Raw genomic sequence first — 68,474 nt, forward strand, 5'->3', positions numbered from 1 at the left:
AGCATTTGCAAACATTCATTTAAGAACAGCTGGTTTTGTCAACTGCATTCTCATTTTTCCTATCCTCTGCTCCTGAGTGTTCCCACAGAAGAAGATATTTGTTGAAGCAGATGTTTAAGGAAGGCTGTTCCTTCTGAGGGTTCTCCTCTCGAGGGCTGTAGGTGTGTGTAAGCCCATTCATTTTTCCTCAACTCACGGTTCTGTTCAGCTCTTGTCAGACAAGCCGGACACCGGTACAATGCCTAGAGCCCTCTGCACAAGCATATACATTCTGCCTCGTTCTCCCCCTCACTCGCCCGCCCGCCATGTGATTTGAAGCAGTCATCTACCATGAATAATGTCCAGGGGCCAGGTCACAAGCTTCCCATCGCACGGAATCCATTTGCATACAATCCCAGCAATTACGAGTAATGAAGAGATTAGCAAACCCAAACAAAACCAGAAACTGTTCGTTCTGTGGGCAATTCTCGAGCAGAAAGGGGGGGGGGGGGGGTGGGTGGGGGTGGGGAGCAGGGCTTTTTGAAGCCGCCAGTTATTCGCGTGGAATGACTCGTCCCCGCGGAGCGATGACCCACGAGGCCGATGGCAGCGGGACCCGCCGCGGGCGCGCTGAGAGGGCTGCGGGGGCGGGCGGCGGCTCCGCCGGGGCTCGGCATCGCGGGAGAGGGGCTGCTCCCCCCGGCGGGGGGGGGCGGCCCGGGGCGGCGGACCCCCCCCCCCCTCCGCCTCCCCCGGCGGCCCCGCTCCGCCCGCGGCAGCGCATGCTCCCTGCCGGGGCCCAACCTGCCCATTTAAACGGCGGCGGAGGCGCGGGCGCCGCACCGGGGCCGGGCGCCGGGCTGAGCCCCGGCTGCCGCCGAGGTAGGGCTGGGGCTGGCGGCGGGAGGACGACGAGGGGGGCAGTTCCGCACCCCGCCGAGGGGCGCGCCGCGCCAAAGCGGGGAGCCGGAGCCGGAGCCGCAGCGGGCGGGGATGCGGGCGGCGAAGTTTAGCGGAGCGGGTCCCGCTTCGACGGCCCGCGGGGAGCGAGGGGGAGCGGGGACCTGCCGGGTGGGGGGGGGGGGGCGGCTCGGAGGGGTCAGAGCAGCCCTTGTACTCGCAGCCGGGAAGAGAGCGCTGCTCCGCCGGGTCCCGGCCGGGGACGACTGCTCTGCTCGGACGAGGAGGTCGCAGACTCGACTCTGGTCCTGCTGATGCTGCGTGCGATCCGGCGCTTCGCTGGGCGAACACAAACCCCCCCTCGGGCATCAGGAGGCAGAGCAGGAGCGGCTGCAGGTAGGGCTGCTGAGCGGTGAGCGCTGCGCCTTCTCAGGCCTCCCCGAGCCGTGTTCATGCATGGATGTGGCATGAGGTTTTTTTCTACGCTCTTCGTTGTTACAGAGACATCTGCTGTGACCAAGTTCGTTTTAAAGATATTTGAACGGGGAAAAGAGTTTGGGACGCATGATGTGACCCTGGACTTCTAGAAATCCTGAAGACTTGGGGGGACAGGTCAGTGAACCCTTAGAACCAAAGGAAGCCAGCACTTGACAGAGAGAAGTTTTCATTCTGCCTAATTGTAGGCTCTGCTGAGATTTGCTGCCAGGTTAACCTGTCTCTCCTCTTCAGCTGTAGCGGGAGCTTTAGGAGGCTGTCTTCTTAAAAGTGGTACCTAAATGTCATAATGTGGATTTTCCATCGGTTACTGACTTTGGCATGACTAGAGACTTTGGTGGTAAAATGCCTTAGTTGTTTATGCTAAACATAAACTAAAAGACTGATTTGTCATCCCAGGGATGAGAGCTTTAGGAGGAAGAGAAAAGCACTAGAATAAGCTAATATTTTTACACTGGTGATGGCCAGACTTGGCAAGATGCCTGAATTTATACTTATGTTTTTTAAAAAAAAAAATTTGGAAGGGAAACGTATAAGGAACAGCTTTCCTGGCCCTCATCTAGATCTGTCAGGCTCACAAGCAGTAGAGAAAGTGGCCAGGCTCAAACCATATCCCGTTCTGGCACTGGTCTCGTTCTAGATATGGGCTTAAGGGAGCAGCATTTGTACGTATAACGTGAGAATAATTAGAAATTTATAGAAGTGGAACATGAGTAAGAACTTCAAAAGTACCCAAATGATCTGGGCATTGAAGTCATGCAGGCACTCCTGAAAAACATGTACCAGCCTTTAAACATTTTCTATTATTCACCCTACCTGCAATTTTCTTTTTTTGTGTGTGTGTGATGCTACCTGGACTTTCTTGCATCATCCGTAGCTACTACCCTTCCGCTTGGTGGGGAGTGGCTGTGGTGGCAGAGCCAGGAATGCCAGATTCCCAGCCCTGTGCTTAGATTTCAGACAGTGCCTTAAACTCTGCAACTTATTACCACAAAACATCATGGAAGCCAAGAGTGCTTGGCTTATAGGATTTGAAAAAAGGATTAGAAATTTGATATGGATAACAAGAATCTCCAGAATTAATAGCAAATTAAATGAGAGCTTTGCAAGGGATATAAATCCCTGTATTTCAGGGCATAAACCAATCCTAGGATTTAGTAGGAAACTTCTCCTTGTAGGGAGATATTTCTTGCACTGTCTGCTGGCGGGTGTATTCCCCTACAGCTTGTTATGTACTTAGTCTGTCGTCCGTGAGGGCGTCCTGTCTTCTTGAAGAGGTTCCAGTTAAAGTACCTGAACCTCAAGGTGTTTCCCAACATGGAGCAGTTGCTGGAAGGCCCAAGCCCCATGGCTTTGTGTAGAAGCTGCCTAGAGGTAATGGTAACATCATCTCTGAACACAGCAGTAGTGTCACAGACACTGAGGTTATGATCGCTGTGATCTAACAGAGTAATAGTAGATTCTGCCGTGTGCTCTAGACAGTCTAAACTCCACCAGCAGCATCTTTTTGAAGGTGCACAAGCCATTTTTGGCAGCAGTGAGAAATGTTATAACCATAGTGTGAGAAGCTGAAGTCACGGGACTGATCGCTGAGTTGGCAAACATAGCCTTTGGTCTGCTTTATCTTTGCCCGAGTCTCTAGGAAGTATGGATGTCCAGCGTAAACTCTTGCTAACCTTTTTGCCAAACTGTTTATTTCTCTGGAGCTCGCCAGTGGCAGTGCTGGGGGGGCGTGGTGTTGTTTGTGGTTTTTCCCCCGAGTTACTCATCTCTGCTCTTTGACTAAAGTCTCCGTATGGAGTTTAGGGTGATGGCTGGACTCCTGTAGCTGATGACATTGTGAATGCACACTCTTAAAAAATAATTAAAAAAAAAAAAAAAAACCACCTTAGCTGCACGGTTTTGTAACAAAGCTGCCAGCAGAAGCTTTGTTCAGAGTATGGACCAAAAAAGCTGGTCCTAAAAGCATCAAATCCACTGTGTGATGAAGTGACGGGGCAAAACCTGCTCTTCAAACATAACTGCCTGGGGTTTCTCACGTTTCTTTTTGCAAAGCCTCTTTGGAAATATTAGCCTGTCTGCAGAGTGCCTGCATCACTGAAAATCTGAACCCAGAGCCTTTTGTGTGGGACTGAGGGTTTGCAAATTACTTCTGAGGAATGTACGAAAGCAAAGGAGGACAGGCATCGATGGTCTGTAAAAGTAGTCTTCATACGTGATATTTCTAATCAACTGGATTATCTTAGTCTCAATCTCTGGCTTCCACAGTTTTACACTGACAAAAAAACAGCGTGAAAAGTTGTGCTGTGGCAGTCTCCTGACTGGAAAAGAGCTGCAGGTGGTGATGGGGCAGAGAATTTCAGAATCCTGCTGGGTTTGTGTGTTCTTCCCTGGACGTGACTAGTGGCTGGTTTGATTCAAGCTGCCTGTTAGTCGGTCGGGTCTGGTACCAGGCTAGACCAGTGCTAGGGGCTTGCTGAAATGACAAGAAAATACACATAGCAGGCATTGCACAGTGATTTGGTGATGGTCTCTCTTTTTTTCGATGGCTGTATGTTCTCGGGCATTTTAAGCACATCTCATAATCAGCAGTGGGTACAGGACTAATGCACTCCTCTGACTTCAGTCTCTTCAGGGGTTTATACCACTGTTGGCACAGTGGGACTGTAGAGCTTTTGAGACGAGCTGTAAGTGGTGTGAGTAGCATCTGTTTGTGTTTATCCTTCACGTTTCTCTATGCTGGAGCAGTTCATCCAAGGAGTGTCTTGTTTTGGTGGTTGACTGTTTTGGGGTTTCTTTAATGTGTGTGTTGCTATCTCCTTATCTCGGCTAAGGCAACATCAAAGCAAAACACTTGACCCGTTGAGTGAAAGTTGTGGAGGTTTGTGAATGGATTGAGGTCTATGAGGGAGCAGAAGCAAAAGGACCAGAGGGATGGGAGGAGAGGAGCTGCAGGTGGTGGTAGGGGCGGCCAGGCAATAGTAGTTGTGAAGCCTCGTACCTCGAGAGAAGTAGGTAGGGATGGAGAGGGCTATGCAGACACCAAAGCAAGTTATGTCGGGTGAATCTCCTCCTTTCGCTTCTGCTGTTGCAAACAGTTCCATCTTATGATTGTTCCCAGTGGCTTCTGCAGGAGGTGGGGGGCAGTCAGCGTAAGACAGCTACTTCTAACTAAAACTAACCCTAGAGAGCCAACCTGTGGAGTCTTGTGATCCCTCAGCCATGCAGTTAAACTCATGATTGAGGTTGTGCTATGAGTGGCGCAAGGGAGTCATGAGAAGCTTGTGAGCAGCTGTCAACTATTTTCAATGTTGACTTGATTTCTGAATGCTTAATATCAGACATCAAAGCGATGCACGTGGAAAGAGGAACTCAAGGGCTCAGCTGAGAAAGGGGCCAGACACCCTCACGGAGGAATCCTTGCTTTTAAAAACCAGGGAAGCTTTAGAGCAGTCTCTGCAAGGTAGTCAAGCAATATATGTGCTCATAGAAGACTGCCTGTAAGCATGGATCTGCATAATGTAAGGAGATCTTGCACTCGCCACAAACGAAAGAATAGGAAGATAGTAAACCAAGGGATTGTTTTTTGCAGCTCTGTCCTGATGCTTGTATTGTTCAGTTGTCTAAGACTGACTGTGTGTTGAATCCATTTATCCCTTGAAACCTGTTGTATTTCTTGTGCCGCTGTTGCTCCTCACCGCCGTAAGAATCAGAGTCTGATCTTGTATTACAGAGCTGTAGAAGTTGCTGATGTGTCCAGCAACGAAGCTGTTGAGTTGCTTGTTCAAAAAACATAACTAAGTGGAAGTATAAAGTCACCATTTTATTATTGTTATTATTTGTATGCATGCTGTTCCTTGGAGGTCCTCAAATTTGTGCCCTTCCTCCTTGTTTTCATATCCTAAAATGTCAGTTGCTCTTGCAGTTCAAAAATATTTGTTTAACATTTTGCCAGCCTGCATAAGAGGAGAAACAGACCCCCGTGAATATTGTCTGGCAAAATAAGAAATGTAATATAGGAATGTGGTCCGAATGGCTTCTTTGTCTCAGTGCTGGAGGGTGGCTGGAACACCCGCAGCAATAAGCAGGTGCTTGATTTGCAGTTCTGAACCGTTTTTCTTTCTCCATGTTACTGTTACATGTACTGAAAGAAACTGCTGCTAGTCCAGATCTCAAGGCCCTGGCCCTGTCTTGCATCCAGGGAAACCTTGTTCGAGTGACACACAGAATCAGCTCTGTCGACTTTCAGAAAGAACCAGCTTCTGGTGACTTGCAGATGAATTCTTGTAATTGCCAGGTTTTGAATACTCAGAAGGTGTAGGATGGCCTCTGGCAAAATAATGAGGTTTATTTGAAAAAAGAAACTTAAAACAACGATGGGCACTGGGTTTGGTTTGTGAGGTCTAAGGTTTTTCTCTTCAATCAAGGGAGCAGATTTTTTTTTCCACCTTCATTTTGTTGGAAGCTGAAGTTCTCTGTGGTGGTTTGTCTCCAGGAGGACTTCAAGAAAACACAAGTATAATGAGTGCAGTGACTCAAATCCGTGCGAGTTGTCAGCACTCAAAAGGCATTGATGTTCTTGCAGAGCAGGCTAGAGCCAACTTCAGGAATGATGTGGATAACATCTAAATCTTGCTTTAGATTTATGGGTTAAGACTTCCGCTGAAGTGGTGCACGCAATAAAATCTGTGGATCACACTTTCTTTACCAGACATTAGGAGTGACTCCTGCTGGGATCTGACCAGCTACATCAAAGAAACCGAGGTGGTGATCAAACCTCAAATTTAACGCTCTTCTGCCTTCTCCTCCCAATTGCCCGCTTCTAGTTTAGGAGCGATGGGCAGAACTGGCTCTTCAGTTAGATTCAAAGCGGATGTAAGTGTGCTCACTCCATTCTCTGGCCTCTCTGCACAGAGACCAAGAGCCTCTACATTACTCTGGAACCCGTGCAGGAGTTCCCTGCTGGTGATTTTATGCTTTTTCCGTCAGCAATGCTCTGTCTGGAAATGCTGGGCTGTACTCTGTCTCTAGAGACGCATCTGCCACTGGTCCAGGAGGTTATGCTGCTCTCCTTCCCCTCTGCCCAGGACTGTAGTGCCACCTCTGTTGTGAGAGGGTACCCAAAGCACTTTGGTGATCTACGAGACCTGAGCTGATGCTGGTGTCGCTGAGTGTCCTCTGTTAGTGCTCTCCCTGCCCGTGGGGCGTACTGGTTATCCCCGTGCTACCTTGGTCTGGATTCTGGAAAACATCCTCCCTTTGCTTAGAGCTGTGCAAGCAGAATACAGGATTGTTCTGGTCGCAGAGAGAGCTTCCTTGTAGCGAAAGGCAGTTCGTAAGTACAAAGAGATGGAGCACAAAGGAACAATGAGATGACAGTGGCTTTCCAAGGCAGCGGTCTCTGCGTACCAGGTACTGGCTCTTGGCGTGACAGGGGAGGGCTTTGTGCGGGCACTGTTGCTGTTGGACTCCAGAGGTGCGTTTGGGAATGTTTATGACAAACGACTCCTGTGTGCGAGGGGCGGTGGGAGCAGCTGGAGCAATGCTAGAACAAAAGGCTGCTGTGCTACAGCCAAGGCCGACTGAGCAATTAATGGGCCTGGAAGGGTGGCTTTTCATGAGAATCGACTAAAGCTAGGTTTAGGAGAGTGGCTAAATGTAGTCTGGAGAGGGGTCTGACCATGCATATAAAAAGGAGAGCACAGGAATTACACAGGGGACAACTGGAGGGAGGGAGGGAAGGAAGAAGGAAGGACGCTTCCCAGCTATCAAATCTCTTAGCCCATGGATATTGTTTCAGGGGAAATTCTTTCAACCTCAGTGCTGGAGCTCCATCCAGACTGGACAAATCACTGGAGAATGTGCTGTTGGGAGCAGTCCTGCAGCAGCCCCAGGGAAGATGATTCAACAGGGCCTCTTTCATCTTTGATTTCTGTGAACACAGTCTACGTTTGTGCTGCCCCCAGATACTCCCATTCATCACTGTCTGTGGCCAATGTTGATAGCAGCATGTAAGCCTTTTGGGCAAGAGCAGGGAATGCTAGCTATCCCCTCTGCTAACAGCAAACTGTAGCTGAGGCTAGTTAGCACATGCTGATGCACAGCCAGAATGGCCCGGGACCGTGCTGGTGATAAGCCCTTTCCCAGCTCTCACTGGGCAAAGCCAGCACTGTGCCTGCCTGAGGTGCCCTGGCTGTTTGCCCAAGGCAGCCCAGAGCACGTTGCAGGAATATCAGAGGTCTTTCTGCTTCATTTGTAGCTCACTGAACTTTACTCCAGTAAATATGGGCAAGAGAGAGCCCAGCGTGGAGAGAAAGTCCTGCCTCTACTCGAGCCTGAAATGCATCAGCTTTCATTTTTCCTCTGCCATTACAACAGACTCTTTCAGCAAGCGCTAAGTAACTCCGGTGCTCAGACCACTCTCCTGCCTGTCCTCCTTGATAGATGCAGTCTGTGCTCTGTATCAGAGCAAAAATTAACCACGTGCAACAAAAAGCCTGAGCGCCCCTGCTCAGAGGGCTCTGCAAAATCCAGGGAGCTTTGAACTTGAACTCCATGCTTAATTACTAAAAAGCTAATAATTTAGGACTGATATTCTTTCCAGGGCTCAAAAGAGAAGTTAGGTTCCTGTTCGTAAGGAGAAACGGGATGGGGAGTGAGTGGGTGGTGAAAATGCCTCACTCCATCCACCTCCAATAGAAATGGCAGCTTTGAGCCTTGTCTTTTGAAAACTGGAAAAATCCCCTTCCAGGTACTCGGTGCTGCTGTGTGTTCTGTGTGAACAGCTACAGCTTAATGTTAAATCCCTGAATGTTCGGAGTCCATAGCACATTAAACTGGTGGTGAGAATGGGGAAAGGAAAAGCTTGCTTAAGTTTCCCGTAAAGGTCTTCCAGTGAAACTTAATCTGTCTTAAAAAAATAAAATCTGATTGCTTCTTATCTTTGCCATTACCCAGACAATTTCAGGCAGAAGTAAAACCGTAGAATCTCATGTTTGCAGACCCAGGCCTCATGACTGGTCTGTCATGATAAGGAAAAGACTCTCTCCTCTCCAGCAGCGATCTGATGGCCCTCATTAACCCAGAGAAGTCAGTGTGCTGCAGGCAGAAGTCGGAACTTGTGCAGTTTTTGCTACCACAGGCGTGTAAAACTGCTGTTCTAGTAAGAAAGATCTCGGGACTCTGATACGTGGTCTTTGACCTTAAAGCACCTCAGAGAAACCCTGTTATTCCTCGCTTTTCACCTGTCCCTTTGGCAGAGGGTGCACAGCCCGTGGCTGGTGTGACAGAAGGTGCCTTGCTGACAGTCTGGCATATTGGCGTCAACCCACCTCCACTGGCTGCTGAAGCCCAGAGGGTAGACTGGGAACGCAGGTGGCTGGAGAGCCAGCAAGCAGGGTGGAAATGGTCCCTCTGCCAGAGGGGCAGGCAGTGGGGACAGCAATATTTTACAGTAACTCCCAGTCCAAAGTGTTTAGAGACTTTTGCTTTATTCCCTCCCCCTTTGAACACTTCCACCATGGGTGGCTGCCTGTTCCACATCCGTTCTTGCACTGGCTCTGATACGAGCAGTTGCATGATCTCTTCTCTGAGCAGGGGGGTGAAACCCAGCCGTTCCCAGGAGAGCTGTGGGCTGCAGCCCAGCTCGCTTGCCTCTCATGCACTGAGGGTCTGATGTGACTGATGGGGGTTCTGTACTCACAGCTGTCTTGGGGCTATTCCTCACGCTGCAAAGGCTCTTTGTCTCATTCAAAGCCATGACCTCATTTTAGAGACAGAAAACAGAGAGGGAGAAACCCACCAACCTGCCAGCAGAGGTCAAAGGGCTTGCTGAGAGATATGTTAGCATCAAACTTCTCCGGCAGGGACACAAATAACTGGACTTGCAGACCAGAAAATTACCATGAAAAAATGGAGTAACTACCATGTGATTACAAAAGAGCCCATTAGTTCTGTGTGTGTCTAGGATTCAAAGTGTATCCTTTGAGGAAGAGCACGAGGTCGTGCTCCCAAAACTTTTAAGCAAAAGGGACTGTGTAAGTCTGTGCCTGTTGCGTGATGCTCCCCAAGGACTGCCATGCATGGAGTTTTAGCTGGTTGCTCTCCTCCCTCTTTGCTAGGCACAGACCTTGGCAGACGTTACTTCTGGCAAAATGAGGGAGGGTTAGATTGCACTGTTAGGTGGCAGCAGCTCCCGCTGTGGTTAAATTTGTCAGACCCCTCACTGCTACTTTATAATCAGCCCGTTGGTGTACTCTTTGGGCTAACAAACACTCCTTGAGCCCTCCTGCTGGGCCTCGGCAGTTTGTTTCTGCAGAGCTCCTGGCCACTGCTGGCCCGGGATCCGTAGCTGATGGTCTGGATTTGCAGTCTCACGTGTCACTGCCAGCTGCGGCCTTTGCTCTGGCCCCTGGTTTTTTGCTAGTACATCAGAACTGTCCTCTCCACGCCAAGGCTGGTCCTGAGATGCAGCTGGCTCCTTGACTGTCACAGCTTTCCAAATAAAGCCAGAAATGATGAAGCTCGATCATGGGGTAGAAGTCCTATTGCTGCCTCGGAGCTGGAGCATGCCGGATGCAGGAGGAGCCAGAGTACGGCATTGGCTTGCTGAGGAGTCAGAGGTCCCGTTACACACCAGTTGTGCTTTGGTTGGAAACAGGACATTCCAATTTCACTTCCCATTTTCCCAGCCCTGTGAACAGGCGTTGCAAAGTGGATACAATAAGGCAGCTAGGGTTTCTGCCTTCCCATCTCTTCTCTGTAGCAGATGAGGAAATTATTCTCCTTCTACTCGGCACTAGTGATTAAAACTCAGAAGTTGCGTGTCATGCTAAGGTGACCCATGTAGCATGCAGTGGGACAGCCATATGTTCTCTGTATGCGATAACCTTCCACCAGAGCTGGTTTGCTCTTCTCCTTGCTAGTTGCAGTTTGTTGGGATGAGTGCTTTACTATCCGCCTTCCCTGTTTCACTCCTAGTGATCCATTTCTCCCTAAGGATTACAGGAATGCACACCTACGAAATCCCACGTGCTTGCTTAGGCAGGGCGGGTGGACAGAGGACATCATGACTCAGAATAGGGCAGTGATAACCAGCACAAAAGTTCATGTGCAATTTATATTGCTGCCGTGAAAGAAAGTACAGGTTCAACGTCCAAGTAGACGTTCGCAGGGTTTTGGTGAGTGTGGTCTTTCTTTGGCTTTGCTTTGCCTGTGGGCACACCGGTGAAGATGCCGTGAGCCTTATCCAAGCCTGTTGTCTGCGTGGGGTGTTCGGGGAGGGCTGGCCGGCTGCAGGGCTCTGGGGACCGTGTAGGTAGTGTGGGCTGACGGTGCTACAGCCTGTGGTCAGGGGCGCTCCTCCAGGGCTGGGTGCAGACTCTGCCTTTGGAAGCCTCGCCTTTGGTGAGGACGTGTCCTTCGGTCCATCGGGGCGCAGCAAACCCATCCCAGAGCCCCAGAGTTTCCCTCTGCAGGGGAGCGCGGGTGGGCGGGAGGTGCAGCCCGGCGTTATCGGGGTCCTGGGAGAGGGGGTGTCCGAGCCACTTGTTGGAGTTTGAGACATGGGGCGGCTGCTGCCCTTTTTAACGGTGTCCGTCCCTTTTTCCTCGCTTCCTGGTATTCCCTTTACAGCCGGCCCATTGTGCTGTAGGCTACGGCAGCTGGGTGGAGTGTTTCAGGCTCAAGTGTAATTTCAGTGCCTTTAAAAGCCTTTGGAAGGTGCTGCTTTTTTTTTTTTTTTTTTTTTTCCTCCCTGAAGAGGACAGCAACGCCAACAAGGGATAATTTGATGGATTACTCTGCAGGGCTGAGGGGCTCTCCTTAATCCCCTTTGTGGGCCTGTTTGACTAGACGCGTAGCAGAAGCCCCCAGCCTCAGGCAGAGAAAAGGCGGCTCAGCAGGGTAGGTTTTACACACTGACATATAAATACGGGCCCTGGTCATGTGGTGCCGGATATAATCTGTGCCCGTTACCGCGCTGCGGACAAGGGGGGCACCTGGAGGGGGCTTATTTTTTCCCTTTCCAGTTCGATTTACATTTTTATTCTTCTGCTAAAAATAATAAAAAAAGAAGAGGGGGTGGGGGAGAAGCTGACTCGGACCAAATGCCAGGGTGTTGGGCACAGTATTTAAACACCAAAGATGAGCTCAAGTGAAAAGCAGAACCATATCGTCTCTCATTTCCCCTCCCGCTCCAAAACAGGGGCTCCTCTCATGAATAAAAGCAAGAGCTTGGGTCATGCGGTAGCAAAACAAAGCTGTAGCTCTGATGTAGAGCCAGCCAACCTCGTCTGGAGGTCTTGAGCTGTTTATAGCAGACCTGACGCCGACTCAGGAAAGGGTGGCTAGAAGGAGTGAGGCTCTTGAGAGAAGAGGATGAAAATGCTGCTGGCTGCAGCAATTTCAGCAAACCAAATCTTTGATTGCACTGTGTGTGTTAAGGGGCGTGTGAGGCTTCTGCGTGCATCGTGAAGTTTGATGATTAGGTGCAGGTCCCGAGCAGGTAAAACACTGTGAGACCAGCCTACCATGTGGCAGGCACAAGCAGTCCCATTGCGATTCCTTCAGTATGGTCTGAAGATCTCTCTGCAGCTGAGCTCAGCTATGGGATATTCATTGGGGCACTCAGTCCTTCACCGTGTCACAGCTGAACTTGGCCCTCCAGTGCCGTCACCTTTTGCAGTGTCTCTGATGGAAACCTCTGATGCAAGGCAAGGTTTCAGCCCTTCGGCCTCAGCCCCTGCTTGTCTGCAGAACCCACGGTGCCCACCTCCCCTTTGCACCCTGTCATCTTGGCCGTGCTCCTCCTCGCGGGGCCCGCAGCAGGATCTCCCAGGCAGCCTGAAGCCCACTGCTGCCGCTTGGCTGCGGAGGGAGGTTAACGTGGCAGTGACGCCTGCCAGCTGCAGGAGGGCTGGTGACACCCGCTGGCATCACCGTGTGGTGGATGGGCTGATGTCGGCCCCTCTGAGAAGCACGGCAAGCTCCGAAAGGGTCAGTGTGGCCTCCGCTGAGTCAGTGACCTCGTTAGTCAGACAGGCGGTTCCTGTTTGTAACGGCGAGGGGAGGAGGAGGAGGAGGACGAGGACGGGCCGGAGCTGGCCACTCTGTGCTGCTGTATCTCTTCCACTGGTCGAGCGCGTGGGCACGGGAGCTAAGGCAGCCAAAGCTTGGGAGAAAGCCTTCTGCCAGGAGCAAGTCCTTTGTCTGCCAGAGGAAGAAGCAGGTTGTGGGACCGGAGGTCAGTGGGGCCTGGGGGCTGCCCTGCTGTCTGTTTGATGTTCGTGTAGCGGGGTGAGGATAAAGCGTCCATAGAGCTGTTGGCACAGCTCCTGAAAAGGAGTGTGAGAGATCAGAGACGTGCAGGGTGAAGGGCAAGTGGGACAGATCTTTCTCCACTCTGCAAAGCATCTTCTCTGTATAATAGGCAGAGCGAGGACAGTGCTGTTAGCCTGGCAGGCTGGGAAAGCATCCTCTCCTAATTCCCATTCTTAACAAATATTTTGACCTTCTCATCTATCTCATGGGGACCTTCGTTTGTCTTTCCGTGGTGCCTTTGCTTTATCCACTTGATGAACGTGGGACAAACAGTGACCTGTTTCACATGCCCTTGCTGCTTACTGTGGAACTCGGAGGACACTCAACAGTCACTTGCCCTCACAGATGCACCTTTACCTAAAGGAACCACTGGTATCAGAAAAAAATGCCTCCCAAAGCTTCTTCAGACATGAACCAGTCCCTTGGGCTGTCTCTGGAACAGCCCAACCCTGCTAACCATCAGGACTAACCGGCCTCCCAGGTTAGAAGGGCCAAAGGTAGAGGGAAGGTCACTGGGTGGCTTGTGCCCTAGCTCTGCCCCCTGGCAGCCGCAGATGTACCCTGGTAGCTCTGAAATGACTTGCACTCTGTGGTTGAGGCAGCAGGAACGTGACAGAGCCTGAGATTGCATCTCAAACTCCGTCTCGGTGAGCCCCAGCCGTCTGCAGGGAAGGTGAGTGGCTCAGTGCTTGTGGGACACAAGAGCTTTGCTCAGCATCTGAGCGGGTGCAGTCTGGTTTAGTGGCCCACAGAAAGTGGGAGATGCAGCGCCCTGAAAATCAGCTGCTGGTTGCAGGTGCTTAAAACTTGGCTGCTGCTTCTCTCTTTGGCTTCTCAGTTTGATTGCACAAAATGGAGATGGTAGTGCACTGCCTTTGGTCTTGGCACATGTGTCTGTTGGGCCAGGGATCAGCCTGTGCATCAGGAGAGCAGTGAGCACAAAAGGGCCTGAGCTAAACTCTGGCTTTTACGTCGCCCTGAAAGCAGGATGATCACATTGTCGGTGCTGCAGCGAAGCAATCGCAGCGTGGCAGCAAAGAACCAACCCCTAGTCATGACAAATTCAAATGTCTCCCTTTGAACCAAACTGCGTGGAAAGTCTAAGCTGTTGGGGGGACCTGCCCCTTCCCATAACACTGGATGCATCTGTAGCATCTAGTATTTGTCCTGAATTAATATATCCCGGTGTCTGGGCTGCTGGACGCTGCACTGTGGGGTGAGGGAGGGAATTTCGAATGGGCTGGGGCACCCAGGTCTTCCTTGTTCTCGTCTGAAGGGATTTCCACCCGCTGCTGCTCTTTCCCTAAGCCGAGCTGCCGAGCCCAATATAATGGAGCCCCTGAGCTCAAAGGAAACGCAGAGTTAATTCAGAGAGACTAAATAAATCGCAGTTCACCCATCCCTGCTTAATGACCACTCCCCTCTCCCCACACTGTGAATGGGGTCAAGGAGATTTGGGAGGGGAGGGGGAAGGGGAGAGGGTCAGGAGAGGTCAGGTGAGTTTTCCATTTCATCCCGCGCAAGCCTGCCAGAGCTATTCTCCATGGTGTATTTCACATTCAGCTGCAGTGAATGGACACTGATAGCTGTGAAAGGATCTGGCACTGGATGAACAGCCCTTCCCCAAGCACTCGCTCTTGTGCTCTCTCCCACCCTTTCTTCCAAGGGGCTTCCAGGGAGCGGGGAATTAATAACGTTCATAAAGAGCCCCTTGGAAGGTTGGAAATGTAAGGTTGTGGTTATGAATGGAAACCCAACGGCTAGCGATACCCTTCGCCCTCCCCTCTCTCCTCTGCCCGTTGGGAAGAGGTTTCTGTCTCAAACCTGCCGTGCCGCAGGGAGGGAAGGTGCGGGTCCGTGTCACCTGGGAACTGCTGGACTGGAGCAGCCCCCGCCTCAGCTCCCCGCATGGCACCATCTCCTGCCTCCAGCACTGGCCACTACCAGCCGCCTCGGATGCTTCTCCAAAAACCTAAGGCTTGTCCTTTGCTAACGCAAAGGCTTTTGTGGGGTAATTTTTTCCCATGTAAGACAGGGCTCAGGTTATTACAGAGCCCTGACAGGTCACAAATGGTTGATGAATCTAATTCTGTGCTGTCTGATCCTTACTGTGGCTGTTTGTTGAACTGCGGGGTAGGTGCATGACCGTCATAAATCAGAGAGGCTGCTACCACGTTTAATAACAACATCTCTTGTCCCTTCTGCACCCATGTGAGAGACTGGAAGGATTATGGAGTGGCCAGATACGGATTCTTCTGAGGAATAAATGTGTTTTTCTCTGCCACACCCAAATTTTATTTTTAAAATGTCCGTCCCTCAATCTTCATTCTGTCTAAGCCCTGTTTAGATGCGAGTATGTGTAAGATCCTATGTTGGAAAGATTTGAGGAGATTGGGAGGAGGAGAGATTTCTTCCCGTCTTTGCTCGTGCGTGTTCATCAGCGCCCTGCACGTAGTCCCCTTTCTTCAGGTGTCTCAAGGTTTGTTTCTTCTAAAAGTGAAAGTTGTGGTTCAAAGGCCGTTGCGAAGGCACCCGGAGCAACGTCTGCGCCCGCTGAGAGAAAGGAAGTGGGAAGTGAACTTCTACCGGTGATGGCGTTGCTTCGTGTAGACGAGTCCGTACATCTGACATCACCAGTGAATTCAGTCCCGTTTCCGCGTGCGTGTCTGTGCTGTCGCTGATGCTTTCCTTAAATTCAGATTGTGGCTCTCCTCAAGCAGGGCCTTGCTGCGTCTCTGTACCACATTGAGCCCAGGAAAACATTTGTCAAAACTTTTTCTGTACCACATGAACAGAGGACAAACTCTGTGTAGGGGAAATGTGTGGAGCCAATCTGCCAGCCCGCTGTCTTTAGCGAAATGGACCCTCGGAAGCTCTTTTCCCTGGCTTCATCCCTGCTCTTTCTCCTTGCTCCCTGTTAGCGCTGCGAGGTGAGTTGCGCTCTGCAGAGGCAGGCTGCCTGGCCCTTCCTCCCTGTCCTTCTGGGTGCCTAAGCAGGAGAGGAGAGAGAGGGAGGGCAGGAGACCCCAGGTCTGCAGGAGGTGCAGTCCTTTCTGCTTTGGTTGCCATTGCTGAAAAGGCTTCTCTGTCCTGGTGGGCAGCAGAGAGCCCTCTGCTTTCAGGGCTGCCTTCGTCCAGCAGCTGCTTTGCTCCTGCCCCCAGGACCCGCCCTCCTACCTGGCTGCCAGGTGAACCAGCCTCTCGGAGTTGATCTGTTGTTTCTCTGCTGAGAAAGGAAAGGGAAAGTTTTGTTTGTGAGCTTAAAAGTAAAACAGAAGCCCTGGGTTTAAAGATGTTTTACTTCTCCTTGGGGAGGGAAAGAGTCCTAACGCTCAGCAGTAGATGATGTCCCCATGGCACAACAGCTCAGTGAGCAGCTGTGACAAAGCCCCGCATGTGGCTCCCTTCTGCTTCTGTGTGCAGGAAGCCTGACACAGAAGGGCTGGTATGCCCCTTTTTGGGGGAGCTGGCAGTTATCCTGGTCAAGGTGCTTGGCACTGTGCTCTGTAGGGAAGGACAAATACTGTCCCTGTTGTAGAAGTTTGGGGAAACTGAGGCCAGTGGACAAGAAGTGCCTGCTGTCATACAGCTTTTTGGACCACCCCCCGCATCTGAAAGGTCTCCCCATCACAAGATGCCAAATCCCAGTGTGCTGGACAGGCTGTTGCCAGCTCACTTGGGTGTGATGTGTAAATGCTGCTGTTAGACCAGGATCTCCCAGTTAGGAGACGGTTTGCCTAACTGACTCCTCCCACATCGGAACAAAGTTACAGAGCTCCAGACCCAAACCAGTCCTTTTGCGTAGTCTGCCAGACAAATTGTCCTGGAAGAGATTAGCGGTTTAAATGAACTGTTTGGTCTTGCTGCTGGCCCTGTTACTTAGAGCCAGACTGTTAACTGCAAAACTGCAGGGAACATCTCACTGTCTTTAAAAAGAAAATAACAATCCCGTGTACTAAATCTCTCCCTGCGGCTGTTCGTGACGTGCCAGCAGGTCAGCCGGGGAAGGTGACGAATGTTAACACCAGGGCAGGGCTTCGGGCAAAGTTCACCTCTGAGCCCAGACCCGGAGTTTCCTTCTGAGCCAGTTTGGGGCTGCGGCGGCGAAGCAGCGGGTTCGCCGGGCTGGTGCCTGCAGCCTGTGTTTGCTCAGCACCTTGCGCGAGGGGCCCAGGCGCAGGTGTGGTTGTGGTTGTGGTGCTAATAACACACCGGCGTGCCGCGTTGTTGGGAGGCAGGGAGGGCCCTGAAACCAAACCTGAGTGCGTACCTGCAGCTCGGTTCCACCTCTGCTTGCCTGCAGACTACTTAAGTACCTGTTCCTGGGTGCTGTGTACCCGGGCTGGGCTGGCCGTGGGGATCGCCTGTCACTGCTCTGCGTGGAGGAGGTGAGTCCTAGCTTCTGGCTTCCTTTCAGCCTGGCTCCTGCGAGCCTCCCAAATCTTCCTTCTCCATCCCTCTGCCCCTGTCCTTACAGATCAACAGTTCAGATGATTTTCCTAGTCCGCGCTGGCATTTCTTTCCAGCTAAGCCAATCCGTCTCTCTGTGTTCTGTGAACAAAATAAAAGAAGTAATTGATGGGTATTGGGGCAAATGCAATTTAAACAGAAAAGAGTTCGTAATCTGTTGCGACCGCGTCTGTGACTTGATTGCCGTTGACAGCTTCTCATCTCTGGCGGTACATGGATATTGCCTCTGGGTACACTGGGATCTATTTTTTTTGTTAAAGCCCTCTGAGAGTGTGGAAGGGGGAAGAGATACATTTTCTCTTACCTACTGATGAGAAATTCAGCCTCTCTGCCTCAACCTGAAATTCTCAGGCAGTCAGGGAGATGAACAGGTTCCTGCTTCCTCCCCAGTGCTAGAGCTGTCACTGCGATAAAAGGGAAAAAAGGGAAGAAAACCTTTTTTTTTTTTTTTTTTTCTTTTTTTTCCTGTGTGTGTGTGTGAGACATCTTTTACTTAATATTTGGGATTTACCTTGGGGTAAGTCCCCCTCTGTAAGCCCTCCAGACCCTGGACTACAGCAGACAGTAGTCATTACATCTCCCTTCCAGGTCTAGCTCAGAGCCATGGTGGCTCAGCTAATTTTGGCTTGTGAGTCTGCTTCCTCTAGCTGACAGCACCGAGGCTTGTGCTGCTGGAGGTGGAGGGCTGCAGCTTAAATTCCTGTCCCAAGGCTGTCAGCCAGCTGAGCACCCATCAGAAACGAACACGACTGAGACATCCTGTGTCTAGCCCACATCTGAGCAAGGTGGTTGCTGCCCCCAATTGCTTCCTTGCAGATAGAGCGCATCTGAAGTAACGCTGGGCTCTCTGGGGCCTCTGAGTATTCCTTTGAAGCCATGTCTAGTGATTAAAGGAGAACTGTTGCTGTTCCCCCTCTGCCGTTAGCTTGCCATTTGACCTTGGGCAAGTCATTTAAATGTTCACAGTTGTTAAAAGGAGATATCTTTTGTGACAGTTGAGGTCTCAGTGAGTGTGGAGGGGGAAGGTGAAGGATCCTGGAAGGAAAATAGTCAGTACTTATTGTGTGTAATTAATTGGCAGCCTGTCAACTCCTCAGCTCAGGAGTGGTGCTTCTCCTCTGCAGCAGCAAGAGGTGGAGAGTGATGCTTACATCTTTGTAAAAACCTCATTGCCACGCTGTGTGGGTTATTTGGCTGATGGTGAGAGGAGGAGAAGGAGAAAAGTGAGAACGCAGAAACTGTTCCAACTGTACCTGTCTGCTGACAGGTGCTGTGCAGTGATGGAGGTCAAATGGGAAGTCTGGGAACGCTAATTTGCACCATGTTTGGTGATAACGTGCAGTTTTATCTCTGCCCAGTGTAGCTGTGGCAAGGCTGTGGTCCAGTTCAGCAGCTCCTCTGCGGACACGCTTTGCATCCCGCTCGGCCCTCTGACAAGCAGCCGTTCCAGCTCTGCGAGGTCTGACCTGCTCTGCTCCGCCAGGCATGGCCTCCAGCACTGGTTGCCTCAGCTGCTGAGGAGGAAGGCGAGTGTTGGCCTGGAGATGTTCCCTGTAGGAGTCTTTTCCTCTCCCCTGTAGTCGAGGCAAAGAATTTAGAGGGGGACCGGGCTGCAAAACTGGATTTTCACCTCATTTCTTCTCATAGGTTCGCTCTCTGCAGCTGAGTAAGGGAAGCACTGTACCAGCTGGCTGCTCTGGCATGGAGGGGGCGTACAGGCAGGCAGGTACGCAGTTACAGCTTCCCCACAGCCAGGGAGGGAGCGAGCAGAGATAAACTCCTCCGTCTGCGTGTCTCACATTCTTTTCAGCCTCCTTCATCCAAAGGACCCAAAGCATTTGGGGGCTGCGCTGTGGTGGGGCGGAAGGCAGAAGCATCTGTGCAAACTGGGAGCACACTGCACAGTCCAGAAATGGTTCATAAGCTGAAGCACACTCAGGCCAGTGGGACCTGTTATGCCTTGTCCCCACAGAGAAACTCGGTGGTGGCTCATTTAGGTGAGAGGTTAGACCATATGAGTCCTGAGAATTAGACTGCGGTTTATTTTACCCCTAAATCGATGTCGGTGCAGGAGCTTAATGTCACCCTTCTTGCTAACCCCTTCTACCTTTCCCAGCATAACTACAGACCATCTTCCTGAGACGCTTTTAGGAAAACAGCAGTTGGGTGGACTAGCCTGGACGCTGGTAACCTTGCAGGATCTCTTACGTTTGTAGCCTGACATAGTGGCAGGCTCATAACAGGTTACTGAGAGGCATCTGCTTACTCTTGCCTTAGCTGCTTAGCCCCTGTCCTGATCTGGTGGCCTCTCCCCTCTGAAGAAGGTTGGAAAGAGGGAGCATGTTACAGGGCAAATAAATGACTCAGACTAATGAGTAAGGTAATTGCCGTTCACTGTTAGATGAGGCTAAAGTGGGTCAGGTTTGTTTGTGAAACTCCATGGAGGCACCATCTGTTCTCTGTGCTCCGTCTCAGGGGCTGAAGACAGGATTTGGGTGAAACTGCTGCCCTGGGAGCCTGTGGAGCAGCACGGAGGATGCCCCGGTCATTAGGCAGTGGTGTGGGTCTCTAGAGATGAGCCTGTGTGACTGCAGGCGAGTGCCTACAGCCCTGATCCTTGAAGGCGGCTCTTAATTGATTTCACTGGGAGAGGGGACCCTAAATCCTTTTGTCTCGCTGCTACAACTGCCCATCTATAAGACGAGGCTGGAGAGGACACCGAGAGGTCTTTAGACCTTCCTTAGCCCAAAGGCAGGATTGGATTTTCCCAAACCATATCTGACAGATGCTTGTCTCACCTGTCACAAGCCCTTGGAGAGAAACCTGGCACCAAAGTAGTTTGTGTCTTTTAACCCCGACGCTCTCCCAGCTGTCCTCTCTTCATCCTTCTGTGCCTGCAAGCCTGTTGGGATGGGGACTGTCTCCTTCAGAGGTGACATGCCTGTGTGGTACCTGGTTTTAACCCTTTTCCCTGCTCTGAACCCCGCTGTGCCTAACAAGCTCTCTCTTCCCTCAGACCACAGCATGTGAGCGGAAGGGGAAGCCTGGAGTGGGATCCCTGCCTGCCCACGCCTGGACTTGACATTGCTGGAGCCACATCTTGCAATAAGAGGAAGAGGAAAAGACGGTTCATTCACTGTTGCTAAAAATGGGAGGTAGCATCTGTCCAGCAGACCAGGAAGGGAAGCTCCAGACCTCGCCTGTGGGGCATCCCTGGGAGTGCTGCAGCCGGAGCGACACAGCCCTCTGTCAGTAAGGGGTGTCGGGGCAGCATGGCTCAGAGAGCCTGCGTCAGCATGTTCTTCCACAACCGCAAGACCCAGCTCCTGCTGGTCAACTCCCTGACATTCGGCCTGGAGGTCTGCCTGGCTGCAGGGATAACCTACGTCCCTCCGCTGCTGCTGGAAGTGGGCGTGGAGGAGAAGTTCATGACCATGGTTTTGGGTAGGCAGTTTTTCTCTCATCTTTGAGGTGCTTGTTTCCGCTTTGAGTCTGGAGGCCAGGGGCAAATAAGGGCATGGAGGCTTGTCTCTGCGGGGTGGTTGCAGGGCTACTGTTCTATCAAGGGCAGCCTTGTGTTTGGAGGAGGGGGTGGTGACCCAGTGAAGCTTACTGAGTTCCTGAAATGTCCCAGGCTTTTTTTTTTACAGTGCATACAGACCAGTGTCCTCCAGATCTGTCCGCCTAAACGCTACCTCTTTCTCTTTTCCAGGGATAGGACCTGTCCTTGGCTTGGTTTTTGTCCCGCTGATCGGATCCGCCAGCGACCACTGGCACAGCAGCTATGGCCGAAGGCGACCTTTCATCTGGATGCTTTGCCTGGGCGTCCTGCTGAGCCTCTTCGTTATCCCACATGCCAGCAGCCTGGCCAGCCTGTTTGCCCTCAACACTCGCCCACTGGAGATCGCCTTCCTTATCCTGGGCATCGGGTTACTGGATTTCTGTGGCCAGGTCTGCTTCACGCCGCTGGAGGCCCTGCTCTCAGATCTCTTCCAGGAGCCAGACAACTGCCGCCAGGCCTTCTCCATGTATGCCTTCATGATCAGCTTGGGGGGCTGCATCGGCTACCTGCTTCCAGCCATTGACTGGGGCGGCAGCTTTCTGGCCCCCTATTTGGGAGGGCAGGAGACCTGCCTCTTCAGCCTCCTTGCTGTCATTTTCTTCGGCTGTGTGCTGGCCACGCTCTTTGTGACAGAGGAGGCAGCCACCCAGGCAGATGTTCTGGATGGCCCAGCACTGAAGGACGCTCCCCCTAAGCCCTCACCTCCTGCCTGCTGCTCTTGCCAGCTCTCCAGGAGCTCATGTCTCCTGCAGGCCAGGCACATGATGCAGGCCCTGAGAAACCTCTGCACGCTGGTGCCACGGCTTCACAGCCTCTACTGCCGCATCCCCAAGGTCATCCGGCGCCTCTTCGTGGCGGAGCTCTGCAGCTGGATGGCACTCATGACTTTCATGCTGTTCTACACAGACTTTGTTGGCGAAGGGCTATACCACGGCGTCCCCAGAGCCAAGCCAGGCACGGATGCCAGGCGCCACTACGATGAAGGTGAGATGTGAACCAGCTGCTCCGAGGCTGCAGCCCCTGTTCCCTAGGGCAGGAGCATTTAGTGGGAGCTAGGAATGGGCTCAGCTCTGCTAGTAATGCCAAAAAATATTACAGGAGACTAGACTTTCTGCAGATGGGTCAGGAAAAAACATTCCCCCATAGCGTTGCCCAGTGGACCAAATAGGGTTACGCCTCTTTGTCCTCCGAGCTACCCAGCGCAGAACTGGATCTGGCAGTGCAGCCCTGGCCTGGGGCTGAATTGTTAAGTGGCAGAACGGTCTGGCAGGTTGCATGCTGAACAGGACGTATCTGGCTCTGTCTGCAAGCTGTGGTTGCTGCTGCCAGGTCCTTTCACTGCTCCTCCCTCCTTTTAAATGAGGGGTGATGGTGCTACCCATCTCTTCGAGAGCAGGGGTCGGAAAGCCGGGACATGCTCAGTAGCAGTGAGGTGGGCTTTGCTGCGTCTTCCTTTCGTGCTGCTGTGAGATTCCCATCTCACATCTGCATCTGGGGAGCCCGCGAGCAGCTTCCCCAGTTCTCGCCCCTCTCTTCAGTGCGCTCTGATAGTGCTCACCACTGGAGCCTGTAGCTGCCACGTCCACATCCCGGGATCCTGCTCCCTGCGGCACGTTACCTGCTCACTGTTGTTGTCTATGGTCCTGTTTTGGCTGCTGTGTTGTGCCAGTCTTGACTCACTGCCTAGCCCTTCTTTTCTTCTCCCTGATCTAAGTCTTTTATTCTTGGAGGCACCTTCCTGGCCCTCCTCCTCCAGCTGTATATCTTGCCCTCTGAGTTTTCCACTCACTGCCTCTGTGAGCTCTGCAGTACACTGCCTCTTTGTGCTGAGTGTCTGTTTAACTTACAGGGAGCTTAATTATTATTTAACGCTTGCACTGTATAGCTTCCAGCAGGTCAGGACTCCATTGTGCTAGCTGTCATAGAAACACGTGTTGAGTAATGATCCTTGCTCCAAAGAGTTAATGGTTTTAATTCCCTGAAATCTGATAGATCTTTGCAAAGGGTAAGGTCCGGATTGCTACCGGACACTGCAGTTGTTGAGTAGATGTTATTTACTTTTCCTTGGCTTTAAGCACAATTCCTTGTTCCTTTTGTTCTCTTGCTGGTTTTGGCTTCAGATAACGACAGATCCTGGTTCATGAGCCGGTGACAGATCCTGGGTCAAGAGTAGGAAGGGTGCGAACAACCACTTCCAAAGACAAGAAGGGCATTTGGATTCCTATCCCCCATTGCCCCTCTGGTTAGACTGGGGTGCCCAGGGGCAGGTGTAGGAAACACTCGCTGCTGGTGGAGCATGGGGGCTGCAGTCTGGCTGATGCAACCCTGGGATGTGTTAGGTGATGCTGCTCTGCTTCCTGACCCAGCCAGGTGGTTGTCAGGGCTCTTTGCGGCTGTGCCACCCTCTGCGTGGGCTGTACCGAGTTGGGCACCAAAGGAGAGGGAAGGAGGCCCAAAGGAGTTGGGCTGTGTGAAGCATGGGTGCAGTCAGGGCCGTGTTTGTCACCACCTCTGCTTACCTGCAGGTGTCCGGATGGGTAGTTTGGGCCTCTTCCTGCAGTGCATCACATCCATCTTCTTTTCGACAATCATGGACCGGATGGTGAAGCAGTTTGGGACACGGGCGGTCTACCTGGCCAGTGTGGTGTTCTTCCCCGTGGCTGCCTTCGTCATGTGCCTTTCCCAGAGCGTCATCGTTGTTACCATCTCGGCTGCTCTGACGGGCTTCACCTTCTCTGCACTCCAGATCCTGCCATACACACTGGCATCACTGTATCATCATGAAAAACAGGTAGGGATCTGCTCCCGAGGGCAGTGTGCCCGGTAGCTGTGAGGCCAGCTTGGCCAGCCTCTTTTGCCACTTGCAAGTGGTACAGTCAGTTCAGCCCGTGGAGGAGAAGCACGTGCCTGTGTGCAAAGGGTTTCCCCAGGTGCCTTTTGCCTCCAGGCTGGGTCTTCTCCAAAGATTCATCGGAAATGGAGGAGATAAGGGAGTTTAGTGTCTCCTTCCTTAGGCATCCCCTGCTCTCAGCAAGCATTATGCAGTTTTAAATGTGGGGAGTGGGTAAGATGGGAGAAATCAGCTAGGACTGGTGTGTCGAGGGGGATGTCCCATGTTCCTTTGTGTTCTGCGTGTTTTTAGGGAAACTGGTGCAGTTATACCTGTGTGCATTCTGCAACCAAGTCACATCTGCAGCACTGCCAACCTGAGGGGCTAAAAAACTCAAGAATTTTCAGCCTGCTTTCCAATTTTTGTCCATAGCATGAAGATCGGTAAAATGAAAATTGAGGTTCTTCCTATTCCCCGAGCTCCAAGGAAAATAGATGTTGTGAAACTTTTGACACCAACACAAAAGCTGGTCATCCTGTCCCACAGATGTTGTCCTTGTGGAGAAGTCTTAGGATGTTCCTGAGTTGCACACTGGATTAATAGGAGTTTCTCTTGTGCTGCAAATGCAAAATTAATTTGTGGTTTGAGAGCAGCTCTTTCATCCCAATGGCAGGCGGTTCGCTGTGCAGTGAAATAAGTAGGAGTTTCTACCACAGGCATCCAGATGTTTGCATTGAACAAATACTTCTGACCAACCCATCCCAATTTGCAGCAGGCACTCTGTCAAAATAGGGGTACAAGGGAGTGTTCCGCTTCACAAAAACTTCAGCTTGGCTGGGATCTCCCACGGACGTAATACCAACAGAATGAAAACCAAACTCCACAGGCTGGGAATGTGAAGGCCACATGCCCGGCTGTTTGCCAAAGGCTTGACGGGAAAACACTCTTCGTACAATGAGGTGTGGGCTATAGCTGGGTTTGGTCTCGCTGTTGCCCTAACTTGAAAGTTCCTCCTTCCTTTACCAACTACTTTGCAGCAGGCTGCAGGGAGACCCCCCAAGTAGTAGTCCCTAAAATGCCTTTTGCAGAAAATTCTCCATCTTCCCCATTTCTGTTCTCTTCTTTTTTTTCTTACTGTTGAAATCTGTCATCATTTTTGTTTGCCTTCTTTGTTCCCGCTTCTTCTCTTGCCTCTCTTCTTTTTTTATTTTTTTATTTTTTTACTTTTTCTTTCACTTTAAACACTCCTCCTGAAGCAAATCAGCAGAAGGGGCATCCAAAGTGGCTGTTGCTTCCACCCTGTGCGGGATCGTTGGCGAAAGCCTGCAAGGCCACCTCCGCTGGAGCTCCTTGCTTTGCACAGGCTGTGTAAGTCGCTCTGTTCTCCTGCATGCCCTCTCCTCTTCGCATGGCCACTAAACCTTGTCTAGAACAGGAGGAAAAGATCTGCATGTTCTAACAGCGCCTCCCAGCTTGGTAGGGGTGAGATGCAGGGTGGGCATTCACACCTTCTGCAGATTAGGGGGAGCTGGGTTCCTCGGTCCCACTGCTCCTTATCAACTAGAGGGAGATGAAGCTGTTGATTGAGGCACCAGTGACTCCTGTGGTCATGTCCTCTACAAGGGATGATTTTAAAGCATAAGTTCCCACTAAGCTCATTGCTGTGAGTATGTGTTTAAGTAATTTTCTCTAGATTTAAATTAATTCTCCACACTAGGTATTCAGACACCCCTGCCAGAACCTCCATCCCTGAACTCCTATCCTGGATCAGTGTAGAAACCAAGAAAATGTGGCATGGGCCTTCAGGGCAGCTGAGCAACTTCTGGGAACGTCAGTGTCAAACATGAAGGGCTGGAACTGGGGGGGACATCCTAGTTTGGCTCACACAGTGCCCTTTCTGTGCTGGGTTTTGAGTTGCTTTGAAGTCTGATGGCAGTAGGAGGCCTGTGGGAGGATTTTTAAGCTCCAAGATAAGTGACGGTCCTGGATTGATGCATTCGAGGTTGAATTCAGGAGCCTAGGCAGAATTGCGGCGTTGAAGGGTGGAGTGAGCAGCTGAGCAGAGCCCAGGTAAAGCTTTTGGAAGACGGTTGCTATTTAGTGAAGTTGTTCTCATCTGGTTTCTCTTCTGCAGTTGAGTCTGGAACTGTGCTACAAATCTGCAGCCGTGGCCTGGGGCAGCATGAACAGAGACTGGCTGGTGCTGACACACACTAGGGCAGGGCTGGGCGTAGCTGGGTGGGTGCCAAGAGTGCTGAAAGCTTTGGGATGTCCTGCAGCGGAGCTGGAGCGCCCACACTCCTGCACCAGGGGTTCCCTCCTGTTGATCTGTGCCCGGGTCCCTCGCACGAAAGGAAGGATAGTTCAGGCAAGCCCCTCTGAGCCCTGCAGCTGGGCAGGGTGCTGTCTGCTCTCAAACAGGGGCTATTTTTTCTTTTTTATTTCCTTTGTTCGGTCTCACCGTGTGGATAATGGATTAACGCGTCCTTCGTTATCTGCTCTACCCAGTGCAGACCAGTGGTTGTGCATAATTGCAAATGCCCCGGAGTTTTAAAGCTGGAGCTCCCCAGCGTTTTCACTCTCTGCACATGACTGCCCATTATTTGTTGGCGTTAACGTGGAGACCTTTTTTGATCCAACTACTTTGTATGAATACTGCTCGAGTGAGCTATGCCCCAGAGATCTCGCAGCTTAAGCAGAGCGAGGGAAAAAAGGGTGAGAAGAAAAAGATTTTTCTTCCCCCCCCCCGGCTCCCCTTTTCTAGCCTGAGCGAGGGGGCTCAGGTCAGACAGATGAAGCAACTCAGCTGAGGCCATGCGTGCGCGGTCTGTTGCGGAGCTGAAAAAAGAGCTCTTTCCTGAGTTCCCAGCACTGTGCCATCTCAGCTGGTGTCGCTTTGAAGCACGCCAGATGATTAAGAAGTGGCCGGGCACGCGGGGCTCTCAACTGTTTGTCTGCCCTTTGGGCTCTTCTGCGGGAAGGTTTTGGGTTCCCGGTCAGCCCAACTTCTGTTTGCACTGGGATGGACTATCTTGCTTTGTGATATGTCCAAAGTGGTCTCCGGCCCTTCACTCCTGTCCTGCAAGGGTGCATCGGCTGATTTCGGGATGGGGTGAGCTGTAGTTGGTGCCCAGATTCCCTTGCCACCCAGCGAGGAGGTGACAACCGAGGGCACAGTGCAAAATGTCCCCAGGCAGAGCCTGGGCTGGCTTTGGGCAGCAGCAGTCTGCTGAGCCCCAGAGCTTCTACACAACAAAGGCACCACTTGGCCAGGTTCCCCCCCCGCCGTGAGTCAGGGTTCCTTTGAATCCCGTGCCAGTCAGGAAAAGCCAGGCTAGCTCCTGGAGGCCATCTCACGTGGGCCAGGCTCCCTCCCCACCTCTAACAGCCTGACCCAACGCACACAAAGCACGGAGTGGTTTTGCTCTCTTGCACAAAAATCAGGGCCCCCTCTGCCCCCCACCTTGCTTTCTGGGCTCCACCCCACCGACTCATTCCTCACGTGTCCTCCTTCTTTTCCCCCAGGTATTTTTGCATAAATATAAGAGCAAAGAGGAGGAAGATACGGCTCGATTGGACAAGAAATCAGCCTTCTCTAAAGGCCTCGTTTCCAGCCAGAAGCTGCCTTACCAGAATGGACATGCTGGGAGCCTCTTCTCTTCTTCCTCTTCCTCCTCCTCTCCCCCAGCTGCCAGCTCTGCTCTGTGCGTCAGCTCCTCCTGCGACGTCTCGCTCATGATGATGGTGGGAGAACCGGACTCGGTGGCTGCTGGCCGAGGGATCTGCCTGGACCTGGCTATTTTGGACAGTGCTTTCCTGCTCTCTCAGGTTGTCCCCTCCCTCTTCATGGGGTCCATCGTCCAGTTTACGCAGTCGGTGACTGCCTACATGGTGTCAGCTGCCGGCTTTGGCCTGGTAGCCATTTACTTTGCAACCAAAGTTGTCTTTGATAAGAGTGACATGGCGAAGTATTCGGTGTGACGTGGAAGGCACGAGGGCAGCACGCAGGCGCCTGCACGTGGCAAAATGCGACGTGTGTGTGTTCACGTGGCCGCTTGTGGGAAGCCTCGTGGGGCACCTGCTCTCCCCATGCTGTTGCTGTAGCCCTGGGGGGTAGTTCTGGGGCTGGGGGCAGGAGAGACGCAGCAGGGCTAATCTCAGGTGTAAATAGGAGGCGTTGGGGCATTGTGCTTCGGGCCATCAGTGCTTTCCAAAGGTGCCTTTTTCAAAAGAAAGCGCTGCACAGCCAGCACCAAAGGGGGTTCTACAGGGGAGAGAAAGGAAATGGACTTTTCCTTTGATAACGGGTCATGTTTCTGAGCAGGAGAGGCAGTGGTACAGGGAGGGGAGGGAAGAAATCATTGGCTCTCCTGTTTTCCAGTTATAGCTGTATCCTCCTCCCCTGCTTGTTGTAGTTTTACTCAGCTTCTTGAGCAATACTTCTGCAAATAGGACAGTGAGAGGAGATTTCCTTGGGGAAAAAAAAAAGATGGGTGGCTAAGGTTTGGTCATGGAGCAGAGGGGGCGCATACGTGTGCACGCACGCTTCTGTCCTTCCCCTCCTCTGTTCTGACTGGGAGAAGGCGTGGGGGAGAAAAGTACTGTGTCTTGTTTTGGAAGAGGAAGTAAGGCTTCATTAGGACCAGTTTCAAAAGGTGACTGGTCTTTTGCCTGTGTCCAAGTTGCATCAGATGGAAAGGACTTCTTATCTTTTTCTTTTTTTTTTTTTAATGGTTGTTTTTAGCTTTCCTCACACAGTAACTCTGACTTCTCGGTGCTCAGAACTGCCGCCTGCTCCCCCCCCCCCAACAGATCTGTTGTGCCTCTTCCACACCTGGCCCCTGAAAGGTGCTGCCATATCACAAGGAAAATCTATTCTGGGAGGGTTGTCAGTCCTGTGACAGTGAAGTAGAGCAGGAAGAGCTGTCCTGCAAAGCTGCCTGGGAGCAAGGGTACCAGGCCTGAGGAAGCTGGAGGAATTGCTTGTCTGCTGACAGCTAGTTGAACTCAGCAGCAGTCCCTGCTGTGCTAGGTAGCTGGCGCTGGTCGCTGCCTGTGTCTGTTTTCCCTCAAAGATGTGTCCCCAAAGCAATCTTCTAGACCAGACTCTTCTTTCCAGACAGAAAGGCTTTTGGCTGCGCTTGCAGGCTGGCAGGAGCGCACCTTGCAGAGCATACTGCATCCCCGAGAGGCTGCTGGAAACAGCATCGTGAACAGGAGGTGGGTAGGGTGAAATGTGCCTGCAGCCACTCTGGCAGCTGCTGATGGAGCAGGGTAAGCCTGGTTCTTGGTGTGCTGGACAAAAGGAGGAGCAGGACAGAAACTCTTGATGCTGTTTGTGCCTGTGGTTTGCTGATCCAGATTACGTATTTACTATGTTGTGCTTGCTTGGGCTTTTTAAAATTGATTTCATTTTATTTCCAGACGAGAGTCAAGGTTCTTACTAAGGCACAACATAAACAGTTACCTGTTAGAGTAGGGCAAAGTGCTTCTTGTTGCCGTAGCACTGGGACCGAACGATCCTGGATTGCTCAGCTTGTGTAACTCCCTGGCGTGAGTCATCTTCCACTGGCAGAAGAGAGGCTGCAGCTTTGTGTCCTTCTGGCCCGTCCCATTCCTAATTCGAGTGGACCATCTGGAATAATTCTGCTGGTGGTGGATTTCTACCGCTCAAAGGCTACCTGTACACCAAGTAGGAGTCAAGGTCCTGGCCCACATTCGGCACTTAGACCTTGAAATGAGCCGAACTCTGCCTACAACGCGTAGAGGAAAGCATGAACTGGTCCTTCGGAGGCCAGGCCCTGAGTATGCAGAAGTTGTTCAACAGTCCTTAACTCTGGCTGGTCTACACGGAGTGTTGGTGACTCATTTTCTGCGGAGGTGTGTGGGCAGTGAGATGCGCTCGTGAGGTTCGGCTGAAGGGCAAAATGTTGCTATTTTTGCAAGGTCTTGTCAGACCATTCCTTGGCGCGGACGCAAGGTTACTCCCCTGCTGTCTGCAGACGGGTCCTGAGAGGGCTTCTCCTAAGTTTTTTTAAACATCTCTTTCCCGTAAAGGGTCACTGTTTTTATTTTATTTCTTCTCAAATTATATGCCTACCAGCCTCCCTTTCCCACAACAAGGTCTGTGTGCTGAAATGCAGCTGTTTTGGGGATGGATTTGGCAGCCGCTTAACCACCTACGGAAACAGTTTTTCATCTGTACTTCCTACCCTGGTCTCTGTCCACTTCAGGCTTCAGGAGGAAATCTTTGAGGCAAAACGTTGTTGCCAAAGGTGGGGTGTTTCTTGGATGAATGCTCCTAGTGATCAGTAACCTCTCACCCAAGATTTTTCAAACGGGTCCCTACCTGAGTGCTGAAGAACCCTTTATTTTTGGTTTTTTTTTTTTCTCATGTAAAATGTGGGGAACCTTCACACATGGAGGCTGCTGCGATGCTAAGTGCTTTTGACAACCGAGCCATTTGTTTGAGTGCCTAAAGGTTACTTCCAGAGCAAACTTCAGGTGTACAGGTTGGATGATAAAGGCCTTGAATGCTTCATTACAGCCATCCAAGTGATAAAGCAGCAGGCTGGAGGGGAAGACAGCCTTGTTTTATAGTGTCCTTGGTTTGGAACATGAAAGAGCAAGATGCTGCCGTTCTTGTTCCATAACTTGCATCTGTCCCTCAAGAGGAGAAGACTTAAACCGGCCAGATACCCCGACTGACCTGCCCTCCATCCGCTGGGGTGGCCTGGGGGCAGCTATAGCCTGGCAGTAGCTGGTGGACATGCGCAGGTTTGGGCTCACGGCACACGCAGCAGGCTCTGCGTCGCGGTTGAGCTGGGGGGCTTGGGTTTAGTCAGGGCAGGTCGGGTCTCAGACCTGATCACACATGCCTTCGGCCTCCCTGTTCTGCCATCCTCTTCATCGCGCTGGGTCACAGACTCGGCGCCCAGATCTGCTCGGCAAAGCTGGTGTGTGCATCCAGAGTGTTGGCTCTGATCTCACTGGTCCCAGGAGAGGGCAGGCTGGGTTTGCCCAGTTTTCTCATAATTCAGAAATGCTTCTGGGGAGGTGCCTGCATTTACTTCATTTATGTTCCGAAAAGACCGCCGAGCGACGGAACCTGTGGCTCTGCAGCCAACTGCTCTCGCTTTGCTCCATCCCAGGTGGGCGCCCATCATCTTACCTTGGCCTGACCTGTGTCCGGGCTGATAACAGCGCTCCAGAGCTCCCCACTCCAGCTGGAGAGACACGATCCCGTCTGAACCAGGGGCTCCTTATCCACTTGTCCTCTGCCTGCGCTGCTCTTGCTTTAGCCAGTTCAGCAAGTATGAGATCATCTACTTGATCACCAATACGCTCTTTGGTTTCTCCCCTCCCCCTGGCACCTTCTTCCCATTTCTCCATCTGGAGTGAAACCCAGCAAATTCAGTAATTGCTCCTTTCCTTCTTACCCTCCTGTTAAACCAGGAGAAGATTTGGGGCTGTTTGCAGAAGGAGAGGAGAGGCGTAGGAAACTGCCACGTGCAGTCCAGGTCCTGTGGGCACTTGGGGGACAAAGGGAGCAGCTTCTGTGAAAGAGTTCAGCAGGGAGGGAAGACAAGGAGCTTGTCTCAGAGGAGAATGGGCGAGGGAGCAGGAGGGAAGAGCGGGTTCAGGGGCAATCTGAGGTTTGTAGCCATGTGAGGGACTGGTGTGGGACATTGGCTGGAACTGGGCTGGCTCTGGCCTGGACATGGGCCTTTAGCACTCCGCTGCCCGGGCGGTGGGTGGGAGCGTGCCCCTCGCTGCAGCCTTGCCGTGTCCATAACGCACTTCACAACCCTTCGTCCTCTCAACCCGGTGCCAGCGTGATCCCAACGACATCGCCAGAGCCGGCTGCGTCATCTGAGCTCCGGTCCTGGGCCGGGCTGTCGCAGCTCCCTTCCCCGCAGCCGTGAGGGACATTGCATTTGCTGTCCCTGCGCTGGCCCTGTCCCTGCGCTCTGTTAGGACCAAAACCCTTTCCTCCTAGTCCGGGCTGGCGCTGGGGCTGACAGGAGAGATGTTTTCCAGAGCATCTGTTGAGAAACTCGTCTCTTTGTAAGACTGCCCTTCCTGGCTGCCGCAGCGTGCTGCTGCTGGGAGCAGCGTCTCTGGGTCGGGATCACACAGACCGGCAAGGGACACGGGTGTGTCCCAGCACAGGTAAGCATGTCCCGTGCGTGCTGTTACTGAGAGAACCGGTGTGAACACAGAGATCTCTGTAGGACTCGATCACGCTGCCCAGCGTGCGGGTGTCGGTGCAGGCCCTCCAGGGGCGGTTCCCCAAGCTGTTCTGTTTTGGTGCCCTCCTGCTGTCTTCTCACGGGTGGATCGTGCTGTGCCTCTCCTTTCCTGTGGTGAGGTGGGGGTTTTGAGAGTTGAAGTGGAGAGCAGAGGGCAGAAGGGAGAGAGTCCTTCTCAGGGGAGGCTGGTGTGAATCGCTAGGTTAGGGAAGGATGTCTGGACGCTGATTTTTCTTTGGAGATCACCTACTGTCTGCGAGATGTTCGCGTTTTATTTATTCAGTAGAGTAACTATTTTGTATACGATGTAAGAGGAAGGCTATTACAAATTTTTATGAAAAGGAGGCAATAAAAGGTGTTTAAATGGGACGACTGTGTGTGTCGCTGTGCGGACGGCATCGCGGAGCGCCCTGCGGCCGCGGGGGGGGGCGTGGCGGGGGCGTGGCCGGAGGGGCGTGGCCACCCCCCGCGGTAACGCCCCTCCCGCCGCGCCCTGCCCCGGGCGGAGCCGCCTGCCGTTACCTGGGACTTTAACGTGGGTCTCTGGCGTGAACATCCCGCTTACTCCGCTAGGTGCTGTGCAAACCTCGAGGAAGGAGGTGGTTATCCCCAGTAATTTGGTGCAAATCAGAGCCGTTTGTGTTTGAGCCCTGCAGCACCGCAGCAGGGAGCACCTGAGGATTTGAAGAGCCGAGGCTTTCCCAGTCCCCACAAGGAATTTAAGTATTATCAGCACTTACGTTAAAGGCTGGGAAGCTGAGACACACGGGGTAAGTGACACCCACAGGCGCAGCAGAGAGTCACGGGAATAGCTGTGGGCCACCCTTTCCAAATGACCCCGCACCTCCCTTGTTGGGTTTTTTTGTTTTGTCTGTCAGATGTGAAGTCTGACTCTGATCCAGGAGTTTTTGTTCAGGCTCAAAACCTCACGCTTCTTACAGAGCAGAGAAACTCTGCGTTCCCTTCCTTGGGTTCATGGGGCTCGCTGTGGTACATAAGAGAAACCCCCTTTTCCTACAGGGGCACTGCCTGCCTCAAAATTGTCTTTCTGCTTGGAAATGTTTCACTCAAAGCACTGTCACCACCAGACCCTACGGGTGATTTGAGAGAGCAGAGGTAAACGCGATTCCTCCCTCTGATCGGTGTGCTCGCCCCGCGCGTGGGGCAGCACGCTGTCATTTTGGTTACCCTCCTCCTTTTTTCCGTCACAGGGTGTGTGGCCCCTGGGGTGCCGTGAGGAACACCGGGCAGTTCAGAGGGACCCCACGAGCCTGGAAAGCCGCTGCTGCTGGCAGCGGATGGCTCCCAGGCGGCCTGCAAGTCTGCTCCTCTGCGGGGTTCGGTGGCAGCCCCAAGGCCGTCCTCAGGCTCAGCCTTGCAAGGACTCGCTCAGCACCAAACCCACGGTGAGGACAGACGACCTCATGCACCTCCTTATCGCAGCGGCGGCGGCTGAACGCTGCGGCCCTGCCAGAAACTGTTCCTCCTGAAATAAAAAACAGTTTCCAAACGGATGCCAGCAGCAACCGCCCCTGCTGCTACCTGCTAGGACCCGACTTTTTTTTTTTTTTTTTTCCTGAAATGCTGGGGAAATCTGGGCTGTTTCCAGCGTAAATCCACTGCGGAGAGGAAACAACGGCAAACCGCGGCCGGGCCAAGGCATCTCCTGCGGGAGCAGCTCCGGCAGCCGGACAAGGCAGCGGACCCGCCACAACCCGCATCCAGGCGGCCCCTGGGCCCTTCCCGGGCCGGGGCGGGGGCGGACACGGACACTTTCGGGACCGGGCAGCCGGTCCAGCCCGGTGCGGGGCCGGACACTGGTCGCCAATGGGGCCGGCGGCCGGAGGCGAGCCCTCGGCGGGGCGGGGCGGGCCGGGAGCCGCCCCCGGGGAGCGCTGCGGGAGCCGCCGTGCCGGCATGGACCGGAGCCGGGTAAGGGGGCGCGGGGGGCGCGGGGAGGGGGGGGGACCCGCTCCGCAGCGCTCCCCGGGGGGGGCTGCCCGCGGCCGCGGAGGGGCGGCTCGGCGGGGGCAGGGCCGGCCTGGGCCGGGAGGGGGTGGGTGTATTTTTCTTCCCTGCGTGGGCTGAAGTGAGCCGCCGGGCCAGGGTCTCCTCGGCCCTGGGGGCTTCCAGGCTCTGCTCCTGGCTCTGCTCCCCGCCGTGGGGTCTGGGGACAGCGGTCGTGCCAGGCTTTGCCCAACGCTTGCTTGTCCTCGGCCGGGTCGAAGCGTGGGGCATCCCGTTGTCGCCGCGGGATCTGCTACACGTGGCCCTGGCTGGAAGTGACTTACTGAGCACGTTGTAGTTGTCCCGAAAGGCTTCACGAGGCCAGGTTTTCCACAGACACTGTAATTCACGGCTCTGAAGAGGTTACAGGTGTGGGTTTGTGGCGGTTAGTCATGAGAGGAGAGTCGTAACCCTGGGCTGAGTTCCCAGCTCCTGCTTGTTGGCTGACCTTGGGCAAATTACTTTTTCTCTGTGTGCTCAAAGTGCACATCTGCTGATTTCGTACAGTAATCGAGTGCTCTTGGGGGTCTGAAAAGCTATAGAAGTAGAAATGCAAAGTGAAGCTAGAAAACGACGTTGACCTTGTCTTGCGGTGTGCTTCACTGAAGGCCAAAGTCAGGTCTCCGTTTTCTTGCAGTACCTTATCTGGGACGGCAGCGCTGTTGACGAGCGTTTTGCAGAAAGGCCTTGGACTGACAAGGCTGTAACAAATATCTACAAAGCCTGTTGGTAATGGAGCAGGCCACCAGGGTTACACGTTTCCCCGTAGCACCGCTCTGCAAGGTAGGACGATACTATTGCCCCAACTTGGGTGGGAAACTGAGGACCAGAGCACTCCAGCAGCTACCCTCAGGTTGCACAAGAAGCTTGCAGCAGAGCAGGAGATGCTGCTCAGAGCTCCTTAGTCCCAAGCCGGCAGCTTAACCACCGGGCCTTCCTGCCCTCTGGGTGTGCTTTTCTTCGTGTTGTTAGTTCGACAGAACTGCTCACTCTGAATTTGTACTAATTGAGGCTCCTGAGCTAAGGAGTTTATAGTTTAATTCAGTTGTCCTGGGGGCATACTGAAGGGATGGAGACTTCCTGAGCTGCTCTGCAAGGAGACCTTGTTGTAAAACCAGGTTTTAAGACTTTCTAGAAAAGGTAAACAGAAGTGTCTGGTAGCCAGAGGGGGAAGGCTTTTCTAGCCTCTGAAGCTTGTAGAAAGTGGAGATGAGAGTCAAAGAAGCAGAGATCAGAAAGAGATCATACAATCGGTGTGGAGGAAGGAGTGGAATTGGGTGCTGCCTTGAAAGTGATGGTTCAGAGCATGAATTTGTGTTGTGATGAAAACGTGAAGCCTGAAGGGTGAGATTGGCCCAAACACCCTTTTTACCTCACATGCGAGCAGCAATGGTCTCTGCTCATCATGACTTGTCGATGCAGAGTTGTGATGGAGACAGACTGGGGGCAGCAAACGGCCCCGAGCAATGTGGCAACTTGCTCTTAGAAGATTTTGAATGATGTGGGGATTATTTCTTCTTCAGTGGAAGAGCCTTTCTATCACATCCAGACTGCTGCTCAAAAATTCCCCTTCCCAGCTCTCAGGACCCTGAGGAAGCACTGATAACAAGGACTGGCTTGACTGGTTTGCAGCTCTGCAGAAATCTCATGGACTTACTCACTCACTCTGGAAAAGGTTCATAAGAGACTTTTCCACAACGTTTTCTTTCTCTTGGAAACTCACTTTCTGCACTAACCGTAAGAAATAAAAAGCTGCTGCCTTCTTGGGTGGTTTAGGTGTTGCAGGAGCAGGATGCAGCCTCCAGGCTGCCCTTTTGCAGGGGCAGGGACCGTGTGTGGCTGCTCAGGCACTGCTCTCGCAGCCCTGCGAGCCGCAGCAGGGCCTGTGGGGTTTGATGTGTTGAATCGTGGGAGACCAGTCACCTTCTGGAGACCGCCCAGCTCTAACCCGGAGATACTGTGATCTTTCTCACCTGTTTTGAAAGGTGGTGTTTGTGTCCTCAAGGGCCCTGTGAGCTGACCCCAGACAGTTCATCTGCGATGCTTTCTGGAGGTGTGACTGCGCTTGGGCAGACCTGCCTCAACTGGCTTTAAACTCGCTTGTTCAGGCACCGATAGCCAGCGTAACCACAGCGGCGTGGTTGCTGGTGAAGGCTCACCAAAGCCCCCAGAAGTCTGGCAGCAGGCACTCCCGTAGCTGTCTTGTTATCTGTTCCCAAACTAGTCAGCTTTAATCCAGCCGGGATAGATCTGCGCCAGGTTGTGGTTGTACCAACACTTGCAGTGTGGAGGAACCAGCACCTTCTCTTGGATCTCAATTCACTCCTTGTTGTAAGCCACAAGTCATCCCCTCTGCCATCGAGCAGCACATACCTGCCCTCTGGCACAGGTGGAAGAGGGATGAAGTGTTTCATTGTGTATTTTTACCTTAATAAACTCCCCAGAGATGTTTGCTTCTGGGGAGAATCTGTCTCTTTGCAGTCTGTTGGCATCCTGCATAGGAAAATGGTTAGCGTGTGTTTTTCGAGCAACAGACTCTCTAAAAACAAAGGCCACTGACTAGTTTTGATGTTTTCTTTCTAACGCACAGTCCATTTTATTCAAAGGTTGAGGTTTTCTCGTTTGGTTTTTTTGTTTGTTTGTTTGAAAATAACCTCGGTGGTGTTCCCTTGCAGATGAGCGAAGACTTCCCCAGCCTCAGGAGCCCCAGCTGAGCTCTTACAGAGCCTTCTGATCCAGCCGAGCCAAGAACTTTGTGCGGGTAGAGGACGTGAGTCAACAAATGGTCTCTGTGAGTTGCCAGGAGCTGCACCCCTCCTTGACCAGCTCTTCCCTGCTAGAGAGCTTTGCCAGCGCTCTGCAGCGCAGCATGCCGCCCTCCCTTCTGCCGGGCCACGGCAGCGAGAAGGCGTCCGGCCACCCGGCAGGCTCTGGCCATCTCCTTGCGGGCAGCACCAGCCACTCTGAAGGCACCCCGCTCCCCCTGCCTGCTGCAAAGGGGGAAGACACGAAACAACCCCAAGTCACCGTCTGCGAGGCTCACTTCAGGCTGCCCGATTTCTGCAGCAGCCTCTCCCAGGACTTCATTCCCACCTTGGAGGAGATTGAGGAGTTCCTAAGGGAGAAGGCCGAGTTCCTCAAAGACGAAGCAAGCGAGCTTCACCCAGCTGGAGGGAAGGTGGAGATCAAATCTGAGATCAGCTTAGGCAGCTCTGGGGGACAGCCTGTCTCCGGTGTGGTTCAAGAAGACAATGTCTCAAATGCTGCTCAGCCTGGAGGGACAGCTGATGGCAGTGACCAGGCGGTAGCTGCTGGGAGCATTCCTGTTGTCCTCCAGATCCAGCCCCTCCAGATGGACAGTGGCAGCCCGCTAGCACAGAGTGCCACCGGTGGGGTCAGGGTGGCCCAGCTGGTTATCAGCTTGCAGGGCCAAAACCTGTCGCTCCTCCCTCAGGTCCAGCCCCCTGTGACCATCATGGACCAAAAGTATGTCAGAATTGCCCCCCTACCAGTCGCCACGAGGCCAGGGGATGGGCAAGAGGTGGAGGCAACCCTCAAGTATCAGAAAGCCCCCCCTTCCCTCGTCCGGGTCCATAAGTGCTCGCACCCGGGCTGTGGCAAGATGTACACCAAGAGTTCCCACCTCAAGGCTCACTTTCGGCGGCACACGGGCGAGAAGCCCTACACGTGTGCTTGGCCCAACTGTGGCTGGCGGTAAGTGGGAGCCGCGGGACTCTGCGCGAGCGGGTGTCCCCACCAAAGGCCTGCCGTGGCTCGCCAAGATGCGGGAGAGCTCTGAGAATCCAGGATAAAAATCACAAGTTTTCTCTCCCGAGTGAACTATAGGTGAGAGCTGGAAGGAGGCCTGGAGGAGTAAAGTTTGTTGAGTGCTTTGGGTAGTTGACACTCAGTCCAAAAGTGCTGAAAACCTCCAGCTGAGGAAGCGTAGCTGACACTCTCCCAGACCCCCCAAATGAACTGGATGCCTAGACGCCCTCTGACAATACAGCTTTTCCAAGTGATGTAACTTTGCAAGCTTTCTCTGTCTAGTTCAGGACAATTCCTGCAGCTGGGCTACAGAAAAGGCTTTTCCCGTTTATATTTGTCCCAGGAAACAGGACTCTCACTGCTTCCTCAGGAACCAGCGCGTAGTTCTGTGTTTGTTTAGCAACCCTTTGTTTTCTCTTGCTCTCTGCCTGCCCTGCTTGTATCCCTCTGACACCTGTGGGCCTGCAGCAAATCTCCATGTTGCATTTCCTGCTGTTTGCTCTGCACATGAAGGTGGTTGTCGTTTTCTTTCATCTGTGTTCCCTAAATTAACCCTGCTTTTTAATCTTGCTGCACTTCTCTGGTTGTTTTTCTGCGGTGGTGTTCGCTTCCTGGTACCACGTACCCGTCCTGGGGGGCAGGATGCTCCGAGCGGCCTTTGGCAAGACGGGCTAATAGTCCTCAGGTCTTGTGTAGCACTTCTCCTCAGCAGATCTCTAGCGTATCCCAAAGAAAACTGGTGCTGGCAGCACGGAGCTTTCCTGGTTTCTTCTGCAATGCTTTGGCACACGCTCACCGCCTTGTTTCCCTGGATGGTGCGTTGGGGCTTCTGTCTCGGGGTGGTGAAACTCAGGAAGGTATGAGACTAGATCTGGGTTTTGGGACTCCCTCTTGCCAAGCTGCTCTCCCTTTGCCATCAGCAGTTGTCCCTCCATTTCACCTATAACTGCGGTACCCGCTTATAAGCCTCGGCTGCTGTTCCAGTACCAAACTAAACCCTCCTGCACCCGACGCTCAGAGCCTGGGGACTGAGGAAGGGGACAGTGGCAACGCACAGGGGTCACTTTTCCCTCTGGGAAGGAGGAAAGGGATGGTGCTAGCCCGTACGGGAGCATCCTGCAGGCTGTGCTCTGCTTCACTTGCTGCCCTGCCCTCCCCCTCCGCAGGAGCGGTTCTACTACCAATGTACGTGGCTGCGGTTCTCCGGGCCGCGCTCCCTTCTCTAGTTGTGGCCCTAACTGCAAATATATGTGTCACTTCTCCTGGCCCTGCTTTCCATGACGAGCTGAGACCTTGGAACTCGCCTCTCACAATAAAGCTGGAAAAGAAGTCAGTGGTTTGCACAGGAGACCTGAGGGTGGCCTTGGGATGCGTTTTGTTTTCGCAGAGCCTTTTGGGAGCAGCCGCAGTATTTACCGTGCCAGGTGTGAGCTTGAAATCCTATCGCTGGGAGTCTGGGGTTACATCTGAAGCTCCTTGCTTTGTGCTTCTTTGCGTGGGCATGTTTCAGCCAGAATGGAAAAACCCTCCCGTCCTAATACTCCTGCCATCTGTGTTGGCTCCTTAGAGGCTGAACAGGAGTAAATCCTGCCCCGTGCTCCTCTCCAGCACTCCGCTGCCGCTCAGACATGCAAAGCGTGCTGAAATCACGCCAGCTCCCAGGCCCTGTTGGGACCTTTGAGGTGGCACTCCTCAAACAGCTGCGGACCGACTTGCTGCAGGTGCCCCCAGGTCTGGATCTGTGTGGGCCAGGTGGAAGAAAGGGTGCAGGAGAATGACGTGGGGGCTTGAAAGTGGTTAAAGGGACTTTCCAGGCTGCCCAGCTGATCTGCTGCAGGTGTGGGCATTACCCAGGCAAGCGGGCTGAACACCGGGTGCACCCTCAGAACAGCAGTCAACCTGCTTCGGCATGGAAACCTCTGCTTCTGTGCTCCACGCTGGGTGCGTTTGCTCTTCCTCCCTTGTGCTCAGTGTTTAAACCAGCTCACGGGCAGCTTCTCTCTCCCCAGCTCCCAGTCCAGCCCAGGCTGGCAGTGAAAGCTTGCTGCCTTCCTGAGAAACGAGGGGGTGCTCAGAGATTTTTTTAGGGGGAACCTATGCGCTCTCAGGAAAAAACAAGCCTTCTCGCAGCAGCGATGCTCTTCTTGGCTGGATGTGGGTGTTAAGGTAAAGCCTCTCCACCCAGGCTCCTGAACGGTGTCCTTTAGTCACAGCCAGCTTGGGCTCGTGCCCCAAAAAAGCCATTTCTCTCAGCATCTGGCCTTGGGGCTGTCAGCTCCCCGAAGGTTTCAGCAAGTCTAAACCAAACAAGGGATGTAGGTGGACAGTGTCCTTTAGGAGCACGGGAAACGAATGAAGATCTCAGTGGGTGAATTCTTTTTCCTCTGTCCTATCCCTAAATCACCCCTTGGAGGGGTTTATTTCTTTCCATCCCTCCAGCAGGAGCCTGGGGTACCTGCGCCTCACTGGTAGGTTGGATGGAGCAGAGCAGAAGTGACCTGCCTGGGGTCACCCCAAGAGGCTGTGGCAGAGACAGACCTCAGCCTCCCGGGTGCTGGGGCCCTCAGGTTCCCTGTCCTGCCTAGCAGCGAGGGCTGGATCCACCATGCTTCCCTTCTCCTGCAGGTTTTCCCGGTCGGATGAGCTCTCCCGTCACAAGCGCTCCCACTCGGGTGTCAAGCCGTACCAGTGTGCTGCCTGCGAGAAGAAGTTTGCCCGCAGCGACCATTTAGCCAAACACGTGAAGATCCACCGGGGCCAGCCGTACAGCCAGGGGACGCTTCAGGGGGGCAGCAGAAGTTAAGTCTCGCTGCTCCTCCTGGCGAGGCTGAGTCCAGGAGGCCCTGAAGCCGGGCAAACAGCGCAAAACCCACTACACCGGTGAAGAGGGGGACATGACTCTCTTTAGCGAATTACAGGCGGTCCAGTGCGACACCTCTGTTCAAGGATGACCTGTATTCGTGGCCTGTTTCTGGTCCTACTGACCCTTTCTTAAATACAGGTGGTGGAAGTTAATTCAGGGTGAGCGTGTGTGTGCAGGGCAGCGGGGCTGGGGCGGAGGACAGCGTTACGAGGTCCCTTTGCGCAGCTTGTAGGTGTCACCTGCCCGCCTCAGCGTGACGGGCAAGAACTGGCTGAGAGGTCTCCGTCCCACCGCGGGGCATCCCCTGGGCTGCTGCAGCTGCCAGTCCCGAGGCTCTGCGTCAGCAGCATTTCAGAGGCGGCCAGAGAGGGTTTGGTTTGTTCTGGCTGGACTCGCTCAGGACCCCGCGTCCCTGAGCCCACCTGGCGGGGCGGCGTCCGGGCAGAGCCCTGGGTGGAGGCGGGGGGCTGGTTGTGTTGTGCAGCAGCGGCGGGGGCTGGAGGCAGGCGTTGGGGACGGCTTTTCCACTGTGGTGGGGGTGGTGGTTGTGTTGTCCCTCACTGTTCTTTTCTGTGTCGGTGGTTTTTCACCTGACTGCCCTCGAGCGTGCTGGCGCCCTCGGGGAGCGTGACGTTGGAGGCCGGGGGGGGGGAAATGCATCCGATCAGCTCGCTCGATGGCGCGTGGTGAAAGGGGGTCAGGAGAAACTTAAGCGGCACCAGCAAAGTCCCTTTTTCACGGGCTGGCGTGGCAGAAGAGCGGCATGGAGAGACACCGGTGGGTCTGGACCCCCAGAAGAGCTGCACGCCCCGCTCGGGGGGGGAGCAGTGCAGCTCACAGGTTGCTGACGTCCTTTTTGTATTTGACTTCTGGTTAATTAAAGGCCAACTCCTTGCTACTGCGCCAACTTCCCCAGCTTTTGCAAACATCTGGGAGGCAATTAGGTGCTTGTACAAACAAAGAGTAAGCGTCAGGAGTTTGAGCTAGGCAGGGTGCCCTTTCTACGTGGCTTTGTCAGCGTGTCTCAAGCTGATATTTAGCGCCTGCAGGCTCTTTTCAACTCGGGTTTGCTCGTGCCTTTCTGCTGTTCCCCCAGTGCTCTTCCAGAGTAGGACTTTGCGTACTTGTCTCACACTGCCCTTGAGCTGGCTTTAGTGAGGAGTGTTGGGTTGTACCCAAATTAAGGGCAAGGAAATGAGCTCAACTCTTTTCCCTGCCCTGTGGAGGGCATGTTTGTACAGCAAAGAGGTTGTTCTCTGGTCCCTGCAGCCCTTTTCGAGCGATGGCTCCTGGGAAGGAAAAAGCCAGACTGGTGGGGATGGATGTGGTGTCCTGCTCCAAGGGTTGTCACAAGACACCAAACTTCTGTGCGAGAAACCCAAGCTTGTGAAGCCGTCGTGTGGCTGGAGATGTTCGCTGTTGGTTTGTTGTTTTGCTCCTTCCTCAGCGCAGTGACCGGAGCTCTTCCAGCTTTGCCGAGGAGCTACCGCAGCGTGACCTCAGGGAAAGAAGGAGCAAGGGAGCTGAAAATCCTTGGTTTGTTCTTAGTCTAGAGTATTTGGGGATGCTGGTGCTGCCCCTGAAGGAGATGCTGCTGCTGCTGCTGCGGAGATTTAAGACGGATGGTGTAGGCCACGTTCCACCAGAGGCTCTCTGGTGCACTGAGGGTTCCCCATGATGAGCTCATTTCTCCTGCTGTTCGTTGTTCCAGTGCTGCAGGGCCATGGTCCAGCCCAGACCTGGTGCTGCGGGTCGCTATACAAGCACCGAAGAGAAGGGTCCGCTGCCCCCGTACCTTTGGCCCCTGCAAACAGCAAAAGTTTCTCTAAAGCGAAGACTTCGCTGTGCAGAAATGATGTTTCTGCAGAGCAGAAGCGTTACGAAAGCTGGCTTGGGGTTTGGATTCCTCGTTGTACAAACAAGCAGGCCAGCAGCTGAAGGAAGGCTCGCTGGCCACCTTCCAGCCGCAGCGTAGCGGGGAACCGACTTGTGGCTCCCCCAGCTGCAAGGCTGCAGCGTGAGCCGCAGCGAATGGATCTGCTGTGAGGTTTCCAAAGAGCTGGCGTGCCCGGGTTGCGTGTTTCCCGGAGAACACCTGCACTGCTGGCTTTCCTAATCCCCAGGCGGGAGAGCAGGGTTTGCGACAGGAATAGCTGGAGCCACGCTGCTCGACTTCAGATCCAAGCTTTCCCCAAAGGTCTGGTTGCTGGATCCCAGCTTAAACTCCTTAATCCTTAGCTCATAAGTGGGTAGGTGTGGATAGGCTGAACAGAAAGTAGCTGCCTGCAGCAGGGTTTCTCTCCTGCGTGTGCAAGTGGAAGTGTGTAAGACCTGCAAGCCTCACGTTGACGCTTTGGAGGGAGCTCTCCCCTCTGGGGAAGGACGGCAGCGATTAGCTGGAGATCTGGGCCTGCCTCGGGCAGCGAGCGCTCTCCCGACATGCCGTGAGTGCTCCCACCTCCGCCCTGGCCTGGCCAAGTATGACCAGATGCCAGCAAGAAACGCAGCCCGAGTCGGCGTGATGCTGAACCTTTAACCGTGAGCCAGAGGAGGCAGGTATGCAAGAGCCTATTTTGGGTTGCCTTTTGTTTTAGTGGATTTTTGCCCGACTAGGAATTTACTTCATACCCTCTTTGCTTGAGGGCTCTCTTCAAAGGCCACGTGCCAACATGACTCATGCCCATCTCATGCTTTTATCTGTCCCCTTTGCTCTTCTCCCTCGTTCCAGACTCTTTCACAGCACTCCCTGTTCTTTTTGGACCTGCCCCATCCTGCCTCCCTCCGCTCTCAGCCGAAGGCGACTGGGGAGATTGCGTGTTTCCAGACTGTGGAGCAAGAAGAGCTGTGCCTCGTCGTTAGGCTGAGGCCCTTCTCTGTTCTCCAGCAGCTCCTCTGCTGAGCAGCTCCCACAGGGTCCACGCTGGTCCTGGGGTGGATCTGCCGGGGAAGACAGGGCTGGGAGCGCTGGCAGCGGTGACTTGCAGCTTACTTGGTTTGTTTTGCCATTCCTTTTAAACGAACCGCAAAGGGAGGGGAGAGATTTTTATAAAATAAAATACCGTAGATACATATCTCTTGTGCAATGCGTATTATAGTCTCACCTGCTTCCCTCTGGGGACTTTGGATGAATGGCTTAAAAGGTTTACTGAAGGCTCTGTAATTACCTCTCCTTTGCTCCAGTGAGGATATTACTCCACAGCAGAAACATTCATCGTGGAAGTACAGATGAGATCTGTGGCATCAGGAGAGAGGAGGACCCTTCTGTCTTCCCACGGGCAAAAAAAAAGACACTGGAGCTGCCAGGAGGTGACACAAGCTGCCCTCGTGTCACCGAGGCCGCTGGGTTATAACCCTGGCTCCGTCTCGGATGGTGCTGCTCAGTGAACGGGGCCGCCTGCCTGCCGCGGCTTCCCTGGTGGAGGAGCGGGCATGGGAGGAACCGGTTGCCTCGTGCTCGAAGTGCAAAGGCTGTCAGGTTGCTAAGCAGTGCTTTTTGAGAAACGAAATGCGAGCAGACAGGAGTTGTGGCAGGGCAGGATGTGGGAGAGCACAAAGAGAAAATTCAGGCGATGTTTCTAAATTTGCAGCTGTGGCTCTGGATATAGCAGTGCGCAGTGCAGAGCCCTCCATCTTCGGCAGCCTCCGTGACAGCACTGACATCCCCAGGCTGCAGCCCACGTGGAGCTCGTGCTGGCTGCTCATCCTTGGGGATGAGATAAGGGCCAGCACAAATCCACAGCTTGGTTTAAGGCCCCTTTGGAAACGTATCTCGAAGGTGGATCATAGCGTTACGTTTTTCTTTTTCTTTTTTTTTTCCCCAATAGAATCAGAGGTGGATTTTTATTAATGATTCTCCCTTCCAGAGTACAGTTTTATTTGGGGCAAATGCAATTCTTTCTCCTGGTGGTTAAGCAGCAGAAGCTGGCTTGGGGCAGGGAGCAAACTGGAGTTTTCTCAGAAGAACGTGGGGACATGGTTCAAGCTCTTCTGGAGCCGTGGCTAAGCACAAAACACGACGGTTCCTTGCGGAGCAGTGGGGGGTATCATGGCTTTGTGCTGCAGCTGATGCAAGAGCTCACACCCGATGCTCTGCTCGCCTCTCCCTGGAGCTCCTGCCCTGGGAACAGAGGGGTTAAGGGCACAGCGAAGCTTAATGAACAAAAGAGCTAAATTAAAACAGCTGGCTGGACTTGGCCTGGCCCTGCTGGATGACTTACTGCTTCATAATCAGCTTTCTAAGTAGGCACAAGTCCGCTCGCAGGGAGGCTGGAGCAGGGAAGAACATCCCTGCCTGGGAATGAGGCTAAGGAGCGAGTGGCCAATGTTCATCGCTTGGCCCGCGGGGCTCGGTGATCCCGACCCCAGGCTGGACGCTTGTTTTTAGCGTGGACTTCGGAGAGGGAGTTTGCAGGGATGCACCTTCCCTAGGAGCTGCTCTTTGCTGCCTGTGCAGGTAAAACACTTCCCTTTCTGACGTTTTGTCCAAGCTGCCTTGCTGGGGGAAGGTTCCCAGCTGATGGGATAAATAAACCCCCTTGGCTGGAGCCTGGTGGGAGAGGACAGGAGGGGACGGACACGGCATGTGGCCAGCCGTGCCATTCCTTGTTGTTTGATCCAGGAACTGGGCAGTGGTACAGAAGGGGCTTATCCTTCTCTGCTTCCCTGGAAAATCCACCCAGATAAAGCCTTTCTTGGCTTAGAAAGTACATGGTGGGAGGGGGGGGAAATCAGATATGTGATTCAACATTGACGGATCTGTGTTCGTTTTTGGAAATGTTGGCTTTTCTCTGCAGATTACACCAATTTCTCTCCAAGTGCAGTTTCACAGCTCCTTGCTAAGAGAGCTGAGCGCGCTGCAGTCTGCTTCTCACCTCTTCTATTTCAGACCTTGGGTTGTTTGCACAAACAACAGGCTCTGAAATGAAATTCTAGACGTCATTTGGCTGGTCACGACGGGTCCTGACTTTGCCCTGTTGTGACCAGCTGTGACGGTGCTGTTGGGTCGGGCCAGGAGGAGACCCAGGCAGCTTTTTAAGAGTTGTATTCCGGAATTTTATTCAGGATGTGGGAACTTTGCGAGGGGAATTGTGCTTTTAGTGGGAGAAGGGCTGTGTAGATAATACGGTGGAAACTAGTTTGGCAACGTTGTGCAATAACCAGAGATCCTCTGGTGCACAGCTTTAGGGCTTAACTTTCATAAGCACCTGAAACCACCTCCCAGCCTATCTGAGTCAGTGGAGACCAGTCCTTCTGAGAAACCCCAGCCTTTCTCCCGCTGTATCTTCACTGTGTAGCGAAGTTCTTGTGTAACTGGGTAATTCTGCTTTTTCCTGAAAGGAAATATTGAGTGTACCTTTGAATAGTAACAGCTGCTGGGCATTGCACGTCCTGTTCAGCAAAGTATTTAACTCCGGAGCATTCACTACAGCGGTGAGCTCCCCTGCCTGGCTGTCTGCTGACAAGCCTCGGACTTGCCCCAGTCAAATATCTCCTGGGGGAGCGGAGATGGAGGCTCGTGGACTGGATTAGCCACCCTGTGCCTGCCGTAGGACGCTGAACTTCCTCACTCCCTCGTATCTGCCCCGAGCATGCAGGTTGCCCGGTCCTCGAGGCAGGCGCTCTTGCGTTCGTAGACTCAGAAATAATAAGGGTTTGAAACCAGTGCAGACCTGTGGCTTTCTGAGAGCATCAGCGAACACCAGAGGCAGAGCTGCTCTCTGCAAAGGAAACCCGGAGAACTGAAAAGCCAGAGTGCCAAAAGGGTCTGGGAAATAACAGATCATTGGCCGCTTCGGCGTGAAAGGGAACGGGAGGATGGGACCCGAGTTACTTCTCCACCTTCTTCAAGGTGCTCCTGTAGGCTTCAGCAAAGGCAGCTGGTATTTGTGGGCCCCCGTGGGCCTTGTGATACTCCCTGGGCATCCTGCAGCGTCTTTGAGAGCTCTGTGAAGCGATGGCTTCCCGCGTGAGCAAGCGCCACCACATCCTGGGACACTGCGGGTGGCATCTCCGAGGAGCCTTGCATTGACCTGGGTGGCAAAGCTGGTGCTCTGCCGTGGGTTGTGAGCGGGGTGGGAAGCTGCTCTGAACCAAGTGACAGCAGGTTTCCTGCTGTAATCTTGTCGGGTTGATGACTAGCACCATCTAGGCCTCGTAGGCAAACTAGCACTCGTGCCCACTTTTTGGTGGAGCTTTTGTGGGGTAAGGGGGCGGTTGGCAGCCCCACGGCCGGCCGGTCCCGCTGCACACCCGGGCTGCTCCTGCCCGTCGTGTCCAGCAACCCGGCTTGCTCACAGGGTGCTTCTGAAAGCGAGCGGGGGGCTTGCCTTGCCCCCCTTTCACCTCCAAGGATGTCTTGGGAGCTGTGGTATACGGCACCAGTCGTGGTGACTGAAGCCTTGGTGATCCGAGAAGGCCCTGAACGCTCGGCTTCCCGAGAGCATCTCTCCCGAGAGAGCAATGAGTAGATTTTCATTGTGAAGCTTTACAAACCAACCACCAACCCTTCCTTGATCTCAAGGCTTTTCCCGTGTGAGCGTATCCTCTCGCTACCGAGGCATGAAACCTCTTGTAGCTGTTCTGCTTATTTCATGACTTTGAGATTATCAGTGCTCTCGCGAAGCTCGGTCTCAGCATTGGGCGCTGTATTCAAACGGCATCTCCGTACTCCGGAGCGAGGCCTCGTTAGGGTCTGATTAGCTGTTGCATAATTTTCCGGCTTTCCCAGTGCCTATGCTTCCCCACTCCCTCCTGTCACTCTCTCAAGCCAACGACCACATGATGACAAAGTCAGACCCTTGCAGGAAGATTTCTCTTTTTTTTTTTTTTTTTTTGAGAAGTCGGTGATTTTAGAAATCTCTGCGCTTTTCTGACGGGGCTGTCCTGTGTTTTCCTAGAACTGGCCGTTGCGTATCACTTCATGACTTTGTCCTTGCCTCAGAACTTGCAAAATCTATTTCTAGGTGCCGCTGCCTGATTAACCTTCACCAGAAATCCCAACTGAAATGTTTGCTGACTTCCTTTTCCTGCTGCCTCTTTCTCTTTAAAATGCCTGTGCATGTGAGCTGCTTTTTTAAAAGGTCTTTGCGTATGAGCTTTTCCCAAACCCTGCCTCGTTGCCTGCCTGATTTTTATTCCATCCCTTTGTCTGTCCTATATTTTTTCCCTTGTGATGTTGTCTAAGATAGGAACAAGCCCACGTCGGATTGCAAACCCACAGCAGGGGAAGCAGAACAAAGTGAGGGTTGCACAAAGTAGGAAATTTATTATCCCTCTAAAAAAGATGCTGTGGTTGTTTGTCAGTGGAGTTACCCCAGCTGATAGGGCTGAAGCCCTTGAGGTCCTTTGGATGCTGGGGTGGAGTTGACTGTTGCGTGCTGCCCCGCTCCCGTGGCAGCCTGCACTGCCTTTTGGGTTCAGCTCACGCATTGTGTCCTAACTGAGTGCTAAGGAAATACGGAATTTTTGGGTGTGCTGGTAGATTTGGCTGATGGCAACTGGAAACAAAGCCAGGGAAGGATCTGGAGTAGTGGTGGTGCGCTCAGAGATGGAGCTCTGCTGCTTGCCGTGTAAAACATGTTTGGATCCCACCTGAGTGCTGAAACACGGCGTTTGTGTGACCACGTATCTTGTGACATGTTCCTTTTCAGAGCTCTGTCGTTCCCCCCAAGTAAGTGGTGCTCGGTGCCAGGCGAGGAAAAGATGCTCAAAGAAACGGCACGGCGTGTGCCGGCCCCGCAGGTCGTTCATCACCACAGAGGCTACAGGAGCTCCTGGAGAAACCAGCTGGTTTCAGGGGCGCTCCCTGGGCGAGCTGTGCAAACCCAGGCGCTGGTCCTTTCCCAAAGAGGTGGATTTAGCTCTGTTTGAGGTACGCACACACGCACATGTTGGCAAACCTCCCACGTGTGACTCTGCAGGAAGAGTCTGAGGGAGCGCAGGGCTTGTCGTTATTTCCCTCTTTGTGCTTTGATTCGGTGTGAGCGAAGGGAGCCCAAGCTCTGAACAGAGCGAGAGGTCGGGATGGAGCACAGCAGGAGATAAGAGGGATGGGCACAGGGAAATGCTCGGCCAAAGGCTTGTGGTGTTTGTGTGGCTCACCCGTGGGGTGTTAGTTGTGTTTGAGTCATCTGCGGTGCACAAGATCAGGTAGAGGTGAGGAGGCTGCGGCTCAGTGCCATGGGAAAGAGCCTCCTGAGCTCCAGACCTTTGTTCTGGGTCAGTGCTTCCCAGCTTGGGCATTCCCAAGGGAAAAGCCATACTGATAACGTGAAGTGCTCGGTGGAAATAATGAACGATGCTTTCCACGGGGGGGAAAAGGAAAAGAAAACAGCAGATGCTTTCGTTTCAAAGGGACTTTAATTATTTTGAAAGCTGAAGAAACTGACTCTGGACTTTTCAGGGGGGATTTTCTTGTCCTTTTTCCTTACCTTTTCCTTCTCTTCCCCTCCCTGCCCAGTCTCTCTCACGCTCTTCTTTTTTTTTTTTTTTTTTTTTTTTTGAAAGTGGAGGTGGGAGAAGCAGAAACCATTCTCTTAATTTTATTTTAAAATGCAGTAGTTAACTTCTGTAAATAAATAAATAACGGTCAGCTTGGTCGAAAACTTCCTCTCTCCCCATGACAGAAAACATGCTTTGGGGGGAAAACGCTGTACTTCTTCCCTGTGGTCAAAAGACACCTTGATTCCCTGAACTTCCTTACTTTCTCTGCTTTCATCTCCCTTCTGATCCCCTGTGACTGTGCAGTAAGTGCTGACAAAGGGTTATATAAAAGTATTGTGAAACACAACGGCATTCCGTTCCCTGTCTTGCTCCTGAGGTTACAAACCTCCTTTCGCTTCATTTGGTGGTGGTTGGGCTCCAGGGCACGGCCCAGCTGAAGGAGATGACCAGGTAACGATACCGAATCTGCCGTCGTAGAGGCAGCGTTAATGGCAGCTGGAGCTGCTCAGGCTTTACCAGGCTCTGAGCCACAACTCGTGTGTTTGGGGACGATGGTACTTCCCAAACAAAACCGTCCCTGGCTGAGCGGTGCTGTGGCCTGTGCGTGCGTCTCGAGCAGGACTCGGGTTCGTGAGGAGGCAGTTGGGCGAGAGGTGCGGAGAAGACTTTGTACTACCGCAGCTCACTCACCTTTTGCCAGCATGTGTCTAGGAAACCCAGCTGCGTGTTTCGGCATGTGCGGTGTTTGACGGTGGAGCGCTGCTTAAATTCACTCCTTCTCTGCCAACGGGTGGGAATCCGATGGCGAGGCAGCGAGGGCTGTTCGCTCATCGGAGGGAAGCGGGAGAGCGCTGCCTTCTTGGTGCTTCGCCTTCACTTTCTGATGCCTGATCCAACGGAAAACATCTCCGCTCTCAAACTGGTATGAAGAGGGCTTTACTTAGAGACTCCTCAGGACCGAGATGGCTCAGCCGCAGGCCAAGGCAGCGCACCTTAGCAATAAACGGTGCCTGGCTGTGGACGAGCAGTTTTCTGGGGACTTCAGCGTGGGCATGGGCCGCTTTAATGAGCTTCGCTGTGATTAAGGCTCCCGCTGCGCGCGCGGTCTCCCGCCTGCCCTCCTGCAGTGCGCCCGGGAGCGCCTCTCCCTCCCGCTCCGGCTGGGGAGCGCGAAGGCTTCGTGCCTTTGCCACCAGCGCGGTGGGATCGGGTGAGCCGTGGAAAAGGTCCAGGAACACAGAACACCCGCCAAGCCTTGGCTGAACCCTGTGGCCTTCTGCGGGGACTAAGTCCGTGTGGGTTTCTTGAACCCTGTGGCCTGGTGCCACCATGTTCCCCAGGACACAAGCGGGTGGTAGTGCCCTTCTCCTGGGAAGAAGTATTTTTATGTGCAAGTTTCTCAGAGTAGGAAGAAGCGGGGTACAAGAGCACAGCAGCACGGGCACGCGAGGGTGACAGCGGTGGGTCATCCCGTCCCTCTCCTCCCTCGCCTTCGCCTTGCTTTGCCCGGTAACCTCCCTGCTTTTGCAGGATTTCTCTTTTTATTTGTTTATATTTAATTGTAAAATGATTTTTTATTTTTTTTAAACACTTTAACATTCTGCAGCTCGCTCCAGCCTGAGCCCCTTCCCCTCTCCTGAGGTGCTCCCGCTGTGGCTGGGGGACCCCCCAACCCTGCTACCCCCCTGGACCGCATGTGGGGGGTTCCGTGTTAGTCGTGTCACCCGACGCAAACGCCTCGCAGGGAGCAGCCCACGCCTCGGGCTCCCGGCGGGACAGGCCGGTCTGGTCCGTGGGGGCCGGCGGGGCCGGGCCGCGGGCACATGGCTGCGAGCGGCCCGGACGGGCGCTAGGCCCCGCGCACTACACTCCCCGTCGTGCTTTGCGGGTGGTGGGCGGGTAGCGCCGTCCCATTGGTCAGTGGAGCCCCCGCTCCACGCGGGGATTGGCCGCCCCGCGCGAGCGCTCCGCGCCCCTGCGGGGCCGTGGGCGGAAGTGTGGGGTACGGCGGCCGCGGAGGCTCCGCGGCGGAGGGACGGGCGCTCCGCGTCCCGCCATGTAACGCGTCCGCCGCCGCTCCCGCCCCCGCCGCCCCCGCCTCCGCACCGCTGCCCTTCGCTGCTCGCCTGGCTCCTCCCGCCCGGGATGGGGGCCCGGCGTCCGGCCCGCCGGGGGGGCGCCCGGCCATGAAGGGCGGCGGGGGAGCCGTTCCCAGCACCTGCCCGCCGCGAGGGGACCGCGACGCCCGGGGACCGGCGGGGCTCCTCCTCGGTGAGTGGCGGGGGGGCGGCCCGGTCCGGCCCGGCCCGCCCGCGGCGGCCGGGCACAGCGGGGTGGCTTCCGGCCCGGGAGCGAACGGGCTCCGTCCTGCGCGGGGGAGGGAGCGGAGGGGACCCTGCGGGGGCTGCGGAGGCCCGGGGGGGGGGGGGGGGACGGACACGACACGACACCGGCGGTCCCTGAGGGGCTCGGAGAGGAGGGGGTTGGGGCCATCTTTGGGAAGTCGCCGCCTCGGGGGGGGGGGGGGGGGGCTTCTCTTGGCGGAGAGGGGCCGGGATGGCGCGTCGGGGCCGCGGGACACCCCCAGCGCCGCGCCCGGTGGGTGCGTGTGCCCGGGGGGGTGTTGGTGTGCGTGGGGTCGCTCTTGCGTGCGGGGTTTCGCCCGTGTCGGGAAACCGCGAAACGAAAGCGACGGCTTTGAAGGGCGGCAGCCCGCCCCGGGACTTTGATCTGCCGGGCTCCCCGGGGCCGTGCCCCGCGGAGGAGGAGGAGGAGGAGGGAGAAGCCTTCCCCGGGGCCCCTCGCCGTGCCGGTGCCTTCGTGGCTGGGGTTGGGGTTGGCCCGGGCGAGCCCTGCTCGGGAGGAGGGTCTGAGCGCGGGCTGGGGGGGTTCCTGCGCCCTGGGACCGCTCGGCGCTGCCGGACTCGCCTCTCTCTGCCGAGGCGAGGGGGAGCGGGCGTCTGGGATCAAGCGGTTTGGGGCTTTTGGGTTGTTTTTTTTCCTTCCTGACTCTGCTACTATTTTTTTTTTTTTTTTAAATACTTGCGTGCTCGTTTTTGTGAAATGGGTGGATGCCTACCCACATCAATAAGGGAGTCCGTGGAGAAAGTATGCAAATACGTGCTGTTGCACTTATTATTTTGTACGCATCTGTGCGTACACACACGCATACGTACGTGTACCTGTGCGTTACTTCCACGATACTTACCTTATTTTCACAAACTTGTAACAATGCCCGTTGTGCGGCTGCCTGGGGGGGCAGTGGAATCCGGAGTTGTGGCCTCGCTGGTGTCGTTTTTAACGAGCAGCTCCCGAGAGAGAGAGGAATCGCTTTGTAGGCGAGTGCTCTCTTCAGCGGCTGCAGAATCCAGTCATTAGCATTTCTTTATCTTCACCCTATTCAGAACAAACACCATCCCTGCACCAGGCGCAGCCTGCCTGACAAAGCTGCGTGTTCGTGATTTTTTGTCGGCCTGTTTATTTTTAGGGTCTTAGCGCCTGTTTGTAGAGAATAGTTGTTCCATCGTCATAGCAACCAGGCTGAGTGTATTATAAACATTATTAAAGGCAACCTTTTCCATCTTAAATGAGACTTCCTTTTCATAATAAAGTTAGGATCAACGTAAAACGTTTAACCTTTTCTTTGGGGCTTATTCCATAGTGTGATGCGGAGACCTGACCCCTTACTCTTACACAAGGATGCTTTTACTTTCAGCAGATGCATTGTGCCTGCGGAAGCTAATTTAATCTGCTGTTGGTAAACATTCCCCTCAGCCCATTGCGGTGGCAGATAAGGAGGAAGCAAGTGTAATCTACTTAGAGAGGAGCTGCCACGGAAATAAGTATTTTTATGGCTTAATCAGAAACAATCACATCAGTGTCAGAAACCAAGTAACTGATCAAAGACATTTCATTTTTGACATTTACCGTTCTCTCTATTTCTCCTAAACCTTCCTGGGTTCTCTCCGGTCTCATAGCCTGTAAGAAGAGAGGCAGAAAAGGGAGTCTGGTCATCGAAGTACAGAAAAGCAGGGAAATGAGGTCTGCTGTCCATAAAATGAGCTATGCTGGGCTGTCAGTCATCCTTGGCCAGGGATGGAGGATCAGAATGACTGTAGCAGCTGGAGGAAGTACATGGACTGGGCTTTGAGGTCCCCGTGTTGGACGTGTTCAAAGAGGTTAAACATTTTTAAGGGTGTGCTAGTCAAAACCATACTCGATAACAAAGCAGGAGCCGTTGTCTCTGTATCAAGATTCAAAAAAACAACCCCAAAAGCTGTTTGGCTCCTCTGCTTCTGCCAACTGGCATCTTCAGCCATCAGTGCAATGGGAATCCTGATGCCACTGTTCTCCTTCGTGGCTTGTTTGCTGTTCCTTGTTTCCTAACACAGGAAGGTGGAGAAGACTAGAAAATGCTTACTAAGAAAAGGAAATACTTCTTTCTCAGCTAGGAGTTAAAGAAGCTGAAACAATTTGCTCCTAAAACCCGGAATATTTGCTGAAACCTTAATTTCATGTAAAATAACTTTTGAGCCAAGAACCTGAAATTTTTTTTGCAATGTTTGTTTTAAGTAAATAAAATGGCCAACCTTGGAGTGGGGTTAGGCAGTGAAAACTCTGGAGCAGCTCTTATCATGAGGACATCCTCCAGCATTTCCTTCCAAGGCGCTTCCTGCCCCGATAACCACGGCTGCTCCTTCAGAACAAGCTGGTTTTCCTGACCGGGTTGGAAACAACGGTGCAGCAAATGCCAGAGCCAAGGGGAAGACAAGAATTTACTGGAGTCTAGGGTGCTTTTTTCCTTATTTTTGCCTGATTTTATTATTAATTAGAGAAGGTATAATTTGATTACCACTTGGAAAGCTGCCAGGGCTTGGGATTTTTTTTTACTGGTGGTGGTGCAGATGTAGAAGTTTGCATCTCTAGTTGAATTCCATGTAAACAGTGACTTTATTTTACACGTATAACAGGCTTTAAACTGGTAATTCACCTGTCTTTGGGAAGGAAGCTAACAAAACAAGTGATAGTGACAGCAGTGAAAGTACTTTCACAATGCTCTGTGGGTTCTGGGAAAGGACCCTGACGCTTCCCAGCACATCAGCGTGTGTCAGCGGCTGGATACTGGCACCCTGAGGAGGGTGGGTTTCGGACAGCAGGTTTGATAGGTGTTGGGCAGCGGGCTCTTTCCGAAATGAATCACAATTGTTCAGTTCCTGAAAGTACTTGTTCAGGTGAATCGCAGTCCCAGGAGCTTGGAAATATTTTATGAAAAGTTCATTAGTAATGGGATATTTTAAGTGCTGTGCTCATGGAATTGTTCCTTGGTCGTATGTTGATAACCACGTCATTAGGTACGTCATCAGCAACGTTACACCCCGTTGTCCCTTTACTAAAATAAAAGGAATAGGGCAGCCATTTATTTTAGTTAGTTGTCTGGACAAAGGCACTGAAAAAGCTGATCTAACTTTGAAGTTAACCTTGTTTCGAGCAAGGAGTTGGGCCTGTGACCTCCAAAAATCTCCTTCAGCCAAAGCTGTTCTGTTGTTTGTTGTCCGGGAACAACTCTATCAAGGCCTTGGGTCCCCAGGAATATTGCACAACGCGGCCGGGGTTATTGTCTACAAATTCCTTCTGTTCACACACCGTGGCCGTCTTAAACCATTAAGAAACCACGCGAATAGTTTTGCACAATAAAGTCCAAACAGTTCGGCTTTGCTGCGCGCGTGCCCGGCGAGTCCGGCTGCCCTGGCGTGGCGGAAGGACTCTGCTCGCCTGCCGGCCTCCTGCACGCCTGATGCACCGCGGAGCGTGAGGTCCCCAAGACCATCTCTCCGTTACTGTCCCTGCCTTTTTTTTGGTTTCTTTCTGGTTTTGACAAAGCGTGGGTCATCTGAGAAGAGGTTTCTGTGTCACCCTATGGGTTTGCCTCTCTGCTGCTTCCGAAGTCGTCTTCTGAGATGTCGTTTCTGTGTGAATACTGTAACCATGCCATATAAATACATGGTAGTGGTGATTTTGTCCTCACTGTGTTGACATCGGTGTGACATCCTTTCTTTCCTTTGTTTCTGTGCGGGTTCTGGCCGCTGTAGACCTGACTGCTTTACTCAGCCCATCTGCAGAAGTCATCAGGCTGCAGAGGCTGTTGGAACAAACCGAGGTGAAAGATTACTTGAGCTGTTCTTGGTGTTGAGTCACAGCACAGGAAACCTGCGAGAAGACCTCGAAGATGGGGGGGGCGGTTAGGGCAGACCCCCCTGGTCCTGCCTTGCTGGGGCGTAGCGAGGTGTCCCTGTCCTTTTTGAGCACGAAGGGATGAACACGCGAGTTTGTTTTGCAGTAGTAAGCATAGCTGCTGGCCACGGGAGAGATTACCATATGCCACTTCCTAAACTGTGCCTCCCGCTGCTGTGCCACCCAGGGATTGCGCAGTTCACTCCCACAGAAGATGCAGAGCCTTGGGGCTCTGTAATCAAGTGGATTGCGTGGAGCACGTTGTGGCACAGATGCAGGAGAAGTCGCTGGAAAAGATACGTATCTCGTGCCCTGGCTTTTTTGTAAACTCAAGGCTTTGTAAAGTCAAGGCCTCCAACAAAGCTACAGCAACCTCAAACGAAGCGGCAGCAACATGAGAAAGCTCCAGTTTGCAGCGCTGGTGCGTAGAGTACTGCAGCCAAATTCTGTCAGCTACTCGGTATACTTCAAGGGTCATCCGTAGGCGTCGGAGAAGATCTCAAGACAATAATAGTGCTCTATTTTAGCATACTCATTACAAAGTATAACTGCCCTCTGCCTCTAGCAACTATTTTTTCCTCGTACTCAAACGGTGCGGAAGTGGAAAGGCCGTCATCATAGGCAGCAGTGTTGCCTTTCTGCCTAATTCCCTCGTTGTCTTTCCAAACGAGACCTTTTTCTTTCTCCGTGGACTCTTCTAAGGAGAATAACCTTCACCAAAAAGGCGGTTTGCAGTGGTGTGCTTGTAATTATTGGTGAATTCATCTTGAAGAAAAAGCAATCAAACTACTAGGCTTTTTATGCTGACGGGGAGCTGTGCTAGGAGATTGATGCCTTTTCATGAAAGGAGACGTAGTGCTGAAAGAAGTTGAAATGCTGTGTGCAAATCACGAGGAGTAACATCTCACCATTGTTAGTGTAAAGTAGGAGTGGGACGGTGGGTTCCTGTCCTCGTCCCGATTTCTTTAATTTCTCGAACTAATGGGCCTGTAACACCTCTGAAGAGTGTGGGTTTTGCTGTCTGTCTGGGTAGAAAGGACACGAGGATCTTCTGAATTGGCAATGCGGGAGGGGGACGCTTTTGGGTACTTGGCCCTGAACATGGCTTTGGTGGGGACGGGAGCCTCTCTGTCAGCTCCCCGCCATGCCAGGGCAGCTGAAGGTGTTGTGCAAAACGCAGAGAGCCCAAGGAGCTTGAGCTGCTGCTCGGTCCCTGTGGTTGCAAGGTGAAAGGCCCATGAAAGGCGTCAGCTGCCTTCTGCCCCAGGTGCAGAAGGAGGAAGAAGCTTTTTAACGTGTTAGTCTGTTCTCCCTAAGCAAAGAGAAGTGCTCATCTCGCCTGCGCTGGTTTTAATTTTACATCTCGTGTGATGGGTTTTTTTATTCTGCTTTTTCCTGAAGAAGAGGCAGTTCTTTGATGTGTTCTTACGCCATTTGAAAGCAACTTTAATAAAAAAGCTAAATGAGAGGTCTCGATTCCTAATACGACGTTGTCTCCCGTATACGTGTTATACTTTCCCAGTTACAGCTTCTTGCTGGACTCTGGAGGGGCAAGATCCGCCTGTGATCCCATTGCTTTGACCAGTTTGGAGAGTTATTTTCTGGGCTTCCCCTTGTATATAATCTTCAGAAAAACTCGATACTCCCAGTTCCACTAGGGTATCTCTCCGTTGTTTCCTGTAGGTGTGTGCAATAGATATTTAATGAAGAGAGACATTCATTCTCTCATATGCCATGTAACGTATCCATTAATAACTCAAAAGTGCTCTCTGCTCTTGTTCTACGACAGCCAAGGAATAAGTAAAACTTCTCCACCCTGTTGTTGATGTGTCTAACGTAAGACTTTTCAGAGGGTGCTGAGGATATGCAGTGCATCCTCCACACGATGGCTGGAATCGTGACACCCCTAAAACCTGTAAATGCCAGAAACACTAGTAGTGACTTGACCAATCTAATGCTCCAGTACAGTCTGTAACTCTGCCCCTGGGAGAAGGATCCTTCCAGCTGGAAAGCTGCAGCATTTGGATTTATGTAGCATGAACTCAGCTCTCTCTTACTTTGGTAAATGCTCCTCAGAACAACACAGGTCATCACTGGGAAAGGTGATTTTTTATTTTTATTTTTTAAATCTTGCATCTTCCATCGTTTGGGTCGCTCCATGTGTACTCTGCATTGCTGGACGTTGTGCTGTCCGAGTGCTGGTCTGTCAGCACTGTGTGTCTCCAGCTCGATTCAAAACCAGTTGTGACCAGGGCAGTAATGCTTGATGGTGGTAAAGATTGGTGAGCTTTGAGATCACGTGAGGTACTTCCTACTGAAGGGGAGCAGCCCAATGAAATAATAGCATTTAAATTCCGGGCTGAAACCTGCATGGATTTTTAGGAGGAGGAAAAAAAGCCTTTGCCCCTCTGAAATTCTGCTGCTCGTCTAATTTCTGCGCGATCGCCTCCCGTTGCATCAGTCGGCGCTGTTTGCTGCAGTGCCGCTTGTGGGGTTTGAAAGTGCTGGAGATAAACGTCGCGTGGGAATAATCACTCAACTTCGTTTTCCTGCTCTTTCTGTGTTAGCACATATCACTAGTATTGACAGCTCTGCAGAACGGCAGAATCAAGTCCTTCTGTCTCCACAACACCCCGTGCGTGTGCATCATCCTGACGGGATAATGAGGCTCCGCTCGCGGTGCTCTGCAGCCTGCACGTCCTCTGCCTTGCCAGCAGGCAGATACGGGATGTCGTTGGCAAACGTGAACGTGAGCCGGAGGAGAGGCCCTGGAAGAGTTTTCGTGTGGTTCCTGGCCCCGCGTTCCCCTACGGTTCAGCTGGCGTGCCACGGGGCCGTGTGGGAAGAGTCTCAAAGCGCGGCGCTCAGCAGCTGATATTTTCTTAGAGTACCGAGCAATTAATTTGGGCAAGCATGGAGTTGCATGCGTACGGTAATTAAGGAGGAAAGCACCTTAGGCCAGCATAACAAGGTGGTGTGGGTGTCCTTCATTTTGAGATTGTTCCTGGTAATTGCAGCAATTTAACTGACTTGATCAATGTAACATCCCTGTGTAGTCATGTAAGCGTGCCGTTAAGCAGGTATTCTTAAAAATAGGTTAAATGCAATGGGCTCTGCCCAAAAAAAGTACCTGCCCTAGGGCACCTTATTTAAATAAGAATGTGTAGTCCTGTGTAAACTGTCAGCAGTAATCCTTTTACAGGGCTGACTAAATTCTGAAGCTCTGACATGTAGACCGTTCTCTTCCTTATATAGGGCTGGTTAAGTGCTGGGCAGTAATGAGATTGGAATAAAAGGCTTTGGTAACAAAGATGAACTGGCAGTCCCGACTGAATCTTAAACTTATCCCTGCGTATACATGGACTTCAAACAATACAAGCGTGGGTCCCGCTTGCTGAAGTTGGACTTGATGCCTCTGTTTTGGAGCTTCTGCTTGTGAACAGCCTGTGGCCGCTCGGGCTGCAGATTCACCCAGATGGAAACCCCTGCCCTCTTTAGGTTTGCCTTTATTGAGGTTTGACTGCATGTGGAGGGAAAAAAAAAAATCTAGTAGTTACACGAATCAAAACATTTTTAGTGTAATTCATCACGATGGTTCTTACTCCGGAGCGGCTGGGTTTGTTTTTATTTCATTGGAAGAAGTTTAAGCTGCGTTAATGGAAGCTGTTCTGTTTTGGAATAAGAGAATCCATATGGGATGCTGAATTAATATAATTTTATCTGGTTTAATTCATAGTGTATCTTATACTTCCCTTGTGCAGACAGGATTATTAGTGTTCTGCCTGAAAATATCTGAGGAAGTACTGTTTTGTGTAGTCAGATGTGGTCAGGGAAAAATGGCATCTCTGCTGCCTTGTCTGTCCTTTGTGAATTTATACATCGACAGCTCCAGTGCAAGAAAACCGTGCTGGAAGTGCAGGAATCCACTGACAGATATTAGTCCTAGAAAGTCTCAGCCTAAATGACTGATGTAGGTAAGACGTGGCAGGAATCAAGAGAAAAGCAAAGGCGGCATTTGAAATCGTTTTATTTACTTTCGTGTTCACTCTCTTAGAAAAGACAGGGATGATAGCTAGAAAAGAAAGGAGATTCGAAAGAGAGGAGACTGGGGGATGATGGAGAGGGCTGCTTACAAAGAGGCGGTAGAAATGCGAACTGAAGGAAAATTGAGTTGTTCTGCACTGGCATCTTCACGGAGCTCAAGCAGTCACTTGATCTGCTGGGTTTTCTTAAAGATGCCGAGGTTGGAGGTGGGTGCAGGTAAGGAAAGGAGGAGGCAAGTGGGTGGTTTGATTTTTACCTGGGTGCACCTGAGCTGTTTGTCATAAAGCTGTACAAGTCAGGGTGGGTGAACATGGAACAACTTAGAAAAATTTTTTTTGGAGGGTGACTCATTGCAACTTACCCAAAGTGACCTGATTTAGTTAAATGAGGCTAAATATAACCCATGTGAAAAGTACTGACATGTGGGAGGAGACGACAGCAGTTGGCGCTCAGCCTCTCTGTTCTGCAGGGAACGTCTTTCACGACTGGTGACTAATAATTTTTACTCTTGCTGGCTTTGGAAATAACATCTCTGCTCCGTTACCCCCTTCTAGGGAGACAAAGAAAATGCGCTGTTCCTAACCTGTTGCCTCTTATCTGCCTTTCTGAATTTTCAGCTTACTGCTATGGACAGTGCCATCACCCTGTGGCAGTTCCTCCTCCAACTCCTCCAAGAGCCTCAGAACAAGAATATCATCTGTTGGACCTCCAACGACGGGGAGTTCAAACTGCTGCAGGCAGAGGAGGTGGCCAGGCTCTGGGGAATCCGCAAGAACAAGCCCAGTATGAACTATGATAAACTCAGCCGTGCTCTCAGATACTATTATGTGAAGGTAACAAAGTCTGTAAATCCACCTCAAATCCTTATCCGTCTTACCAGCTTCTGCCTAATGAGCTTTGTTTCCTTTTTTCATTCTCTTCAAGGGGATAGGTGTCACTTCTGTCTCTCAGGCTTAAGTAAGGTGTACCAGTTCCTGTTTTAGAGGGCTTTTTTTTTCCTTTTGTTTATCATTGTGCTGCATTTCCTCCCCAGTGGTTATTTTATAAGGGTCTGGGCATCTCTGTGCAAAATGTTATCCTCTTTGATTTATGTCTTCGCTAATACAAATCTGTATTTGGATACTAATCCCCGTTCCAAAATACACGCCCTTGCAAGGGTTAAAATCTTCAGCGCTCCAGTTTAAGCAACAGGGTGGTTATGATTATGAGATGGTGAATATTGCACTGCCTTGAGATCTTGTCTGCAATTGTCTCTGCGAAGGGGCTACCAAAATAAGGATTTTTAGTGAAGCAGCCTAAAGTATTTTCCTTTTTCTCCATGTATTCAGAATTGCAGCTCTAGTGCGGTCAGCGAGTGGAGTCCAGCAGAGTGAGGTGCTTCTCTTAGCTGCTGTCTTCTAGTAGCTTGCGAGAGCCTTCCATTAGTGCATGGGTGTAGTCAAAAAGCTGAACTAGGACCACGGTGTGGGAGTCTCACCTTCGTTTCAATAAGCTGTTTATCCCACAACTGTTACTGTGTGGGTGTAGGAGATAAAAAATACAACCCAGTTTGAGGAACCTGTCAGTTTGTAGCAGGTGGTATGTTGCGTGGAGTTTGTTATTGGGTAGGACAAATCTGACTTGGTACTGAGAGGTCTGGGTAATAATAACAATAGTACGATAAAGAAGAGTCTTCTTGGGTCCAAGTCGTGTGTGGCATTTCACTTAGGAGCAAAACAAGTTTGACACATGCTATTTTGTGGTATTGAAATAGCTGATTAGCCTACATTCTGCTGACTAGTTCAGCTACTTATTTTCTTTTATTATTATCTGATTAGGAATAAAGGTGGTTTGATTTGAAGTGTTAGCTCTCAATTCTGCAAACCTGTAAGCTTTCGTTCTGCAGGTTTTTCTGTTAGATTACACTTACCGTACCCGGGTCAGTGATCTTTGATGGGGGTAATGTGTATTTTTTTTTGTTGTTTCTTAGTTGATCTTTTAAAATATGTTAAATAATTGCTGGGCATTTTTAAGACTGTTGTTAGTATAGTTAAGGTCAGATTAAGCCCCCCTGTTCTTGGTGTTAGGTCTGCAAGCTCTGGAAGTGATGCTTTGGGAGCATAACTGAACATAAAGAGTGCAGTGTGTTTTTTAAAAAGGAAAAACAATTTTTGAGGAAAGATTAAGTATCTGATTCCTCAGTCTATTTTAGGCAGTGTTTGTAGGAAGAAGATTAATCTGAAGAAGGTCTAAATACATGTATCTTCTTCCCCACAGAATATCATTAAAAAGGTGAACGGTAAGAAGTTTGTGTACAAGTTTGTTTCTTATCCGGAGATTTTAAATATGGATCCACTTGTCGTGGGCCGTATAGAAGGAGACCCTGAAATGACTGGTTTTGCAGAAGTTAGTGCTGTGAAGGACGTGGAAAACTGTGGGAAGGAGAAGTCTCCATCGTGTGCGAAATCCTCCAGCCGCAATGACTATATCCACTCAGGCTTGTACTCCTCTTTTACCCTGAACTCCCTCAACTCTTCCAGTGTAAAACTCTTCAGGTCCATCAAGATTGAGAATCCAGCTGAGAAGCTGACAGAGAAGAAACCCGCTCAGGATCCAACACCCTCTGTCATCAAGTTTGTCACCATGCCCTCCAAAAAGCCTTCATCTGTCCCCCTGGTCTCTACCCCTTCAGCGGTCTCTGCCACTTCCACTGCTTCTGCCACTTCAACCACATCCTCCCTTCCCATGGGATCAGAAGAAACTCTCCAGACCTTGGAGACGCTCGTTCTACCCAAGTTAACTGTCCCTGAAGCTCCAGCACCTTTGCCAAACTTAACCACCAGCTTCACCCCAACTCCACCCATATCCTCGGTTTCTCCCACTCTGCAAGTTCCTTCCACACCCCCGTCGCCGCCCCTCAGCTCTAATCCTGACCTGGACATTGACACGGACATAGAGTCCGTGACTTCCCAGCAGCTGGAGCAGGCTCAGAGCCTTCAGCATCAATCCCCGGAGCCCAAAGAGCAGGATTCATCTGTGCTGGAGAAGGAGTTTGCCAATCACCTCTCCAGATCTAAAAAACCCAAAGGGCTGGAGTTGGCTCCTACTCTCGTCATTACAGGCAGCGATCCAAGTCCACTGGGGATTCTGAGTCCTTCTCTCCCAACTGCTTCTCTTACTCCAGCACTTTTCTCTCAGGTAACCTAATTCCCTTCCTGTTGGGTTTGGTTTTGGTTTGTTTTTAAGTAACAATAGTGGTTTTGTTATATTTTAAAACAGTAAAGGGAAGGCAAGTGGAAAATGAATAGTCAGTAGATTGTATTTGGAGTTCTGGAACTCAAGATGTCTCTCCCATTTCTTTTTTATACAACATCAGTTTTACTCATAATCGGTATTAGCTTCCACCCCCAAGTGTGCCCAAGTGGTGTGCCAGCTGTACACGTCCCTACGTGTGGAGGCAAAACCCAAACCAGCACCAGCAGGATCCCTTGTAACTCTTGCCAGGGTGATCCTGAATTATTTCGAAAGCCCTAAACCCTGCCCTTACCCTTCAGGCTGATTCTGAAAAGACTCTAAAAATAGAGAACCACGGAGGTGTCTGTGTAGCAGCTCTCTTTTACTTGATGCAGTAGGCATTTACTTAAGACCGGAGTATTGTGACTTCACAGCGATAAGAACAGCTGCTTAATGTGGTTATCGTCTTTGTGTGGGAAAGGAAAGCTTTTATGCCTCATGGAAAATTTGGAAGAGAACTGAATCCAACTAGGCTGTTAAATGGTTCAGTGTATTAAATCTCTTTGCTCTAATAAATTGGAATTAGGGTGAAACTGTAGGAAAACTGCTGCTGGTTGAAACTGGAATGGCTGAGGACAGGAAAGAAAATCAAGCGGAGTTGCCCTTTTGGCCGGTGATCCTGGCACGTCCAGCGTGTGCAGAAGCTGGATGTAAATGTCTTTTGTTGTGGCTTACGCTGTCGGTGTCACCCAGGCCGTGTGTGTGCCCGCTGTCGGCTCTTTCTACATCCCTAGGCTGAGTTTCCCAAAGCCACTTGCAGGTGCTGTTTGCTGAGTTGCAGGAGGAGCCGATTCGCCCCGGCAGGATTTGGCAGCTGCTGGGAAAAGAAGGCCGGTTGCTCAGGAAGGGGAGGGAGAGCCGGATGACTCCGGCTGCTGTGGTGGGGTTTGAAGGGAGGAGAAGGAGGTGGGAGGAGGCAGGAGGAGGGAATGGGAGTTCCTGAAGTTTGGACCCAGCCCTCCGCAGCTGTAGAGCTGAGGTTACTGCGGCTGGATTCCCATGTGCTGCGCGTTGCAGCGCAGGTTTCACACCGCTGAGTGTCTTCGTGTGTTTTGCAGACTCCCATCTTGCTGACCCCGAGCCCCTTGCTCTCCAGTATCCACTTCTGGAGTACGCTAAGCCCAGTCGCTCCTCTCAGTCCCGCAAGGTTGCAAGGTGCTAATACGCTCTTTCAGGTAAGTTCCAGCAAGTTTAGCCAACCTCTCCGTGCTTTTCAGTACTTTCCTCAGTAGACCTGCAGGAACCAGTTAGCCCAAGTAGCTGATGCAGAAAGAAAATAATGATCTGTTTTCTATCCCCTGCGTTAGCTTTTGAGAGCATTTAATTGTAGTGTTTGCCCAGTTTTGTTCAAGTAGATTGTAAAAGTTGGTATTTCAGAAGTGTTTTAAATTGGTAGCAGTCTGTGCTGTAGGTAGATACTTATTTTTATTTGGTCCTTCCTGTAAAATTTGCCTCCCTGTAACTTTACTGGTTGAGATTTTCTTGGAAATTGATTTTCGCTACTGTATTGGTTGTTTTAGTCATTTGTTAACAGTCTCTTCTGTTGAAAGACACTAATTGAATCTCACCACTAGTAAGAAGGAAGATTGGGTGTCTGGTCTCTGTGGCAATATGTAGCAGAATTCCTTATGATGTCTGTTCTGCTGCTTGGAAATTCTCAGCTTCACTGTTTAATTATTTTTTTTTTAACTAACATACAGGCGAAAAAGCTCCCCTATGTTTTTTTTTAAAAAAAAAAAGTCCTTTAGTTGTAATTACTCATGCTCTTCCTTCACCTTCTGCTTTGGGATTGGAATAGCCGCATCTGTTGCCTGAGTCTGCTTAGGCAAAGGGTAAAATTTAACTAGTTGTCTTTTGGGTTTATATCTGTCATCTCCATGGAGATGAAGGAAGTAGCTTATATGTACCGTGAGGATAGGGAACAAACAAGTAGGTCTGAAAATGCACTGGACGTTTTTCTCTATAAATAGCTGATAATTAACTGAGGAACAATTTAGACCGTGGTTTCCCAACAGCTTGTGTTAGAGCCACTTATTTGTTAGGACAACAGGCAGTGCTCAGTGCAGAGGTTACGGACTGGGTCCTTCTGGTGGCACTGGTTATAATGGCTGGATTGCTGCAGTCTGTGATGCAGTGGCATTTAAAAAGTAAATTACTTGAGGGAAGCCAAGAAGATTCTTTGGAAGTTTGGGGTGGTTTTCTTTGTTGGGTTTTGGGTTTTATGCCTGGGGGAGCTTCTGCATGCACAGATAGGAGGAACAGTAAATTAAATGGCCTCTTCCCTAATCATTCTTGTTTTGTCTCTTAGTTTCCATCAGTGCTGAACAGTCACGGCCCGTTTACTCTGTCTGGACTGGACGGACCCTCTACCCCTGGCCCATTTTCCCCTGATCTACAGAAGACATAGCACATGAACTCATGGAAAAGGACGTATTGGCAAGCAAGGGAAAGATAGGACACTTATATTTAACCCTGTTTTTTAAATGAGCAATTTGTAATTCCACAGAGATTATCAACAATCATAGTTTCTGCCATTCCCAGATAAAATGCCTTTTTTGCAAAATTCCCTTTTTTGAAGACCCAGGTTGGGAATGTATATGCAAACGCCTTAATAGGAGCTGAAGCTCCAGTCTCTTCTCATCCCTCCTCGGTCTGGAAGACTTCACTATGCTTAAAGGGAGTTGCGGTTGGTGTTGCAGTAACTGAGTCTGCACTGGTTGCAGTAAACGGTATCAGAGAAGTCTTTTCTCTGTGACTCTTGGGAAAACCCTCTGTTCTTCTGCTTCCCGTGCTTGGCAAGAAGAAACCTAATCGTAATCGAAGCTGGCATTCCAGGAAATGCTTGGGAAAGGGGTGTGTGCACTCAGCTTTGCCTTGGGGCTTGATAACTTCTGCAGCAACCGAACAGCCCGCGTCTTTTCTGCTGTAAAAACATCTTGTCTTTTTGCAGGGAGAAATTTTCAAGGACTATTCAATGATTGTGTTACTGAGATACGGACAATTTTTGAATGGCATTGTCTACCAACCGTCTGGCCCCTTGGCGAAGTGGTCTGGCTGGCTTCTGTTCGCTTCCGCGCCCGCCTTTCGGTGAGGAGGCAAGGTCTGGAGACAGACGAATGGTGGGATGAGTTCCTTGCAGTTCTCAGAAAGTTTGAATGCTGAAGTCCAAACATTTCTTGTGCCAGAGACCTGTTACGAAGCCTGTAATCTCACTGCTGGGAGATGAGCAGGATGGTGGATTTTTACATGCGGTTCTGAGGGTGTGTCTGTGGTGGGTGAGGTTGCTGCCTGATGCTAGAGTTTCAGACCCGAGCGGTGGGCGAGAACACCAACATCTGAGCGTTAACGTCACAGCTCTTTTCCCACAGTTGAAGTGGAGAAGCTCCTCTTCGACCAGCTCTTATCCCAAGTTTTACATTAGAGCTATTGCTTTTTTTTTTTTTTTTTATTTGAGGAAGCACTCAGACCCAAAATAAGTTGGGCTCAGTGTGTGCAGCTCGCCGAGAGGGGTACCACGGCGTGTCCACCTTGTTGTGCATTTGCACTTGCGTTCCTTTTGGTGGCCGTGTGTGTGTGTGGATTAATACAAGATTCGTTTTCAGAGCCATTTGGAGATAAAATGAAATTTGTAGTTAGACTTTTACACCTCGGGGGGGGGCCTTTTAAGGGAACTGAGGCATTAGAGAGAGACTTCCCTCTCATGGCCCCTCGGAGGCTGGATGTCTTGGTCTGTTGTGCTGGGCGCTGCGTCCTTCCCCTTCGGGCATCTGGTGTCAGGCAGCAACTTCTGTTTGCGACTGCGTACGTTGGGTTGGGGCCGTAGGTAATCGTCTCCACTAGACAACAGACGGGCACTATCTCTTTCCTTTGGCATCCTCACTGGCTGTCTTTGGAGTTTTAACGAGCAGAGGAAGATTGTACCTTACAGCAAGAGGAGCTGACAGTGTTTGCTGTACATATTGCACCTGTCTTACGCTTAAGGGGTGAACTGGAGCTTTCCAGAGTTTTCCTTTTGCCACATTTGCAGACTCTGAATTCACTTTAAAGCGTATGACAACACCCAAGACTGAATTTACTGCAGTGACGTTGTCTTTCTATATTCTAGCATTGAACTATGTAAGCCACTTAGTTACGTTCCTGGCACGACACCCCAGAAAGGTGGGTGTAGTGGAGTTGCTTTTTGGGCATTGTTCAGCCAGAAGGTCCCCTGCCAGGTGGGAGAAAAGGGAATTCCTTCTTTGGTGGAGACAGCAGGGAGCGAGCTCGTGTAGTGAACGGTCTTCCTGTTGGTTGGGTCAGAGGCGTAACACTGCTTTGCGTTTTAGACATCGGCAGATGCAAGATAAAGTTCCCGTGCCAGCGGCTCTTAACATGACAATGTGCAATATTGACTTTTTTTTTTTTTTTTTAAATGCAGAAAGCAAGCTGCAGATCATAATTAAGAGCAGGCATCTGGAATTTTATGGTTTGCATGATGGCTTACAAGTCTGCTCGAGAAAATATATATATAGCTCTATAGAAATAGCAGCACTTTTAATGGTGGTTTTAGGTTGGCCGATTTTATGCCCACCCAGTGTGTGGACTTGAGAGCAACATTGCAGACTGGGATTAGAGTTTAAAAATAATTAATGAGCACTAAAGACTTGCAATTTAATTGCTTCCCTTTCCTTGTCCCCTATGGAGAAAAGCCAAGTTTGTTTGTTTGAAAGTTGTGTATGTGCACACATGCACTTAATTGTTTGTAAACTTTATCACTTTCAGCATAGGTATGCAAGAGAACCAAGTGCTAACGGAGCTTGGCAGCTGTGCTTGGCCTGGTTTCGTGCTCCTCTCCAAGCAGCTTCCTCAGATTGCACTGCCACGGCTGGCTGATGAGGTACACGTTCGCCTTTGGGAATACCTCCCTCAGAGCAAGTTAATAGGGAAATGCAGCCCGTATGTGTTGGTAATGTCCAGCTTCCTGACAGATAACACCGAGGAGATGATTGCTTTTGCTGCCTAGGAAAATAAAAATCCCAGATAGGATTATAATCTCAGGCGGCAGCGGGGGAAGCGGGCTGAGAGGGGAGGGGAGGTGGGAGAGGAGCGGCTTGCTCGCCTGTTCTCCGTGACACCTTCCAGGTCGCTGAAGGTAACGCTGTCTTGTACATAGGCTGCCTCGTTAAACACAGTTACTGACGACCGCCGGCTTTTTTGGATCACATTCCTGACGGCGCACAGTGTCGCTGTGACTTCTTGGAGCTTGGTTGCGTGAGCTGCTGGTGCTGTACTGGCTCGCTTCAGGAGCAGTTTGCAGCTTGTTGCAACTTGTTTTTAATTTAGTGTAGGGAAGGTGGGGGTTAATATAGGCTCTCTTTTAATTATCGCGGTAGCAGCCTGTCCCATGGGTATAGTACCGTGTTGGTTTAAAAAAATAATAACGCAGCATTACAGAAACATTTTGTGCCGTTACAGTTCGTGTTGCTGAAGTAGCCATGGTGTTGTTGAACGCTTGGTAACATTTGCATCGGTCAGTCCGTAGACGGTGGTAGAATTAGACTGGATAAGCATGGCAGCCGAGCATCTGCCTTGCTTCTGGAAATCTCTTTTACATGTCGCTGCTGCTGTATAATAGTCCTGCAGTTAGGAAGCTTGCACTGCTGTTGCTGCGTGTGCTATGTCTGGCTTTTTTTTTGAGCTCCTGAACTGTCAGGATGCCACTAGCGACACGGGCTGCTAGCAGAAACAATCCGTGGAAGGCAGAAATGTGTTGATAATGCCCTACGGTTATAGAACCGTACTTGTTCTGTCTTACCTGTTTTCAGAGAATGTGAGCCTCGTGACGAGGGTGATGGAGGAAAGTTGTTTTGGTTTGTTTTTTTTCTTCACAGCAGCTTAAGCTTGTTTCAGAAATCGGTTTTCAGCGGAGATGGCTGAATGTAATCCCTATGCACTGTCTTTGGCACATTCAAGTTGCATTTTGCAATAGGTCAGGAAGTGATAAAATTCCTTGAATTTGAGAACTCATTGTTTTGACTTAGAGCATCCTGAGACTTTGGT

General features: G+C 51.8%; 3 protein-coding genes across 3 annotated transcripts; all 3 read left to right on the forward strand.

Moving 5' to 3' along the window:
* Positions 1-1,239: 1,239 nt before the first annotated feature.
* SLC45A3 (solute carrier family 45 member 3) lies at positions 1,240-27,780 on the forward strand. The gene is made up of 6 exons (XM_009958296.2): positions 1,240-1,275; positions 1,381-1,491; positions 20,180-20,607; positions 20,876-21,709; positions 23,251-23,516; positions 27,081-27,780. Exons 3-6 carry the CDS (start codon positions 20,436-20,438, stop codon positions 27,534-27,536), a joined length of 1,728 nt encoding a protein of 575 aa, XP_009956598.2. The 5' UTR covers positions 1,240-1,275; positions 1,381-1,491; positions 20,180-20,435; the 3' UTR covers positions 27,537-27,780.
* Positions 27,781-36,596: 8,816 nt separating this feature from the next.
* On the forward strand, positions 36,597-40,400 carry LOC104345350 (Krueppel-like factor 15). Its single transcript, XM_009949751.2, has 2 exons — positions 36,597-37,528; positions 40,208-40,400. Exons 1-2 carry the CDS (start codon positions 36,597-36,599, stop codon positions 40,383-40,385), a joined length of 1,110 nt encoding a protein of 369 aa, XP_009948053.2. The 3' UTR covers positions 40,386-40,400.
* Positions 40,401-59,785: 19,385 nt separating this feature from the next.
* Positions 59,786-64,842, forward strand: ELK4 (ETS transcription factor ELK4). Its single transcript, XM_009962032.2, has 4 exons — positions 59,786-59,995; positions 61,419-62,339; positions 63,494-63,610; positions 64,744-64,842. Exons 1-4 carry the CDS (start codon positions 59,789-59,791, stop codon positions 64,840-64,842), a joined length of 1,344 nt encoding a protein of 447 aa, XP_009960334.1. The 5' UTR covers positions 59,786-59,788.
* Positions 64,843-68,474: the final 3,632 nt, after the last annotated feature.

Source organism: Leptosomus discolor, chromosome 21 (assembly GCF_034619465.1).
Source record: "Leptosomus discolor isolate bLepDis1 chromosome 21, bLepDis1.hap2, whole genome shotgun sequence".
Taxonomy (NCBI): domain Eukaryota; kingdom Metazoa; phylum Chordata; class Aves; order Leptosomiformes; family Leptosomidae; genus Leptosomus; species Leptosomus discolor.

What these genes read in the sequence shown, in the direction of transcription:
- SLC45A3 (XM_009958296.2), top strand. Translation starts at nt 20,436, where the DNA reads ATGGCTCAGAGAGCCTGCGTCAGCATGTTCTTCCACAACCGCAAGACC. An exon ending in GTTCATGACCATGGTTTTGG is followed by an intron (nt 20,608 to 20,875) that starts GTAGGCAGTTTT and finishes TCTCTTTTCCAG; the next exon opens with GGATAGGACCTGTCCTTGGC. An exon ending in TGTATCATCATGAAAAACAG is followed by an intron (nt 23,517 to 27,080) that starts GTAGGGATCTGC and finishes CTTTTCCCCCAG; the next exon opens with GTATTTTTGCATAAATATAA.
- LOC104345350 (XM_009949751.2), top strand. Translation starts at nt 36,597, where the DNA reads ATGGTCTCTGTGAGTTGCCAGGAGCTGCACCCCTCCTTGACCAGCTCT. An exon ending in TGGCCCAACTGTGGCTGGCG is followed by an intron (nt 37,529 to 40,207) that starts GTAAGTGGGAGC and finishes CTTCTCCTGCAG; the next exon opens with GTTTTCCCGGTCGGATGAGC.
- ELK4 (XM_009962032.2), top strand. Translation starts at nt 59,789, where the DNA reads ATGGACAGTGCCATCACCCTGTGGCAGTTCCTCCTCCAACTCCTCCAA. An exon ending in TCAGATACTATTATGTGAAG is followed by an intron (nt 59,996 to 61,418) that starts GTAACAAAGTCT and finishes TCTTCCCCACAG; the next exon opens with AATATCATTAAAAAGGTGAA. An exon ending in CTCCAGCACTTTTCTCTCAG is followed by an intron (nt 62,340 to 63,493) that starts GTAACCTAATTC and finishes TGTGTTTTGCAG; the next exon opens with ACTCCCATCTTGCTGACCCC.